General features: G+C 36.1%; 2 protein-coding genes across 9 annotated transcripts; one reads left to right on the top strand and one right to left on the bottom strand.

The window, feature by feature from the left end:
- Window positions 1–17,142: 17,142 nt before the first annotated feature.
- NEIL3 (nei like DNA glycosylase 3) lies at window positions 17,143–35,195 on the top strand. Of its 2 annotated transcripts, none has more exons than XM_015861458.2 (10): window positions 17,143–17,216; window positions 19,684–19,799; window positions 21,116–21,250; window positions 22,348–22,561; window positions 23,315–23,389; window positions 25,511–25,677; window positions 28,602–28,771; window positions 29,624–30,038; window positions 32,190–32,364; window positions 33,177–35,195. In XM_015861458.2, the coding sequence occupies exons 2-10, from the start codon at window positions 19,774–19,776 to the stop codon at window positions 33,351–33,353; spliced, it is 1,554 nt and encodes a 517-aa protein (XP_015716944.1). In that variant the 5' UTR covers window positions 17,143–17,216; window positions 19,684–19,773; the 3' UTR covers window positions 33,354–35,195. The 2 variants fall into 2 exon arrangements, with proteins under 2 accessions (XP_015716944.1, XP_015716943.1); XM_015861457.2 differs by lacking the exon at window positions 17,143–17,216 and adding an exon at window positions 18,423–18,600.
- AGA (aspartylglucosaminidase) lies at window positions 29,663–54,512 on the bottom strand. Of its 7 annotated transcripts, none has more exons than XR_001554925.1 (10): window positions 54,367–54,508; window positions 52,508–52,661; window positions 51,799–51,911; window positions 50,284–50,396; window positions 49,228–49,339; window positions 48,456–48,531; window positions 47,527–47,634; window positions 45,152–45,285; window positions 44,201–44,358; window positions 32,793–32,905 (listed from the first exon to the last, which is right to left on the bottom strand). XR_001554925.1 is itself a non-coding variant. In XM_032444183.1 (9 exons), exons 1-9 carry the CDS (start codon window positions 54,501–54,503, stop codon window positions 32,736–32,738), a joined length of 1,005 nt encoding a protein of 334 aa, XP_032300074.1. In that variant the 5' UTR covers window positions 54,504–54,512; the 3' UTR covers window positions 29,663–32,735. The 7 variants fall into 7 exon arrangements, 5 of the variants coding, with proteins under 5 accessions (XP_032300074.1, XP_015716946.1, XP_032300075.1 ...); XR_001554926.2 differs by lacking the exon at window positions 32,793–32,905 and adding an exon at window positions 36,876–38,851; XM_032444183.1 differs by lacking the exon at window positions 44,201–44,358 and having other exon boundaries at window positions 29,663–32,905; window positions 54,479–54,512.
- Window positions 54,513–72,089: the final 17,577 nt, after the last annotated feature.

Raw genomic sequence — 72,089 nt, 5'->3', positions numbered from 1 at the left:
GTGAATCTTTAATTCTTTATAACAGTATAGCTTTCACAGAGGAGTTATTAGCATATAGATCCATGTGCTAAGGGCAATATAGAAGACAAACAAAAAACCAAAAACACAACACAAATTCAAGAAATCTGAACTCTACAAATTACTTCTGCACTCCTAAAGGAGAAATAAGTAAACCAAAGTGAATTTGATGAGATTCTGTTTTTTACTGGGATGAAGACAGAAAATTTTGCCAATGTAAAGTGAACTTGCCAGTGTCACTACTACATTTAAACATGAAAATTATTCATATTGAGTGAAAGGAAGGACACAAACACTTATCAAAAGGAAAAAACTGCAACCTATGACTGTTGCACAGAGGGAGGCACTTACATGGTCTAAACATTTAATCCATATCCCTTGGATAGGATACCTACTCAAGTGGAGAGATCTGACCTGGGTACACTTACATTAAAATTTGAGTAAGTTGGCTGCCCAAGATGGACTGATCCTGTTTTGAGACATCTGATTTTGTCCATTTCAAATCAGACTCAGCATGTAACTCACATTGGACTGGGTTGCAAAGCATGTGCCTAAATGAGAAATGGTACAATACACAGTGCTGCCATACAGATATTCTCTTGTAGATAAATTTCAGAGTTTATGAATTATTTTAAACATTGCTCATGTACAGCAGTATTTGCTGAACAGAGCTCTGAATAGGGGTTGAATAATAATTGACAATCTTATTTTCAATAATACCTGGAAATTCACTGGAAATTGTCAAGTTTGGTATTGTATTGATTGGAAGAATACAGGACTTTAATCTCATTATAAGCAATTCAATTTTTTTAATTATATATCTGCAGTATTTACACAATAATTGTTTTGTTTTTCCCCCCCTTGCACTGATAGTAATCACTAATTACAAACTTATATACATGTTCAGAAACATTTTAAGGTACAGTTTCAGTAAGACTCATCTGTACCAACAACTAATATGTCACAATCATTAAAAAAATGTAAGGTGAAAGTACAGAGGTAAAGGTTATTTGACCTCACTTAGCCAAAACAAATGTAACTCCATTATCTCATTCATCTTTTAAATCAATAGGTAAGAAGCGTATTGCTTTATCAGCAGAGGCTTCTCATCAATATTAAATATCTTGTATACTTTCCCTTACCTTTTCACACTACAAAATTGAAATGTCAAAAGTATTGATTTTTGAAAGGACTACAAGCATCAAAGCAATTAACTGTTACAGTTGTGAACTTTTATGGTTGTATAAATTAAGTAACATTAAGTTGATTCCAAATGGGCTCATTTCCAGGTATTATTCCTCAAAAAAAAAAAAAAATAAAAAAATAAAAATAAAAAAATACAAAAACAAAAACAAACAAAAAATAATTTAAACATCTTACTCTTACCGCAAAGTTATGTAAACAAACACTTTCCATAGTGCACAGCATAATCTTAATGTCAAGATAATATGCAACTAAGTAGAAACTCTGAAGGGATGCAACTATATTCATTTCTTCAGTTCTTGTTTTATGAAGTGTCTTAAAGTGTCGTAAAGACTCAGTGGAGTAGCCTAAAATAACAGAAATTTTAGATGCAGACTTGAGATGAGTGATGTTCCAAAAGTAATGCCTTCTATTTTATTTTGTTGGCTCACAACTTCAGAGGTAAATGTTGGTAGTACATACAACTAGAGGTTGAACCTTCCTGCCAGTACGCTGTTAAATTATGTTTATGCGACAGGTGGTAGCAGAAGGGCTGTCTGACAGAACAATATTTGGCATGGAAGTGTGTATGAAGTAAAGGGATGTAACTGAATTCCATTTTGTGGAAAACATTGCACCTAGTGTCATACTTCAGTGCTTGCTGAACATTTATGGAAACCAAATAGGGGATGTTAGTACAGAAAGGGAGCGGATAGTGTGTTTCAGAAGTAGTATTGAACCAGTGTAAGGGTGAAGGTTACAGTTCCCAGGTACAATTGTCAGTAATGAGACATGTCACCACTATGTGGTGGAATCAAAATGACAGTCCAGGGGGAGTGGAACTAGATGATCTCAAAGGTGCATTCCAACCCAAAACATTCTACAGTATTTTTACTATGACCTGATGATTAGTTGTATTCCCACAGTTCCCTTGTGTTTTGGTCAGATATAATCATTTACTTTTATTCACTATAACTGAAAAATATTTTTATATAACTGCAAACTCCTCTCTAGTCATTCTTTCACCCTTCCCTGCCCTTCAATTTTAAATGTTCTTTTCCTTTCTATAATGTCTGAACCACTCTTAAACATGCTAATTCCAAATAAGTTGGCAGTAAAGTCAGTTTTACCTGACAAGGTAAAAGGGGAGAATTTCAGAGAAGCAAGCCACAGCTCCGATACACAAATATCTCTGCTTCTAAGATATGAACTCTAAGCTATGAGCTCTGAACTACTAAGAAACATCTGAGGAGGCACGTAATTACTGCTGCAGTCAGACAGCAGTGAAATCTGTCATTCTTGACTGCTTTTCTTGCTTCTGGTTTGCCTGGGCTGCATTGCTTTTTATACTTTTTTTTTTTTTTTTTTTTTTTAATTAAAATGTAAAGGAGTGAAACAAAAGCATAAAACAAGTGAGACCTTGTTTTTGTGGATCAAATATATTAGTACCTGGTCCAACTGAAGTGTTTGCAATTCTTAACGAGTTCCCTAGGTGTTCATTACATTTTGGATGAAATTTTATTTGCTGTTCTTTATTCTCAAAGGCTGTTGTTCACAAGATTATAGACTGCCAAATGTAGATGACATTAACAAGGAGTGATTCTGAATTCTGAAACTTACTCTGAAATTCAATGCAGAAAACTACATATTTGTGGCTGTTCACAGGACACTGTTTAGACAGTATCAAAACACACGATATTATTTGCCATAAGTTGAGCTTGCCATATTTTATGTTTCATTTTGAACACAATTACAGTATGAAACAGCACACATAAGTTGATTTTTGCCTTAAAGATGCATGTTTAACTCATTAAAATGAGTGGTCACATGCACCAAAGGAGCCTATATTGGGTGGGTTGATATGTTACTATTAACAATCATTGCATTTTACTCAACAAGAGGCACAACAGGACATAATGCATAACACACATAGGTTTCAATTCAACTGAAGAGTTGGGGAAGGAAGATGAAGGAGATACTGTTGCCAGTGTTTTCAGATAGGTTACACTGTTCATCAGTATTTCCTGATTGGTTGTGTTTATGTGCGTCCTTGAGAATCCAGGGGTTGCACCTAAGCTAGGCAATTTGATTACAAACTCTTTTTTATGCCTGCATTCTATATAATACATTCCTTTCCTAAAAATGGATTGTGTTTGGATAGATGTCTTCAAAATTAAGAAATATCCAGACATTTCTATCAGCAGTTCACTGCTGAAGTATTAACATGTACTTAGTTTAGATTGTTGTTCTGATCACAAAGAAACAAAACCACATCTGATGGGTTCTGGGCAAGGTCAGGCAAAATACAATAAATCAAAAGTTACACAAAAAAAGACAACTTGAACTCACACAAATGGTGAAAGGGCTCCTTGGCCATACAGTACCCCTTCAAAAGAATGCAAGTCCCAGCAATGTTCTCCCTTCAGTTTCTGGCCTTTATATGAGATCAGGGGGGCTTCACCCTTGGTCCACTCCTTCTCATCACCTGTGGAGCACAGGTGCAAACAATTTGCCAGTGCTCCCTAGGCCAGTCACACCCCTTCATCAGGTGCTCAATCACTTGTTCAACCCGAGACCTATGCAAAAGTCTGTAAATCAATTCACTTGTGAATGCAGGCTTCATAGTTGTTGCAGGATCATACACAAGGTTATGTCTCTAGAGATGTAGCAACTAAGAAATTAGATTTCAAATATAGAATAGTAAGGTATGAGACAGATAGGACTGCAAGATGGGTAAACATACACCTGATAAACATAATATAGCTAGTATTTGAAATTTGTTGGCAATCACAGTATAAGACCTCTGATAATTCTGTGCACATTTTTGGGTTGCTTCAGCCTGTGTAGTAGTATTCTTACAGCCTTTGAGAAACTAATTTTATTAAATATATTTGTGATGTGATCATGGAGCTATTTGGGCCGACAATCCTAATAAAATAATATTAATTGTCGCCTCCCAATCCGGCGACAAATCAAGGCTGCCAAGTGACTGCACCGTGCCTCCACGCACGGGGAACAGACATGATTCATACACAGTGCATAACGCCGAAAGTACCAGTTTAATGCCTTGCAACAAACCCTATATAGTGTTCCAGATGACCTCCCGTGGCAGACCCTCGTGACCTTCCTGACTCCACCCCAGGTGCACACAGGCACCACCTACCAAATATGCAATGTTAATCTTCCCAACCATTTATAGAAGAAGGATGGGAAAAGGCAGACAACATAGCTGAGTATTCCTTGGTTGCCAGAACAGATCTAAACCACTGGTAACTGCAGCATATTAGGGAACTTAGCCTTTCATTATGAAATGAAGCATTTTCTTCAAGGTCTAGAAACATATACCAAGAAATTCTATTAGATAATGAAACTTTTAAAAGACACATATTGTGCTGATTTGTCTTTACTGAAGAAGGACATATTAATAGTGAACTGTATCTTTTGTTCATATTTAAATACAGGTCAAGCAACAACAGTGTGAGTTTACATTCATAATTCCTTTCTGAAAAGATAATTTGACGTGCTCTACTCTTTCACTTTGCTGTGTATTCAGCTTTAGTTGCAATGATCATTTACTGTCCTAATGCTTTTCCCCTTCAAAAGTGTCTACACATGTTACATCCCACGATGAATGCCCATTTGTAAACAAAGTAGTGATTCATTATTATAGCTGAAGGGCATCGTTTTACCTGGATGTAAATTCATCATTTTTTAATGCTTCACAGCTTGATGCTTGAAATCCCATTGAGCACTTTGAAAGCTTTGTTGACATAGATTGATGTTCCAAACAATTAACTTAGTAAAGGTATCAACAACTGGAGGTTAGAATCAACCAAAGAAAGTGAGCCAAGTTCATCCCTACTGTAAACTAATGAAGTCAAAGGAGGTAAGTTAGAATTCTATTTATTACAAACAATATATTTGACCCCCATTTTTCCTGCTCTGAACTAATTTTATGAGTCTAGCTGTACTGCATTAAGTACTCTGTAGAAAAAAATTGAAGCAGATGTTTTTTTTTAGGTCCAGGGCACTATAAACAACTGTGCTTCAGAACAGTTTCAGAAAAAAAGCTAATCATTTTCAAGTAATCTGTTAGAGTTCAGATGGAGATAACTGCATCTCAGGTAAGAGTAGTAATAAACATCTGTGATATGTGGTAGCTACTCACACTTGTATTTCTGCTCTTGTGCATTGTAAAATAGCATTCAGTAAAACCCTCACTCTCTTGATTTTCTGGCTTATGGGTTATCTTTCTCAAGGCATCTCCACTTAACCTGAAATCAGCTGATGAACTCAAGGCATCATTTGATTTCAGATCAAATCACAGTTGTCTGAAGAGATAACGTCTATGGATTTAAGGACTCTAGTCATGACAGCTGCCTCATTATCACCTTTGCTATCAATATTTTGACAGTGTATGTATTCCTTTAAAGAAATCCACAGTACTAACTTAAAATTAGTGATCCTGATTATTCCCTAGAACTCTGTGATAATTTAACAGTGAACATAATGTTTTCTGTCAGCTGATATAATCATACCTGGCAAACAGTGCCTGGGAATATCTAGTTTCAAGCTGCAGACTGACAGATGAATAGTTTTTATTTCTGAAGAGAGCCTCATGTTAATATTCTGTAAAGCCATTATTTAATACATTGAACTCTCCACCATAAGTAATAATTGTGTTAGCAGCAGACAGCAACACCTGTATGTGTTTTTCTAGAAAAACAGGAAAAAAGGACTTGGCTACTTCTGCATACACAGAATAACTAAGTCTTAAACTTAGATTGGAGGTACATGTGTAGTTCACAAATTATGTATATATTATTTTCATGCTCAGTGATTTATATTAGCACAGAAACCAAAATTTCCCATATCAGATATACTATATAAAAGCACTAAGATGTTTTCTTATATGTTGTTTGCAACTTCTTGTTAGTAGTAGAATTTAAATCCTTGTTCTTAGTTTGCACTGAGAAAAAAAAAAAAAAAAAAAGTGCTATAAAACATACTATGCCATTTTATAGACACAGCAATAATGAAAACATTACTAAGGCAATGAAGTTTGCCAACCACTGATGAGACTCAGGAGAAATTCTTTAACAGATGTTTTCTACATCAAAATGATACTTTGCTTGCCCAGACTGCAACAATCATGAGAATTCATTATTTGATTCAATGATCAACACCTCTTCAGTAGTCTTATAAAAACAAATTCTTGCAATAGATTTTCCTTCCACATAGCAGCTGGTAAATACATTTATGGCCCTGACTCCCTTATGGCAAAGTTGTATTACAGCATTCTTATGTTTGTGACATAATTAGGGTTGCATCAGCGCATCAGTCATACCCTGACAAATGCAAGTTTTATTTTCGTTGTCTTTTTATAAGCTGCTATCCTTGCAGCAAGTGGTGACCACTGTAATATAAGTTGACCTTACCAATATATTGAAAATTTCTACTGCTGTGCTCTAAGATGATTTACGACTATTTACTGCTAACTTAGTTCAACAGCCTTCCTTTGATAGCAGTTATTCATTGTTTTTAGATGACCTCTAATCTACAATGCACTATTCAGCATTCACTATTTCTTCTAGATATCTTCTCTTCTTCACATTTCATCCTTAAGTGCTACTGAGGCATGTTTCCAAAATCCTTCCAAAACTGAGCTCCAGAATAAGAATTCACCACCAGAGGTGAGAGCTACAGCAGCTATGGCTACAATTAGCCCCACTAGAGAAAATAATATATTAGTTGAAAATATTCAAAAAGCTTGGAAATGTGAAAGGCCAAACTAACACTGTTTTAACACAATATCCAATATCAACTTGTCTCATACTTGTTATTGTTGTTTTTAATTTATTTTTTGGAATCGCCGAATCTATGACCATGCTATTAATAGTTTGTATCTGTAACATATATTTCATCCCAACAATAGTTGCTCACAAAATACATATGGTATATATGACTGCAATGAAGTACATCAAGTTTTGCAAAAATACTTTGAAACAATAACAATCAGACACTAAAAAAACCTGTTGCCAAGGAAATACAATTTCAGATTATTAAATTATTTTGAGTTACAAAGCAGGATTGTTTTTCTGTTTGTTTTTTTCTGAAATTGTTTGCTCCTTCCATTTTCACTGATTTTCATAAAGAAAATACCACCGCTCAATTTAGTTATGAATAATTCAGGTAACTTGCATGGAATGATTTATTCTTGTTACCCACAACGATATCTTAAGACTGGGCTGAAAACAGGCATTTTGGGCCAGGACAAATGTCTTCTCTTAAAAATATATATCATTACAGTGAGTATTTTTAATCAAATTAAACTTTTTTTTACACTTATTAAGAAAAACTGGGATTAATTGTAATTGAAAGTAATGGACCTTTTTGGCGTATAAGTGGCATAAGAAAAGACCTTGAAATCTCAATAAATACTTCTAAATGGCAAATCATCTCATTTGGTCTGGATCACAAGAGGCAGCAAATCACTGAAAAACTGGGTAAGTCCAGCAACACAGATTTTTGATTGTTTTTGTTTTTTAATTACAGTGTTTTTCCTGGACAGCAGTGAAATTGCATACATGAACTCAGTATAGCAGCTTAAAACACATTAAAAAAAAAATATCACTTTGCCTCCCCCTTGCACATAAATCATGAAGTGCCACCTTGCCTTTGCAACCCTTACCTTCTCAACTGCTAAAAATTGCTGGCATCATTAACTCACTTCATATTATGCTATTTCTCTTTCTGTCCAACCTGTCACCTCCTCATTTTCTCCTGCATCCCATGGTTTGACAGATGCACTTGCAGGAATGCTTCTCAATTTCTTGCCTTATTCAGATTCTGCTATGATGCCAGCTTCCTCCTGAGAGCGCTGCTGTACCATAAGCTGCTTCCTAAGCTTATAAATAGAACTACAGAAGACTTCCAAGCACCACAAGAACTGTAATGCTGAGTCCTATGGATACACAACTTATTTCCTACATAACTTATGCTGTGTGGGTTTATTCCCAACTCACAAAAGCAACTGACTTTTCCAAAGGAAAAGCATACAGCACAGATCACTGCGGCTTGGGCAGTTCTGTCGCTCTGACACAAGCAGGGAATACACTCTACATATACACAATCAATGCAGAATATTATACAAAAAGTGCATTCACAAATTCTTAAAAAACACACAGATTTGTATTCTATGTTTTAAATGCTTAATTTTTTAGAGCTGCTACTGATAGCTGTACTTTTGTGCACCTTAAATGGTCTTACATGAAAATTGGTATATAACAAATAACAAGTTCCATCTTACTCTTCAAAATAAATGTAAAAGGAAAATAAGACTATATTGGTGATTGGATCGATTGATATGAAACTTTATCAAAATCATGAAACTGAAAATAACAACATTTTGTCAGTAAGGAATTAATCGGAACAAGGAAAAAAAAAAAAAAATAAAATACAACCATAATTTCCAGCCAATCTTATAGCCGAGCAAGTTTGATGATCAGGTGAGAAACCAAAACATGCGGCTAAATGCAAGGAAACACTATCTTATGTAACCCTTACTTCTCTCAAACTGATGAATGTTTAACTGAAAAACAAACAGTTTGAATGTGCAGGTGATACAAAGTTCATAATTCAGATGTCAATCCAGGCAAAAAGAAACTGGTAGTTTCCTGAATTATTTCTATTTTCTTAATAGCAGCCTTCACTTTTAGTCTGCATATCTTCTATTCCAGCCAGGATCATAAATCTATTTATGTGTGATATCTGACAGTTTAATTAATGGTCTGCTTAGTCCTGCTTCCAGATCATTAGTGAAGATGCTAACTAAGACCAGCTCAAACAGTAATCCCATGGTGCCTTGGCAGACACTTGTCCTCACAATATAATTTATCATATATTTTGTTTGGAGACTGTTTGGAAGATAAGGCTGAAACAAAAGGATGCTGTCCACCTGCTTAGCTGTGTTAACCACAGGGAGCATATTACACCAATTACAAGAAAATTTCAATGACTTTATTTGCTTCTTGCTGCAAGTCAGAAAACAGAGAACATTGACAAGGTTTTAAAGAAGAGCTCTTTTGGTTCTCAGCACCTGAGAGATGGTTCAGCAATCAGGTTTTAGTAAATACTTTGGATGACAATTCACAGAATCAGATCCCCACTTTCTGAAAAGAAGCAGTGCTGAGTCACTTGAGATAAGTAAAAAAAGACTTTAAAACTTCAGCTTCCAGAAGAAAGCAAGCTATGTTTCTTTAAGTGCTACAAAACAAGTACACACTAGACTGAAAGTGACTTAGAAGAGGTCATCTTTCTCTACATTTCTGAGGGCAAAATCAGCAGTAGCTTAACTACTTTGTACAGGAGCTTCTACAGATGGAGGATTCTCAAGATAATTTTTTTCCCCAGATAAAGTCACAGGTAACATTCTTATCTATGTGGTGTAATTGATTCTCTTTTTCTTCCAATGGTTGTTTGCAACTCTTCTTATAATCCCTGGTTATCATCTGATGGTGTAGTTTTCCTTCATGGTAAATCAGCCTCCCAATGGTAAAAGCAAGATCTTTCACCCCTTGGGGAGAAAAAGAAAGGAAGATAAGTTTGGTTCACTTTCTGTAATCAACCACACTCCACTAGACCCTCTCCTGCAGAGCTGCAGTCCAATGATGCCCAAAAATGCAGGTACTTGACTTGCTTTGAAAAAGAAGCTTGTTTAAAAGCTCACTTTCCTGTTTCTGAGTTTTGTCAATGCTACAAAAAACACTATAAAAATACTCCACAACCTTCCACTCTGAAGCCTAGGAAGCCATCTACTCTTTGACAGTGACATTTGTTTTCTTTCCTTCTCCTTCCTTCTACTACTTAGCCCTTAAGGGAAAAGAAAATAAATCCTGGCTGATCCTTCTTCTCTTTCCAAGGTTCTTTTTTGGCTTTCAAGCCAGGAATAAAATGAGAACCCTGGCTGTAGCACTGATAGGCTGCTTCTTTCCGGCCAGAAGGAGAAACCTGTTTTGCTCTTCACAAAGAAAGGAAGAAATACATTTACAGCTAAAGCTTTTTGTCATGTTTCAAACCTGTCTCTTGCCTTTATCAAACTCATTCTTTCTTGCTACCCTTGACTGATGGTTCAAGATTTAAGTAGCAAGCATAAGGTTTTTGAACAAGGGCTTGTACTGCTTCATCGAAGAACCTTACACCACTTCTGTGCACAATGAAACAAGTATTTCAGAAAACAAAAATAGAAATGAAGTTCATAAGAAGGAACATCCACATTACTTTCATGAGCTAACTTGAGTCCTGTTATTCTGTTCTTACTTAACTTGCTGATGGGGTGAAAGATGATAAATAAATGCATGTGTGGAAGGCATCCGGTTTGTTTAATTTATAGGCATTGTTTGAGAATCTATGAATCATGTCAGAGATTTAAAGGGATTACTGATAGAGAAGAGGTAACCTTTCTTCCAGTACAACAGCTGTTATGAAAAATTTCCATAATAACAGTTGCGTTTAATTATACAAAGATCTGCAAAGCCTTTTTAGCTTCATATCAATAATGCAGCTGTGATTCAGAAGTTGCTAAAGAGATAATCCTCCAGTTGTTTTTTGTTTTTGTCAAGGCCAGTTCATGAATGGCCATGATTGAAATTCCAAAGTATTGTTTTTATTTTTTTTTTCCCCTAAGTTTGAACAGAAAAAAAAAAAAAAAAAAAAAGGAATGTTTTCCAGGCATTATTTATCACAACAGTCCTTCAAGAAATGCTACCAATGCCTAAAAAATACATTTACAAGAAAAATATCCAAAATATTGCATAGGCATGAGGGGTAATAAAATCGTAAAATATCTGGTCTGATACTACTGATAAGCCCCCAATATCTAAAGTTGGTGTCTTTTACTAAAGAAGGATTGCCTTACTAATTTTGAAGACCCAGAAAAGTCAGTTAAATTTGTACTTAATCTTCTGCTCTCCCTGCTTCTCTCTGGAGTTGAATACTGGCTTCTAACTACTTACTGCCTACTCATTCCTCATTTTCTGAGCAGATGACTAGTTTGTGAAGATAATTAGAGACCCCTGCTATTCCTTCTAAGTCTCAAATCTTGAGACTAATTAAAGTGGAGTGCTGCATGTACACAGGCAGCAGATAAAGGCTTGCAGCAGGGTAGAAGAATTATACTACTTGTATAAGTAACAGAAGGAAAAACTAGGTGCGTGTCTTTTGGACAGTTCCTAATGCCCTCATTGCACATTTCACTACAAACCCCTATTGCTTAATTCTGTTTCTATAGCTTCAGGGTCCTTGTAATACCGTCAAAGTTTTTAAACAATATTCTCCCAGTGTTTTAAAGATAGCATAGTACGTATTATATAGATAGTACAACCTCTAAACCTGAAGTAAAGATGGCAAGCTCTTCATCCCATGATTGTTTTCTTGTATCTCATCTTTCCTTGTGGTGTTACTTTTAAAGGTAAATATCCTCTGTAGAAGAATACACCTCAGAGCATTCTGTATATAAATGCAATGCAAGAAAGTAATAAAGAATGTTTCAGTCTCTCCAAGCACTGATTTTCTCCTACTGTCCATTTTAGTATGTAGATAGCCCAGGAGCACAGGTGGACTTTTCCTTAAATATCTTCAAGGATTTACTTTTTGAATAGACTACTGCAAGTTTTAAATATTGTGTTTTCTCCTCCAGATAAATTCAGTAACTTTCACTTCATTTGGCAGGAGCCAGTATCTGTCAACAACAACAAAACTCTTGCTGGAACCAAACAGAGTCTCAAGATGCTGTAGTTATGAGTGTTGTCCTTAAGCTGCTGGGTAGGTCTGTATGTATTCCAAGAATATCCAGTTTCAATGAGATCTACTGTTCATATCCTAAGGCTGTTCCACATTGCTGTTAAAATTCTCCAAACGTTTCTCCAAACGAAGTTAAACTATGACAGTAAATCAGATTACGCTATTCTGAATGGGCAGAGGCACCTATGCTGATAGTTCTGACTATCTGAAAGAAACCAGAGAATTTAGGGGGTGGAATGACAGCCTTGGAGAAATTCATAATTTTCAAAACAAACTTAAAGAATTTTCTGCTTGTTTTTAAAAATGAAATTTCTTAATATTTTATTTCTGAATTAGGCATGGTCTTGGTCCATTCTTCTCCAGTGTTTCTCTGTTGTTCACGAACTGCAAAATATGTTTTGCCCGTATATATGGCAAATATGTTTGGAGAAATATTTTGGAAAGAAACTTTCAGGAAAGAGACTAGAAACTGTTTTGTGTGGTTACAGGGCTCTGAAATGCTAGAATTCTTACACAACACTGAACATTTCTGAAGGAATCCATATATTTTCAGATCATTCTTTTTCTAGAGATCTACTTTGGAACACTGCAGAAAGATAATACGCAGTCTGCTGTAGTATGGTCTGATACCTAGGCATAACTGCTCCAGAAACAGGACTTCCCACATTCACCTTTGATGGAACCTAAGCCTGAAGATATCAGTGTTCCCAGGAAGCTAAGTTTCCACTTTGGCCAAATTTCTTCCTCTAGGACATATAAAAGCATCAAGACTTAAATATAAAAGTTTCTTTTTACCAATTCATCTCTACACATCTTGCTTTTGGAGTTGCTCCAAGATGAACTTTCTTATACATTTACCAGGTAAATTCTCCAACAGAAATACAGTGAAGAGAAAATTACAGCAGCCTCTGCAAGTTTTTTTTTTTATGGCTTAATAACGGACATGAGAAACAACATATGCAAGTTCAAAGCTGTCAATCTTTTTTTGGAACAGCATATGGACAGTTGGTCTTCTGCCACCAAAGGAACTGCTATTATCACTGGGTTATTAGGTTCTTTGGTGGACAGAGGAAGAGAGATCTCTTAAGCAGTAAAACATTTCTGTTCAACACACACACATACACACACACACAAATACATGTATATATGGAGATAGATGGATACTGCATGCTTAATAACATAACTTAATAACTGCATCATTAAGGCTCAGATTTACTCCCAGTGTTCCAAAGTTAAATTCAGACTCTCAAAATCTCCTGTTACAATTAACAGCAATGTCACAGAGTAAAATAAGAATATCCTTTCAGAGTTAGTTATATTGTGAAAGATGAAATCAGAGGTGGCTAGGTACAGTTGCCAAACACTAGATTTTATAACTGCAAATTATTTATGTAACAATCTAAATGGCCTTGGTTCCTATCATTGCTCTAGTTACAGACTAAGTATGCAGTGCTAAGCAAAAGCACAAGGACAAGGTAGACTAAGTTAGCCTCAGTTTAGAACACTATACGTTCAGTTTCCTGTGTATTTCCTCATAAGTTTGAAACTCTAGGATCAGTTGTCTTGCTCGGTAAACACATGAATTGTGGTCTTAGGCACAGCTCTCTATCTCTCCTCAGTCTGCATAAGGAAATATCTAACTGCCTGATGTAATGCAGCGGGGTGTACAGAAGCAGGAACAGGCACTGCTTCCAGCATAGCTAAGACCCAATGAGGCCTCTGCCCTAAATCACTGCCTGGTGAGGTGCCAGCCTTTGGCCTCTGATTACACAGGGAGCTCAGGTTTTGCATTACTTTACAAATATAACAGGTAATGGACTGATTACTGAACTTTCAGCAAAATGAATACCTTGTTTCTCTCTCATTAAGCCTATGTCTACTTGTGGATGTGACTCTTTGGTCTACACAATTCTTTTCAAACAAAGGCTGAAAGTTTGATGCAGTACTTGTAGGAAATACCACTTTTGGTACTTAAAATCAATCCATGCCTATATTTCTATTCTTGACCAAAAAAGGCAAAATTTCTCTGCTGAAAACTAATACATAAAACTCGCCAAGGTTTTCAGAGATTATTAATATTTGTTCATCTGTAGGGAAATCAAGAACCAATGCAGAGATAACATATTTTTGCCAAGTAACTTGCTTATAGCCACTCATTTACAGATGACTCTATTAAACATTAGTCAAAGAAATCCTTGCACTGTTGTGAAAATATCAAAATATTTTTATCTACAATTCTACATATGATTTGCATGCCCTGTCTATCTCATGTTATGTTTTGGCAACTTAAATTACATTATGTTAAATGTATAAATTAGAAAATGACTTTCTTGTTTAATAATTCATAAGAATTCATTTCTGTGTGTCCACTTTTCAGCTGGTATAAACTGGGCTGGTACTACTAAGACTCAGCTGTCCCTCTTATTTGTAACCCATTAATCAAAAATATTTTCAGCCAGTAATCCATGTTTAGGGAGAACTGTACATAAGCTCTACCATTTTCCTGTGACTGCAGATAAATAATATATAACCGGATAAATGCAGGAAGTTCCCAGACTAAAACTGTCATTCACAACTTAATCACTTATTTTGATATTTTACTGCAATTTTCAAAGCTTCTCCTAGTATATATCTTTAGTTTAAAGTATGTGGAGCTGTTAAAAGTTACTGTAATATGTTTTCTCTAATGGACGTACAAAATCCTCTCACCAGTCAAGTCATTATTTATTTTGAAGTAACTACCAAAAATTAATTTAACTACGTCTCCATTTCAAAATTGCATGACCTTCAAAATACTCTGGCAGACCAGAAACCCATAACCAGAACACACTCCCTGCACAACACACCAATCTGGATTAACTGCATTAACAAACTTAATTTAGAAGGATTTGGGAATGTTTTTACAGGGTTTAGGAAGGATTTCATTAGGATTACATGATGAGTAATTTTGAGTGTGTTTATCCATTCACGTTAACTCTCTAGGCATGAAATAGATCAACCATCCACTTATCCACTGCTTATTAGCCCTCATACAAAGTTTTGCCACCATAAATGGAATGTCTTTGTAGTTTACTGTACAATTTAACTAGTCAGAAGAAAAAAACTATGTCCTTCTGATTACTGAGTTTAGAAGAGCAGAGAGTGTTTGCCTTCTGCATATTTCTGTTCTCTCATGTTCCATTCAGAGAAACTGAAGATTAGCATGACTTAAAATTACATTCCATTTGAATTAGATTATTTTTGCCATACAATAATATTCCCTGCCACCATCTTTCTTTTTCCCCAAAAAACTTTTTTAATTGCAAGCTTAACAAGTGTATTTAAACTCTGTACCTGTGTACAAAAGATAATACATTAATCCAAGAGAGAAAATGCACATAAAAAGTTGGAGCATTTGGAGCTCTACTCTTGCAAACTGGTTGCATCAATTTTTTTATCAAACTAGTACAGCAAGAAAGGGAATCAGTGTTTGCATGCAAGTTCTGGAAAATGGAAACAAACAAATAAAAAAATATATTTGTGCTTTTCATAATTCTAAGAAAACTGAAATTTTTAATATAAATGTACTTACTTTATAATGGGATGATAACAGCAATAATGTTTCAACTATGGCAGTAACAATATGAGTGTCCAGTTCTGCACATATTGTTCTATGGTATGCTAATGTCTGAATGTAAATATTGCAAACACATAAATAAATCAAGAAATGGTGCCTGAGAGTGCCACTGGGAAATGCAACATGGGCAGCTGTGCAAACAACTGTAATATTGGGACAAATTTATGAGCATGTGTAGACGCACTCATTTTCTGCTTCAAAGGAAGGTTTTACCTTTCACTGCAGGTGATTTGACATTATTTGCCATATCCATCATCTAAGTGCAGTAGAATGCTGGGATTTCATTGTTGGAACAGAAGACGGGAAATAAAAAATAGCCAAATATTAAACTTACACTCCAGTGGAATTTATTTGCTAGTTTGTTCTTGAAATTTGCACATTTAATTACCTGTGGGAGAGATTATTTCTTGTGGCCATTGGATTTTTCAAAGTCAAAATAACTTGTAAACAACTGCTGATGAAATTACCTGCCACAAAATGTTATATTCTAGCAAAGAACTCTGACATAAATTAAACAAAAACTTTCATTTTGTATACAATCCTTCTGCCACCTTTTAAAACTTGCTTCTTACCAAGTGCATTTCCCATAGTCTAAGTAGTTTGGTGTTGAAACTAAATGGCAGCAATTGAGATTCCCTGACTTGAGGAACTACTAGTGCAAAGCAGCTAAAACTATTCAAATTACATCTCTGTAAAACACAAGTGGTTATGTATTTCTATCTTGACTGCCCTACATGTTATTTAAAATCTTTATCAGCAGCAATTTTCCTCAATCGCTGATGCTCATTCAGCTGTTATGCAGAACTCACCAAGCATTGGATTATTCACCCACTAATCGGGAACGTGAGCTGTGCTTAGACTGTCATGAAACAGGTTAGTTTTACCCTACTGATGATGTGTTGTTGCGCTACTAATTCTGTTATGGTGGTCCTTCAAACTGGGAAAAAGGCATTTACTTTAGAGCTCAGCATTGATCGTTTGTTTGAAACCATAAAGCTGTCAGACTGGTATATCTTACTGTGCTGCCACCACACTTCTATTTCAAATGCATTCCTAATGCTTTTCTTAAAGTAATGAAAGTCCCAAATCTTTATCAACCACCATCAGATACTTTAATATAAAGCTCACCTACAACATTTTGTATGAAGCTTGAGTTCAACTTCTAGTGAGAAAACTGCACACAAAAGTTGAGTTATTCCACATTCTCTAATTAAAATTCACTTGTGTACATGGGCAGGAAAGAGTGTAGAACCTTATTAAATGGTCACCATTGGAATGTCTATTTGGAAATTAGATGTGGAATTAAAAGCCCAACCTTCTGTAACATATTACAGAAGCCATTCACAGAAAAAAATATCCAGTTATGTACGGGAAATTGGTAATCACAGCCTGAACCTCTGATTAATCAGCTGAGGCAAGTGCTGGGTCAGCTGTGGGAGCACAGGTGAGAGTAATTATGCTGTGCTCCTGGAAGGTGGGGCTTGACTCCGTCTCCTCTAGACCTCATTTAAGGGCTGACCACCACTAATGCAGCATCTCTTAAAGACTGCTCCCTGGTGGAGTTTGCCTCAGCATTATCCCAGAAAAGGTATCTGTATTGGTGAGTTTTTCCTTATAAATAACCTTTTGAATATCTGTTACTGTCTTTGTATCATTACACCTTACGAATTATAAATTCCCTGATCACAGAGTACGGTATATTTAATAACCAAATAATGGGAGCTGTTGGAATGTTGTTAAGGTATTTACATGTGAATGTAGAAAATTGTGTTAAGCACTGATTTCTAACAGCCTAGGAAGGAAGTCTGAGTTTATCCATGTTTTTGGATCTCTGCTCTCTGATTAGGGAGTTTAATTCTCTTGTACTTATTACTTAAAATTATAATGCTAACCACAAAAAAAGGAAAAAAGAAATATTAAAAAAAAGGAAAAAAAAAAAAAGGAAAAGGATTTATTAGTGTATCCTAGTTATATAGTAGCATTTACTAAATTCATTCAATAGCATATCTGAACTCATATTTTTATTTTGGTAAACTTAATTTAGTCACCCCCTTTAAGGGAAATAGAAGTTCTTCTTTCAGGAATTTCCCACGCTGTATTCAAGGCCTGAGCCTTAACAGGAAAAAAAGTTAAATATGGACTCCCTTAATGGCTGTAATTAGTTTTCAGTTATGCATTGTTAGTCCTACAAAAAGACACACTTGCAAGGCTGTTTTGGGGAACAACAGGAAGCCTGAAATTGCTAATCAGGCATTTTATAAGTGCATGCAGCTCCAGGATGAGGAGAAATGGCTTTAAATTGGAAGAGGGTAGATTTAGACTGGATATTGGAAAGAAATTATTTACTGTGAGGATGGTGAGACCCTGGAACAGGTTGCCCAGTGAGACTGGGGATGCCCCCTCCCTGGAAGGATGCAAGACTAGGCTGGATGGGGCTGCGAGCAACCTGGTCTTTAGGAGGTGTCCTTGCCTGCAGCAGGGGGTTGGAACGAGATGATCTTAAGGGTCACTCCTAACTTAAACCATTCCATGACCATTAGATGCATTAGAACTGCATTCTTAAGAAGAAAAATAAGCAAGATATATACAAGATATATTGTATCTGAAGGGTCTCACAAAACAAAGCCTTTCGCTTAATGTTCATAAGGCTTTTGCTCACAGCCGAGAAAAGCGTTTCAGATTCAAACCACACCGCATCCTGAGCACGTCAGGACAGTAAGCGCAAACTCGGCGACGTAACCACCCCCCCCTCGGGGCGCTGCAGGGCTACGCCGGGACATTCGTCTCCCTCGGCACTCACCAGGGCGGCTCGGTCCGGCAGCTCCGCCTCCCAGCGAGCGGGAGATTTGAAGGGCAGAGGAGGCGCCATGGTGGAGGGCCCGTGCTGCGCGCTGTTCGCGGAACGCCTGCGGGCGAGAGTGCGCCGTGGGCAGGCGGTGCGCAGCGCGCGGGGCAGCGCTCTGCCGGCCGGAGCTCTCGCTGCGGTGAGCAACAGGGGGCGAGCTCCAATTCTGCAGTGTCCGTAGGAGCGGGGCCGGGGGGGCTTTCAGATGTGCTTTCGTTTGCTTCGATTCAGACTTGTTGGGGCTTGTGAACTCTTCTGGTAGCAAAACGGGCTGCGATATAGACTGATTCTTGCTAGGGGGGTGGCTGGGGTTGTTTGCCTTAACTGTTAGTGCTCTGCTGCGCGGGGCTGTGTGTACTTTCATCGTAAGCAAGTATGCTGGGTACCCACGGGCAGAAGGCTGGGGAGCTAGCTTCCCAGCACGCATACACCCTCCTTGGTGTAGGTAAGGCAGGGTACAAGAACTTGTGACTTAGGTTCAGGAAGGTAATGCCTAAACAAACTTAAGAAAGAGTGTAGTTCTAGATATGCCTGTTCAAATCAAGCCGTCAGCAAGTTAGTCTGTAGCTTTGTATCCCTTGGGGCTAAGCTTTTTAGAAGTAAGGACTTACTCTTCTAATTTCATAGAGAAATTGCATTCCCTTCGGTGCTGCTTACGTAGCGCTGCAGAGGTCAGCTCTGATTGCCTTTATTCGTCAGCAAATGGCCATCACGGGGCGCTCGCGTGTTTACAGCCCGAGCCGAAACCATCGCCGAGGCTTGGGCCACTGCTGAGACAGTACCGAGGGCAGCCACGCTGTGCTATCAGTGCTGAACTGACAAGGATTTACTTGGAATATTTTGAAAGTCAAGTTCGTTTTTCATCCCTGTCTCTTCTTACTCTGGTTTATTTTAAACAAACCTGAGTGGATTGAAGTGAAAAGAAACCTTACCGTGTCTTCTCTTACTCGCATACTTTTATTGGAAAGGGTTAACAGTTGATGTGAGGGTGAAATGGGGGTGCTTTCTTATTTCAATAATAGGCAAAATAAATGGTGTTCATGTCATGTAAAAAAACAAAACCTGTTTTTCCATTCAGTTAATAACTCCTGAAAGGGACCTTTAGAGACCTTGAGTCCCCATTCAGCGGGACCTTGACAGGTGAGGAAAACAAGCTGTCAGAAACTTGTGAAGTTCAGCATTTGTTCATTCTGTTTTAATCTTTTTGTGTGCTCATTTTCAGACTGCTGCAAGTGAGGAGAGAGCCTCTAGTCATGATTTCCTTACTGGACAAGTTTTCAGGGGTGTGGAAACATTGGGAAAGGAGCTTTTTATGTATTTTGATCAAAAAGCTCTGAGGTAAGAGCTAAAAAGAAGGTTTACCATGCATTTTCAGGGGATCTTTTTGTTCTTGCTTTTGTCATGTCCAGCGATTTGGAAGTTAGTGTTATGGAGAAACTTCTGTACGTCCTCACTTCAAGTGCTTGAAACTCTCTGTAACTATCTGTAGCTCTTTGTAATGGAGTCTTTGATCTCTTAATACTACTTTCAGCATAGTAGTTACTGCAGTATATCAAAAGAACATCACTCAAAGTTCATTCTAAAGAGTATTACTTAGAGGTCTTGATGGTTTAAGAACCCCTTAATGTTGTATAGAAGACTTCTAACTGCAGCTTTAAGATGGTCTTATTTTCCAGGTTTTCATAAGACAGTGTCTGTGAGGGAGAAATGTGTTACTGGTGAACTCTTAGGCAAAAAAGTGGATCAAACAAAAAGCACTTACAATGCTGTATGGCACTGATTCTAAAAACTTTTGCTTTGAATAAAAAGAGAAAATCACTTCCTTACTACAAGCTATAATTGAATAATAGATCCTGAGTTTAATTAGTGCTTTTTTCTATTTGTAATTAAAATAGGAATTTTTTGCTTGATTTCAGCAAATAAAGGTAATGAAACACAATAGAGTGAAATCTTGTAACTTTCTTAAGGCTTTCTAATATTAAGATAGTAATGATCATAAATTAGTTTCTTCTTGCCATGAGCTGACTGGCAACTAATTTCAATGTTTCTTTTAAACAGTGTAGTGAAGCTTGGCTAATGACATGATCATGAATGCGGTCTTTAAAAGGAACTTTCTCAAAGTTTTAGTGCAAGGTTTTGGTTTATACTTTTCTTGACTAGTTAATGACACTTCAGAGCTGTCAATAGGTAATAGAAGCAAATGCAGATGGGGTAACTAAACTAACTGAACTGTTTTGTAAGGAGAAAGCTTTGGTCACAGATATTTCAAGATTAATGAGTAAAAGATATAAGGATGTTACATAAGGAGTTGGCTTTAGACAATGCCTACTGAAACGTTGCCTTAACTTGACTACAATTATATAACATGCCCATTCCTGGTAAGTGGCAAGGAGAGCTTAAAAAGGTACATACATCAGATGTTGAGTTTATTTTGTCATTAAGTATTTGTTTGTCTACAAAATATTGCACTTTTCTCTGTAAATTAACCTCTGTGAACATGTAGTCTGTTGCTGTGTTTCTCTTAATGGCTAGAATTTATGTACATGCTTACTGACTTGGTTAGGTGAGAAGAGCTCGTAACTGTAAAATCCAGACAAGCAAATGCTTGAAAACGTTAAGAATAAATACCCATAAGCATTTTCTTTCTTTTCAAGGATTCACTTTGGTATGAATGGTTCCATGCGTGTTAATCCTGATGGAAGCAAAGACAGAAATGGAGCATTACCAGTTTTGGAGATACAGCTTACAGAAGATATTATTTGTTTCTTTGAGGTGACAGCAGAGTATAGGTAAAGCAGAAACTAATCAACTTTAAATAACAACAGAAAACAACAAAACAAGAGGGGGAAAAAATGCAGCTTGGTTTATCACATTCTAAGAATGAAGTAAAAAATAAAAAATCATACCATGTTTGGCTGAAAGCCATCATAAGTAAAAGAAATAAATCAGAACTTCCTAAAATGTTGATTGGTATGGAAATTTAATTTTGTCATTTTTGTATCACAGTTTGCATGCAGCTGAATTAGTTCTATACCATAGCTTCAATAGATATTGTCAAGACTGCTAATGAAACTTGGATTTAATTCATCCCTCTGATCTGCAAGCTGGAACCCATTACTTCAATTTTAAGTGTAACTTTCTTAGCAAGAATAAGTATCTGTAGCAATTACTTACTGTTTTCAAACTTCTATGGCCCTAAGGTTATGTTTGTTGGGTTTTTTGACAGCAAATTGCTATCATTTTACTAATTAATGTTTATGTAGCAATATTTGTCCTTTAGCACTGTACTTCCTGCTTCTAGTGAAACTAATGTAACAAGCTTAATTCTAAAACATTCTAAATTGTTTGGTGGGGAAAAAATAAAAACATGTAAATTCAAATAGCATAGATATATCATATATAAGCTTAATACTGTGGAACAGCTAAGCTCCTGCAAGACTGAGAACTTCTACTGTATTTCTTGCAACTATTTGTTCTTCAGTTTGGTTATAGTTAGCCTAATAATCGAAGTTTAAGAAAACATTTCCTTTTCATGTTGAAACCTACTGAAGCCATGAACTCATTCTTACATTATGGTTGCATGATTATCATGTTGCAAGCACATTTAACAACTAGTTTTCAAGCTAATTTGAATCAAATGAGGATGATTTCTTGTATGTTGGACAGATACTTGTATGTTCTATATATGTATCATTGCACTGTCTTGCAGTGGAGTGGTTGATATTTCTGTGCCTCTTCCTGTAGGTAGTATTTTTACGCTTTGTATTATCTGCAAATAATAACCTGTTACGCTGTCATGTATGATTTAAGGAAAAAAAAAACAATTGCTAAATTATCTTATAAGTAAGATTTACTAAAAACATTTCTGTTGGTTTTTCTCTTCCAGAAATGCAGCAGAGTGTGAGCAGAAAGTGAGAATGATGGAAAGCTTGGATGTGTGCTCTTCAAAGTTTAGCTTCTTAAGAGCAGAAAGTGAGGTAAAGCAGCAGAAAACCCAGATGTTATGTGATGTGTTACTGGATCAAACAGTATTACCTGGAGTTGGAAATATCATAAAAAATGAAGCACTATTTGACAGCGGTCTCCATCCAGCTGCTAAAGTAGGTGGATTGCATCAAGATTCTTTTTAATTATCCCAAGGTATTAGGAGAATAAATATATATAAACATAACATTTTATCTTCTAATCTTCTTTGTTTTCTCATCTATTGTTAACTAAATTGTAGTTCTATCATTCTGATTGGAATAACTTGATATGGCTTTCCTTGGAACCTGTTATTATTGCTCCTGTCTCCCAGGTTAGACATCTATTGCACCAAGCCTTTCTTACAGCTTGGAACTTCTTTTATAGAGAATTAACTTTACCTTCAAGTCCCGTCTTTGTTCAGCATCATGTTGTGCTGTCTTTAAATTGTCAGCCTATAAATAAAATTAAGACTGCCTAGGGTTTCTTTGCTCCTTTCTGCAGCAAAGTAGTCTGATGTTAGCAAAGGGAACTGAGATTACATAGAATGTAGAGAACAGCAGGTGAAAATAGTGGGAGTAATTGTTAAACATACTATTTCTGGAACTTCTTTGTAGGATAAGTGTGAATTTTAACCTTAATTAGAGTTGTATGATTGCATTCATGGATATGATGACTATCCTTTTGAAGTGACTTCTAAGTTCAAGGGGAGTCGTCTCTGTGCAACCAGCAGAGCAAATTCAGAGTTGCTAGTTCATACGATTTCTATTATCAGGAACTCTTAGGTCAATAAGAAGGCAGCATTTGGAGTGCTTGTGTCTTTACATTTATCATTAATGTTGTTAGTTGATATAGCAATATTGTAAAAATTGTATTTGTATTATTTGCAGGTTTGCCAACTGACAGATGAGCACATACGTCACTTAGTGAAAATGACACGTGACTTTACCCTGCTTTTTTATAAGGTATGGATGGATATTTTTAAGAAACCTCCAAAACTTGATTCCAGCATCACAGCTATATTTGATCAACCAGGGGAAAGAGGAAAACAAATGAAACAAAGTGTTTCAGTGAATAGGAGTCTTGCTTGGATGTTCTCTATTTATCGCAGATTTTCTAGAGATGGAAAAGTGGGGAAATCTAGACTGTAAGAATGTGCAGAGCTTTGGCCCACTTGCAACAGGAAGAGTGTGTGTGGGCCAATTCAGTACAGTTTTGCTGTACATGTGCTGTGAAGTCACTCAATACATCAGAATTAATAGAGGTTAAACACGTGCGTGTAAAGTGACAATGGTCACTCTTCACACTGGGAGCTAGAGGTTGCCCCTGGGAATTCTTTTAAGGGAATTCAATTAATGCAGCTTTATGAAACTTGAAATGAGAAGTACATTTATGAGTGAATACATTGTAAATCTTAACAATATTTCTTCCTAACTGTGACATTTTCTTCAGTTGATAAAGCAAAATAAACTCAAGCTTTTCCCTACTGCCACATCTTCAATAGGATTTAATCTCTTGTGTTTTCTACCCTGTAGTTCCTGGTTGCTCTTCCTCTTTCCAAAACAGAATGAAAGAATTGAGCCTAATTCTTGTATCTTGTTGCTTTTATTTTTTGAATGTTTTTCTTTAAGCTGCATGCAGAGGAACGAAATGCTTGTCTGTTTTCTCAAAGTTCTTCATGAAAGATAAGGAGCTAGAGTTGCTAAAAGTTCTTTTTGGTAGGCTAGGAGGAAAAGATTGAAAGGTTCTAATACAGTCTTTCAATGGTAGAGGTTATAAATGTATTTCATTTTAGTCTATTTAAATCCCTGCTTTCTGTTAACCTTCCAAAGAGTAGTGTTTAGTCTAGCTAGAGAAATATTTTCATCATCCAAACTCCATAGGGAAGCCTACCAATAAAGAGAGAGCAAGTGGTTCTGTATCAGCATATAATACTAAGAAGCGTAATTGTGTCACAAGCATTTAGACTAACAATAAAAAATTTACATTTTCTGTAGCTTGGTTTACCTACCTTAAACTTTTATAACTAAACCTACCAAGTATTCACCAGTTAAGTACTTGTTAAGAATAAAAACATTACAAAAATAGATAAATATATGGTAGTGGTGATCATTGTTTATAGAATGTTGTTATACTGTAATTCTTGTAATAATCATTCTACACTTTGATTTGTAGTTTAACACCTTACAGATAGGAGTATGTGGGACTTTGTTCATGTTGTAAGCTGTTGCTTTATCTGGTTTTAATAACCAATGGAACAAGACTAATAAAAAATGGGCTTCTAAGGATAAATCTGCAAAAACTTGCTTATGAATGCAAACACTTTACTGCTAATTCCTTCTGACTGAATTATTGGCTGTATCTCTACTGGACTCTTCCTGACTTTGTTTTTCCTTCTGTCAGTTTTAGCTGGGGTATGCCTGTGTTGACTTTACATGAATTGTCTCATGAAATACGCCTACTTGTCAGATCTTTGGGGTCTCATTAGGTCACTGTGCCCTTTGAGTTTGTTCTTTTCTTACTTTAACGTGACTTTCTGCCAGCTCCTGGGGATGGGGATCTTGCCATTGTGCCAACAAGCATTTCACAAGCCAGCCTGTCTGGTGTGATGAGCTGTAGGATAAAACTCAGCAACTTTACTGGGCTCAAGCTGACTCTTATTCATTTTCTCTGCTGTGTTGATTGGAGCTCATGGGCTCTGCATGTGTATTCTTGCAGCTGACAGGTCAAAGAAGACTAGTGTTAAATCAAAGATAGATGGTCCATCTAAATGCAAGGGATCCCTAGCATATATCTCTTGATGCCATGCCAATGTGTTTTCTGTGTATTTCTTCCTTTATACCAATATTCAGAAAACTTTGCACCTACTTTATACCAGATTTAATGTTAGTTTTTTAAATAAAAGAAGATGAAATACAGGACATAGCCCTCATGGACATGCCTTTAATATATTTGTTTAGTCATTAAGCTTTCTGTCTACACAGCTTTTTTTTATTATTATTATTTTAGTTTCAGATGAGCTGTAGAGAAGCTACCAGAATTTATATAGTATCTGTAACTTGGGTTTTAAATATGTTCTATTTTAGTGCCGCAAAACTGGAGCTCCACTCTACAAACACTACAAAGTGTACAGGCGCCAAATGTGTGGTCAGTGCAATGAGAAAATCACTGTGTGTCGTTTAGGAGTGAATAACAGGATGACTTACTTCTGCTCTCGATGTCAAAAGGCTGATCCCCAGCTTGTCAATGTTAGGTATGATGATGACTTTATAACACTTAGGTACTGATATCCTGAAAGTGCTGTTATGATAGCAACAGATAGCAATTAGAATGTCTGCATGCAAACCAGTATGTGTTTTAAATCTAAGCTCACTTGTATTTGTTAAAAAGAATATAATAACGTTTTGGACATTGCTGAAAATGGTTAAAAGCTTTGATTAGAGTACTTATTTTAAAGATCCCTTCTGTAATAAACTAACTAATCAAACATGGAAATCATAAAAACAACAAAAAATATTCTAATTTATTCACAGTGTTTAGAAAAATTATTCTCTCTTCTCAGTTAGAAACATAATAGGCTTGGATGCTTACATGTGAGTGAGTTGAATAGCATGAGGAAGGTAGGAATCTGTGTCTCTCTCCCTTGTTATAGGAAGGCCCTCAGGAATATCTAAGCAACTGCATCTACATAATTTTGTTCTGGATGTAGAGAGATACTAAGGAAAAGCAAAAGTGAATTCAGAATGCAGCAAGTGCTGTAGAGCTTTAGACTTTTTTTCCTTTTAAACAGTTCTGGAAAGCTTTTACTATAAGTGTGCCACAGAGACTTTCAGTTCCATATAAATTGTGCTAGCAGCAGCCTTTTATTTCAGAAAAAGCACAAAATGCATTTGATATCACAAAAGGGCAAAAGGTAAAAGTTTCAAAAGCACCTTACTCACAGATTCTTCCACACCTAAGTTATTCTTGAAAATTTTCATCTGAGGACTCAGAATCTTGCTTTTTAGTACTGAGCTCTGTCAATCTCATGAAAGACACACAATTTCCATTTTAAAGACTTTGCTTTCATTAGTGTGTATGTATATATGTATAAAGACAGAAAAGTTTTTAAGATATACAGGAAGATATAGAAGTTTTACACCAAATTATCTTACTGTGCTACTCTCACTCCCAAATTTCAAGATTCATATGGCCAAAGGGATTTTGTGTAATGCTTAAAAATCACTTCTCAGCGCAGATAAACATAAACAATTACGGCATAGAAAATAAATATTTCACGTGCTGATAAAATCAATCTCCTGGGTTGTTGGTGTTTTTCCTAATAGTTATGAGAAGTACTTTGAAAAACAATAGGGAGGTGGAAATGTTCCACTGAGGCACACAACAAGGAAATGATGCAAGGGGAAGGAGTAACTTTTTCTGCATTTTAGAACAAGCAGTGTCTTTATGAAAACAAACAACTAAGCAATAGTGTGTTTTAAAGTTGTCGTAATGGTAGCTATGGAAATATGAAGGCTGTCCTGGATGTACTGTCTCTTACTTTCAGCACTGGCAACAGTGAAGTGAAAGACAAACCATGTTCAGAACAACCATGTGGATTTGTACAAGATCTTATTTGTCAGTGATGAAATTGGGTAGCTACTGGTAGTCACTGTGCTGAAAAATAGTGTTTTGCAGGTGATAATCTGCTCTGTTGGGTAGTGCTATTGTGCTCTTTGGATCTGTGGTAGTTCCTCAGAAATAAACAGGAGGCATTACTTTTGGAGTGACCTCCCTGCAAGGCTGTTTCTGGTACTGTCTTTATTCTTATGGTCGGACTGCTGCATTCTACTGCTCTTTCTGCTACACAGTAAATTTTACTACTTTAAAGTGTCTTTATCTCTTAGGTGGCTTTCCTGCAAATCCAACCTTCTCATGTTTGAAGATAAAAAGCAGCCCATGTAATCAAATTGACTTTGTACAGATGAGAAACTGCAGTATTTAACTCAGTGATTCCTGTGTTAAGTCCAGGAGCTTATGTTTTTGCTCAAATGACAAAATAAAGACAGTACCCATTATAAGCAATATCTAAATTGTTGAGGGGAGAAGTATTATACTTGCAAAGATGATATGCTGAACAATTTCAGTCTCATAACAAATCCTTGACAGCTGACTAGCAGAAATGATCTAATAATGTATTAAAAATGGTTATTTTTACTACTGGTTGGCCTCTTTTGTTCTCTACCCCAGTATTTTGGGATGATACTGTAATGTCTGTTAAGGAGAGTGATAATTACAGAGTAAGTAAAAGTCTAAGGAGTGCCACAACAGTTCACCAACTATGGAGACAAATGTTTGATGACTTGGCAAATTTAGCAAATTTAGTACCTAAAATTTTGCATGTCATTGAGCTGATCATTTCATTTCATGTGCTAACAGTTTTTGAATAGTAAGATAAAACTAGCCATTTGTAGCATGCAGTGCCTAAAACATTAACTACAGTTCTAAATAAAAGTACCAGCATATGAATACAGTAACTTAAAAGAAAGTAACTACAGATAAACTCTTCAGAAACATTTGCAGTACAGCTTTGTCTCACCAGTAATAACTGCAAAGACACCTAAATGTTTAAAAAAAAAAAAAAGGAAATGGAGACACAAAAGAAAGATTTTTATAACTTAAACATTTTCAGTTATGTTGGCTTTTATGACAGAGTGGCCTAATGGGTGCCATTTACATGAGAGGGGGAAAAAAATTGTTGAAATTTGTTAGATTGTGACTGTCTGAATAGTTCTTAATTCAGTAATGCATCTGCTAGTAAATATTCTGTACAACAGATTGGGGGGTTAAGGTACAGAATTGGTTGTCCTTTCTTGCTGAATTTCTTGCTACTCGAGAACAGTAGGGAAATTGAGAGAGGCTGGGGCATTGTGTTGCAGGGTTTCTCTGTTCATTGTTAACTTTCTGTCAGTGTTAGTTTGAATATTGGGAAAGATTTATTGGGGAAAGCTGAATATTGGGAAAGAGATGCCTTCTAGGTAAGGAAGAAAATCAAACTCTTACAGTGACATGCTGTTAGGCAGGTATAGCATGCTGTACTACTTGTTCTCTATGTTCTCGCCTCCCTGAACATAGTGATGTAAGGTAATTTGTAGAGGAAACGTCACAAAAGACTAACATCGTTCTTCTGTTTCACAGCAAACTGCCAACTAGAAATAGCCTAATTGGCTGGGCATGTGGCAGGGGGTCATGTTCTAATGAACATGTAGCTCAGAATTGTGAGGAAGAGTGGACGTGTATACGCTGTACCCTAATAAACAAGCCTTCTGCTGAAGCTTGTGATGCCTGTTTGACTTCAAGGCCTGAAGGTATTGAAAGATTGCCTGGAGCCTGTTCTGGGGGAAGGAGGGTTGTGGTTTTGGTGTAGGTTTTACAATTATAGAACTCTAGAAATGACTTACTGTGAATTGTATTTATATAACTTTATCACATTTAAAGTTGGATTTAGAGGAAATCTTACACAGGTGATCATAGAATCTGTCTTGTCTTAAACCCTAAAAGTGTCTTGCCTTCATGCATTGTTTGCAGGTTCTATAGACAAGTCTCTGTGGTGACCGTTTGTTTTTGCTGGAGCAAAGAGTGAAACAAAATACAATACTTTAAACTCTCATTAAAATTGTTAGACATCTGTAGGAAACGCCTGGCGTGGTGCAGAAAAGTAATTCACATTCCTTCAAGTGAACAAAACTCTGAGTACAGATTAAGGAGGATTTGGGGCTAAATTTGTTGATATTTCCTACAGCATCTTTAATGATGCTATCGAGACCTCTCGGTGGGTAGAAAGCAGATGTGAACAAGACCTATAAGAGGACATAGAGATTGCTACCTTCTGTGCAGATTTCTGTAGAATTTAGATATTAAGAAGAGATAAGAGAGGTAGTGGACAGACTTTCCACTGAGACCTGTTTTCTTTCTGAAGAGGAACTTTGCATTCTCCTTCACCTTTTGTAGAAAAGTGATTAAAATGTTCAGTGAAGGGATATACAAGAATTTGACTCAAGAGTCTCATTCCTTTTTTGAACTGATACATGTATTCCAAGGAACAAAGTCTAGAGTTATGAGTGTGTGGTGTTAGGGGTAAAGCTAATCCTTTAATCGTTCTGTACTGAAACTTTTCTACCTCAAAAACTAATGCTGTATTTATTTCACATTTTGCACAGTGAGTTTTTCATTGAAGACAAAGAACACTGAAGATTCTGCAGACTTTAACAGATATCTCATGAAATATCCTTGTAATGACTTCAGAAAACCAAGCACAGAAATAAAGATCAACAGGCAAGCTGCATTTGGAAATACAACTCTTGTCCTAACAGATCTTGGTAATAAAGCAGTGTTGAAAGATGATATCCAAGTATCCAATGGATGCTCTGAGTATGTTACTCCAAAAGGCAATTTTAGCCAGAATCAAAATAACATCCACCCCTCTGGAAGAAGTAGTATAGACAATTATTGCTCAGCGAATGTAACTTCTGTGGCTTCATCTTCTTGCCAGCAGCCTCTCTCTTTCAAACCCTTAAAGAAGAAGCAGAAAACTCATCATGTACCTTCTGTTCACCAACACAGTGTAACAACTGGGTATGTATTCTAAAATATAATCAAGTTTTGAGTTTTATTTGTAATTATATAAACAATCTTTACCCCTGAAGATGAATGAAATATTGTGCTGTGGAGTTCACACAGTGCTGTCTTTGGATTTCTGCCAAAGGTAATTTCCTCTTGAGTAACTAAAACTACACTGAAACTTCAAAAGCACTGAAGGATCCAGGCTGTAGCTGGAAGTCCTGAGTCTGGCACCTGTCCAGTACTGCTGTTAATTGAACAGCTGTTCATAGTCCAGGTATTCTCATGAATAAAAAAGATTTGCTCAAGTAGGTAAACTAGCACAGTTCTACCAAAGGAGTTCTCTGATCATTGCTTGCCTTCACTATTTGTTTGGAGGGATCTTGAAACCATTGTGAAAGATTACAAATATGCAAACTGATGATCCTTTCTAAAGTACTTACTAGGCAGGTGATTGCTTTGTCTCTACTACCCTGATTAACTTGTTTTCCTTGTGTGAACACAGGATCTCTAGTCTTTTGCTTTCATTATTTGCAAAAGAATGTACGCTCAATATGTTTCTTAATTATAACCTAAAAAGAAATGGGTAGATGATGGAACATCCTTAAAATGTGCTAGCTATCTAAAAATAAGTTAGAGATGCTAGAAACGGATTTACTATCTTACTTAAAATGCGTGAATTCTCAGACCATAATGAAAGTAACTGAATTACTTGTATGTTTTAGTTGAAAGTATTTGTCAGCTAGCAATTTTCAGCTTCTTTTCATAATACAAACTTCTGTTCAAGGTAACTTAATGAACCTACTGTTGCTATTTTCTCTTAACTCTTCTCCCTATCCCATACGGAATTACTTTAATGCTCCACCTATCCTGAATTAAGTTGCAGTTTGTTCAGACACATCCACTTCCAGTGAAGAGAAATGTGAGAACGTGATAGGATTGTTAAGGAAAACTTGGGCAGACATATACAGCAGTAATGGGAGTGCAAGGTAGATTTCACTGATGGTGGTAAATTATGGAGGATGAATGTAAAAGATGTTTCTGATACACTACAGCATTCTCAGTCCTGTGTCTGTTCTGAAGTACAGAAGTTATTTATTGCATTGAAGAACCAGTTTTGAAACAGGACCTTGCTAGTACGTCGATACTCTGTGAATAAGTATTTTACTTGCTGTCTCAGAAGACTACAGAGGGAAGATGTAGATGGGATGAGAATAAGAGAGCACAAGGAATAAATTAGATATCAATCACAATAGCAGGTAGTTATCAAGGGCCACTAACTTCGGCATTACACAAGACAAAAAACTCTGTACCACAAAATGTGTGAGCTTTGTGGGGTTTTGTTTTTGTGTTTTCCTGATGAGGGGTAGGGAGAATGTTTTAATGAGGTATTGGAATAAAACTTTGCTGTCTACAGGACTATAATCTTCCAGACAAATTTCCTAAGTTGAAAACTTTACAAGAATGAATATAACTAATTGATCTTTTTCCCCTGTGGCTTCATCACTGCTTTTCTGCTCTATAAACATATTAGAAATATTTCAAAGAGCATAGAAATGGTAACATGAAGAAGAATACTTAAGTAAAACCTTGTGTATTGCATTCGCATAATCTCTATCTCAATCAAGAGGGAGGAAGAAATAAACTTTATCCCACCCAGACAGCACTGTTCCCTCCCCTTAGCCAGATTACTTCTTGTCAGAATACAATCATTACAGTAATTTTTTAGTAAAGAGAATAGGAAAATTCTGGGAAGCATACAAAGTACCTTCAACTCTGACTAATTAATTGAAGTTGATCTTTTTCCCACTGAAAGCAGAATGTTCAATTAAAATGTGGTGAGATTTAGGGTGGGTGGTATAACAGAGGAAGTATGATTTGTTTTGTTTTGCAGCTGAATTTAGGAATGCATTGAAATAGCATAAAACAAAGGCTATTGCCAAGCAAAGTTTGTGTAATGCTTTTTAGATTATTCACTCTCAGTAATCATTCACCTTTAAAGGAGCAATAGTCTACATTAGAGAAGCAAGTTAAGTTATTCAGCTGACATTGTATGCAAATAAGCACTGAGCGTGCCATAATAACAGTAGGAGTGAGTTCTTTGGCTGTGGTGTTGGTAATCCCTTTAGCATTATGCACAAGTCATTTTGTAACCTGTCATTACAGCAAACCTCAAGTTAATTCGACAGATGATATTCATACGCTGAGCGCAGGCCCTCCTCGCTGCAGTAAACACGGTCACCTCTGCAAACTCAGAACTGTGAGGAAGGACGGAGAAAACAAGGGCAGGATGTTTTATTGCTGTCCTCTACCCACTGAAACTCGGTGCAACTATTTTCAAGTAAGTATAAGATTTCATGGCCTGTTTTCTAATAGGTAAGGTTTTTCTTTTTCTTTAATTCAAACACTTTTTCATGCAGCCACCTTACCCTAATCATCTGTAACTGCACAAGTGTTTAAAATTACCTCATGGACCGCATCTGTTCACAATGAATTGAAACTAAGAGTATAATCATGGCTGTACTCCTATTGTTTCAGTTACTTCTCTTACATCTGAGAACATACTTGTTCATGCAAATGCTCTTAATTTGTTTCAGTGTATTGTAAGGCAGATGCATAGTAGAATTTTTTTTATTTGGAGAGACTTGTACAGCTCATTTAGTTCAGTCTCTGGGTTGAAGGACTGCCGCAAACTTTAGATCTGGCCATCAGCTATATCTCTGTCAAGACAAAATCTTGAAAACCTCCGAGGGCACATCCTGTAGTCTTGTCTGTTGGTTCCACAGCTACGCTGCTGTGCAAGCCAGCCTTCATGGCTGCATCCTGTGGTCCCAGCGTCTCACTGTGAATGTATGTGACTGGGAAGAGTTTAGCTGGGTCACCTACCAACAGAAAGAATGTATGAATTTAAGTCAATAATGACTGTGATGTCATAATTTGTAGAAAACTGTGCATTAACATCAGTTGAACTTACAAAGCCTAGTTGAAATACTTAACACTGATTAAAGAGCATGCAGTGTACTGATCACCAGAGAGATCAAACTATCCTAAGTAGCAAGAATTTCTGTTAAGGACTCTCTTGTAGATCCATCTCCCTTTTTAATTTTAAAACATCTATGATAAAATCATGCCTAAAACTGTTTCTTTTGACAGTGGGCTGACTTGAGTTTTCCATTTTGCAACCATGGCAAAAGATGCGTTATGAAGATGGTACTGAAGCTTGGTCCCAATAATGGAAGGAACTTTTTTGTGTGCCCATTAGGAAAGGAAAAACAGTGTGGCTTTTTCCAGTGGGCAGAAAATAAGCCATTTACACAGTCTATTCTTTGATGTTATAGTTAAGACATCCTGAGAAACAGATAAGTACAACTCTCATTGGTCATTTCTCTTTTGTTGTTACTTTTGATTTTCCTGTTCACTGATTAATTAGTGAAATAGCTCCCATAACTAAGAGAAAACTACAGATTACTCTATCCCAGTTTTTAGAGTCCTGTAACATTAAACATTGCTTGTATGCTGCATACTAACTTGCAATATATTGTGTCACACTGTTATATTTCCAGTCAAATAAATGAACCACTTTCTATTTTTCATATGAGTGTCACTGCACTGTCAGCACTGCAGATTTTCAAGCTGATATGACTTATGGAATGGATGAGTTAATCTGAATTTGTACTTTTTTTGGTAGACTCTTATAAATGTAAACATGTATTTTAACAAATAAAATTTACTGTGTTCTTCAATACAGCTTCATGTTTCATTTCTTCAGAGCTTGCAAAGAAACAACAGACTGTACATTTTAAACTTTACTATACTGAATGCGTGACCTTGTTACATTTGGAAAACAGACATACACTGCCACACAGCTAATAACATGACTGAAGTTTTCTTAGTTATGTCTTAAATCTGGATCTTAACATTTTATTTGGGTTGGTATTTAATTATGTTAAATGTGTAATAAAATCAGTCCACTTCTGTGGTTAAAACAGAACTGAAAACTTGTAAATGGTCCACCACTCAGTATTGCTTTTCTTTAACTTTTGGGTTGTTTTTTTGGTTGGAAGGAGTGGTAGGGAAGATGATACTTTTTAAGTTTTCTAATCTGTGGAACTATAGCCCAGTTTAAAGCATCAACATCATGCTGTCAGTGAAACCAATTAATTTTTGTCCTTGACATCAGCTTCAGAGAAGACTTTATTCTTTCCCCTTTCAGTAGCCTATGCCACACTTCAAGACCTTTAAAACTTTCTTTGAGATGATAATCTTCATTTAAAAAAATAAAAAGTCAGACTGCAGAAAAGTATAATGGCTTAATAATCCATATGTTGCTTGGTGGATTCTTTCCAGCTTCTGTATATATCTTTCATGAAGCCTGTTATTTAAAGTGGGGTTACTGAACCCAACCTGAGAACAAAACAAGCTACTTCACACGGTAAAGATCCTTTATATAAAAGACACCAATGATACTTATTGCTATGATGGTACCATCACTATCCTATGCTAATTTGGGTTTTACATCTAAATCTTTAAAATTGTCTGTTATGTGTACAATTTATTATTAAGAGAAAGTGATTATTTTTACATGTTGTTGGGTGTCTTGCACAGGGATAAATCTTTAGTGGTTTAGCTAGACATGAAAAATACAACTATTTTTGATCATTTGCCTTTAACAAATGTGAAGCTCTCAGTGAAGCTAGAACTTGAATGACTTTTTCAGACTTTAATACTTCAAAGAGAACAGGCTGTTATGTCTCTTTTTTTACCCAAATCTTACCTGCAAGACAAGTAAATGAATAGTTGTTTACATATAACACTAGCTTAAAGGATTAAGTGCTTCTATTAGCTACTGCTGTTACTTTCTTTTGTATTTCCTTATTTCTAGAACATGTGTGTGTGAAAATAATTAACTGCATAAGCAATGTGTAAATTTAACCTGGGCAATAGAGCAAAAATATATTTTACGTACATTTACCATTCTTTAATGAATTATGTACTATATCCTGCTTAAACTAGGGAAATGTATACAAGCCAAAATATTTTGTCGTGATCAGCTGTTCATCTATATAAAAAGTAATTTCTCCTGAAGTCTGAATACTTTAAATGCATGAGAAATAATCTGGATGTTATTATTAAAATAACACTTTATCTATCTATTTTTAAATAAAAGTTATTTTTTTAAAAAAATAATACTTTCTGAAACATCTACAATTCCTGCTGTTTTCAGTCAAAAGAGGAACTGTCTATCCCTAAGGTTTCTGTTCCTCATGAAATCTACTGTAAATGGTTTAAAAATGTAGTCATTTTCAGAGACTTTGGGGTTATGACATAGTGTTGTTACTTTAACCTCCTGCATCTGTACATAGCCAAGAAACCGTCTGTGTTACAAGTCTCTCCAGGAGGCTGTCAGAACTGACAGGCTTACATAAGCTTCTTTGGCTTGATGCATTTCAAACAAGAAAATAATTGCAGCTATATAGCTAGCTTTACTGGAACATTTTGTTTGGAAATATTACAAGTTTTGGAGATTTTTTTTTAGACATTAGTGTTATAATGTGTGACAGTGTGACTTATAATGGAAGTTTGTACTTAACCATCTTCTAACTTTGTTTATGACAAACTCACAGAGGATCAAACTGAGGTCACAAGATGTGAAGTAGACTTCAAACCCAGAAAGTCCAAATGCCATGCCTATTTTCTGCTCTACAGTAGGCAATTTAGTTACTATCACAGTTTAAATTTAAGTAGAGTACATCTTTCATTTTCAAAGTAATATTTACTTCCCAGTTGTGACATGGATTAGAATCACACAATTTTCCTACTTTCAGCCCTTTGTGTCCTTACTTAAATTACTTTTATTGCCATCTATTTGTTAAAGGCATGTGTTTTTCTTAACGCACATATGCACAACTACCATTTTTGATGGCAATATGAATTAAGCAAATAGACTGAGGCCTGGAGCAGTGGTCTTACATTACTAATTCGCTGAATAATGCATTTATACCTAAAATATGCACTCAAGTTTTGAGTCATGACTGCACTGCAGCTGTAAATACAGACCTTTACTATTACAAGCAACTTTATTTCTGCAGCCACTGTAAAATGCAGCACTAGTTCTCACTTATTTTTCTGAACAGAAAAAAAACTAAAAGCATTTTAGTTTAATGGAGGAAGGGGATATTCAAAGAAGTGGAAAATGCCATCCTTTCATCTGCTAAATATGTGTATGAAACATTTGTTACTTTCACATGAAATCAAAAGGTATGGCAAAGTCTTTCATAGACTTCAGAGCAACTGTGGGCCCTCTTTCTTGCTAAACAAAACCCCTTTGCTAGAAGATTTAAGACTATTCAACTCTTTCCTTTGTCCTTCTGCACTATGCAATTTTACTTACTGTCAGCTACACTTGTATTGACATTTGCTGATGAAAGCTCAAGTTAAACATCTCGCATGTTAATATCCTGCAAGTATTTATTTTTATTCCTTTAATGTTTGAAAGGTTGTTTACTATGTCCAATTTTCATTTAAGTATTTAGAACATATATTAAAGATCCATTTGGAAAAGGTAGGAAATATACCCTATTTTGTACTGAGCTCAGACTAAACAGCATTCAACTTCAGTTTATGAGTGAATCTAACTGCACACTTCACTGGATTGAAAACCAGCTGATGCATACATTTTGCTGACACATCTGTACTCAAGGCTGATTCCAGCCACCTCCAAAAATACTCAAAGTGGGCCTTAGCGTAACAGCTTGAACATCACATCTTCAGGTAACAACTCATTGTACTCCAATAGTTTGTAGTTTATGCATAGCAAATAAGATTTTCAAAGAAACTGGACAGCAACTTGAGTATTAGCTGATCCCACTGCAAAGCTTCACACTTTATTTGGTTCTACACAGCAGCACAAAAGGAATCATGTGCACACACAAAAGGAGGCAAAACAAAACAAAAGAAAACAAACCAAGACCATAGCAGTTAGATCACTAATTGTACACTTGAAACATTCTTTAGCAAGTCCCAGCTCGCAGCAGTGAGATGCTCATTCACACGTAATAAATTAGGTACAGCTTTAAATCAAAACAAACAGTATTTTTCCTTTACTCACTGCTCCCGTTTTACCTAGTGCCCATTAATTTCAAATTCAAAGTCTCTTGAGTTCACAGATGAATTAACTTCATTTTTGATTTAATACTATGTCAATAAATAAAGAACACGAAAAAAATTAAGCACTTGAACTTTGTTACTTAAATCTCCAAAGACCAGCTAAAGCCTATTTTACATACAACCACTTACCTATATCTATTGTAAGGTCTCTGCAACATAATGCAGTATGCAGGATTGACAGTTCTGATGGTAATAAATACTGAAAAAGGCTATTCTTGAGACAGCACTGTTAATCAAGCCACATTCAGCTATCTGGTCAAAAACACCAGTCATTCTGTTAATTGCGAGGCTTCAGGTGACAATCAGCTAGCAGGCTCTGCTGATTGAGATGAACCTTTTAATGACAGCTTAGGTAATTATCTTCAATTTCTATTTAAAGATTGCTTAGGCTGCTTGATCAAAATTACCGATGAAAAATTTGTCGCTGAGGTTGGCATTGTTTCCTGGGAATAGGAACAATACTGGGCAGTAAATCAACTCTGCAGCTCAGTATGGTGCTCTCAAGCTTCCACTTGTGTGGCAGCTCTAGAGGCTGAGCCACCAACTTGCAGCAGAGCTCAAGTTTACTCATTACTGAAGAGTGATGTACAGCCCGCTCACAACAGCTACTATTTGCCAAAAGAGCATGTCGGGAACAATCTCCGAGATTCCCATTCATTCTCCATCCCACCTGTGAACGCACAAAGGGAAAGGTTCTGCCTAGCACCATTAGCCAATATCGAATTGAAATGATGGAATATTTATCTGGCATTAGCACTTACATTATCATAACAGTACACTGCTGTTATAAAACTTTATGCAAGACTGAATTCCTAATCTCAACTCCAAAAGACTTGATTTTTCAAATTAACATTAACATCTATTTTTGAATGCAATTGGAGATACCTTAGCTCAGCTGAGCAAACAGGCACTTATCTCAGGTCTAAACCTCTTTGTGATACAGTAACCAGGATAGCCCTGTGACAGATCCTCCTGAGAGCCCAAATACAGCAGTCAGCCAAAAATATGATAATATTAACACAAAGCATAAATCACAGTGATTTTCAATTACATAGTCAAGAATTCACAGTGCTCACATTTTCACAATCACTGTGAAACCCCAGTTGCTTTGAAATATGACATTTCAAGTCATACAACCTCCATATAGGAAAGTCAAATTCATATTCTAATAAAGAGAAGGGCTTTAATAGAAAAATCTGTTGCATGGAGATTCTGCACTTACCCATTCTAAAGATAGAAACTCTATGTTAAAGAATTAACAACTTAAAATACAGAAGAGGAAGATGTGACAAGACAGAAGGGAAACATTTCAACAGATAGTTTATTAGAATTCTCCTTTAAGTGGGAATTCTTAATACAAACCCTCATTTCTTACTACTCTGAATTTTCCTGGGGAGAAATGGTTAGAGTGGGCTTGAAGGCTGAATCATGAAGCCTACTTGAAAGACAGGCACCTTATTTCAGTCTTCAGAAAAGCTGTGAAGCGATTACTTTTGCCAGTCTGAAAATGTACTGTCACCAGCTGAAAACGTTACTGCATTCCTCAGTTTCCTATTCTGCATGGTTTTTTTCCTCCTGCATTATGCTTTGTGTTGGTAATAACAGCTGGGTGACTGTACGGTAAAGCAAAATAGCCTATTTACCCATGCTCCAAGAAAGAGCTAGAAAAAAAAAGAAAAATAAAATAAAAAAAATTAAGGTTAGTTTTCAACTAGACAAACTTTTTTTTTTTTTTTTTTTTTTTGAGCTGCAAAATCACCAGAACCAATTCCATTCCATAAATGCATACTGCAGGATGGAAGTATTATCACTCTTTCACGGGCACCAAAATCTTGAACTAACTGAAATCATGCAAAGATGGACAAAGCTCAAAACTTAGCCTTCTCTGCAGCATCCTTACCAGCTAATCACTCTCTGTACAGTATAGAGGTTTTCATTGGATTTCATTACCACCACTGTAATTATGTGTCTAGAGGCATGAGACGGTATTCTACACATTCCTGAGCGATGTGACACATACCCCTCCACAAAACAGCTTCAACTGAATTGCCCTGGAGCTATTTGTTACTGCACTTTGATCAGCACTTATGAATCCCACAGCAGAACCATTGGACAGAAATGCAGGCATCTGCTATTCTGCACAAACGGCAGATGGAGGACAGAAAAGACAGTTTGCTGGATAAAGCAAGATGATGTTCAGGTGCGCCCTAGTTCCTGAACCAGGACTGGCAGACAAGTAACCACCAGAAAAGAGAGCAGACAGGAAAGAAAAAAAACCTAATAAACACAAAAAAGCTGTTAGCATCCTTAAACCTGTGCAACAGTGATGTCACTTGCCTCAAGTCTCATTTTGTGAAGCTACCACTTTGACTAAGAAGTAACTGAAATTGTCAAAATTACAGCCAAGAAGGAAGATCATGTGTAATTTCATGTTGACATGTTCATAAGAATAGCAAGAAATTGAATTTAAACAGTTACTGATTGTTGGCATCGCAGCTACTCCAATATAATTCCTCTTCTACTTCACAACATGAAAATTAGTTTTCAGTAACAAGCAAATTAACAAAACATTACTGTATATGAATTAGAAATGTTTATAATAAATTTTACATTTACCCTTTTAATCTACAGTGCTGTATTTCATCTATTACTGTAAATCCTTAAGAGAAAAACATCTTAAGAACTGATTAGGCAACTAAAACAGGCTAATTAATTCCTTGTCACTTCTTAATTCTCAGAAAGAGTGCTGCTGATACAAATATTAATTTATGGAAAGTTTTAGTTGCTTTGTACTTTTCTATGCATCACCTTGCCAATCAAACCTTCATTCTCAGAGATTATTAAAATTTGCCATGGAAATTTTCTCATAACAATGAATATCCAGGAGCAATGTTAAGCAAGAAGCACAAGCATTTTGATTGTCAAGTAGCTTGTCACACTCTATTCAATAAATAACATAACATTGACTATTTATGAACAAACTCTTATGACCTAGCTTAGAATAATCCCAAATCTGTAGTATTGCCACTGTGCAACCTACTATGATATTGTCTCAATTTGCTCAAAAATGCAGCCTCTATAGTCATCATATAAATCATTAAGTCACAGATTAGTTCAATAGGTAACACTAAATATGTTTTTCTACTTACAAATAATAATAAAAAAAAATCTTTTCACGGGGCATGAATGCATGCAGGACAGTTGTGGTGACAAAGGAAACAACTTCCTAAAAACCTAATCTACTGCTCACAGCTGAGCCAAATCTACTTTACCAAGGTCCTGTGCAATAACAGAGAACCTACTGAACTGAAGGTAATGAATAAAATGAATGCAGTAATAGCCTGTGGAAATTAACATGAAGGCAAACATTCCTGACACTTCAAACAATAAAACATCCAGATTATAAAACTCTACATGAGAAAAATTACTTAGCTCATATTTCCCATTTCAGTTTTACAATTATAAGCTGGTTCAATATTATGGTTGCTTAATATTATGAAATATTACTGCCATGTGTGTGCATATGTAACTATATAATGTCATTTTTTGTAAATAGTTCCCAACAAGGAAGTATTTTAAGCATTTAATCTTATAACAAGAAGAGCCAAAGTTGGAGCACCATGCTGCACCTTCCATGATCTGTTACCCCCACATACTACAAAGATTAATACAGTTTGCAAATACAATCAGAAAGTCACAAACTGATACTTTCACAAAAGCCTCCCTCCCATTTGGAAAATTAGGTTATATAACAATCCCTGTGTGCCTGTAAATAAGTGCAGGTTCTTTCCATCTGCACCTAAGAATATTCAAATACACCAACGTTACTGTTTCGCTAAACTGAAGTTGTTCTTCCTTACCATCCTCAACTGACAAATACTAAGTATTAATTTAAAACACAACTCAATTTTGCAACTATGTTCAAGTGCCAGACTCACAGCTTTCTATGTTTTAAACAAGAGAGGCAATCAAAACAAGTAAGATTTGGCAGCAAATGAAATTCCAGCTGAAATGTAATTTGGAGTCTGCCTGGAAAATAAGCAGAAGTGTTACGAGAGCTCATCAGTTCTAAATAATAAAAAACATCCATATTTACAACTCTACCTGGGAAAAAGAATGATTAAAAACAAAACAAACAAACAGCTCATCCTTCAAATACTCCCCATCATACTGAGAAAAAAATAAAATCACCAGTAAAAGGAAATCTCACAACAACTAGCACAATTTGAAGTTGCTAATTGCTTTTATTTCACATATCACCACCTGTTACTGTAAACACCAGCTAATCACACCAAGAGTATTATACCAACAGGTGAATTCACCTACATTTCTTCCAACTGGCTGGGGGAAAAAACAACAAACAACAACAACCACAGCAAATATTGCTAAATGCACAAAGATCTAAAACTGTTTGTTACTTGACTCAGCAGCTCAAACAGTAACAAAGAAACTGGTCATAAAATCTTGAGACTCTCACATCTGCTCTGTAGTTATTTAGCAGTGCTGTTTTGCTGTAAACTTAATGGAACTTATGTAGAATGAATAGACCCTCTAGTTAGAACACTTGTAGTTCAGTGCTTAACATGCATCATTTCTATATCAGAGCTAATGTAATGATATCACCAAGGTGTTTCCTTACCCCACTACATCAAATGAAATGATAATTTGGTGAGAAGCATTAGAAAGAAGCAGGTTAGCTTGAAGCTAATGAACATAAAGACTTAAACAAAAAAGACATAGACATGAAGCATTCAACTTGCAAGTCTCATATTTTGTGTCATTTTCTTCTGTATTTTATAGTAAAGTGAATAACTTAAAAAAAGCCCACAAATGCAAGTATTTTTTGTAACCACAGCAAACTTAGTTTTACTCATTTGCCTCAGAACAGCACATCTGTAATTTAATACACTGTCAAATTAACTGTATATTCAAATAATTCACACAAACTAATCCCTTCATTTATGATAACTAACTCAGCATGACAAAGCAATTTACATCATTAAACCACATGCATTAAATATGTACATCTCATGGAGATGAGCAGTTTCCCTCAGGAATGGATGAGCAGACTATGCAGAAAGTTAGAATTCTAACTCAGTGACATCAAATACACCTCTACAGTACATTTTCAGCATGTAGTCATAACTTCTGGTTGTTTATGCCAGCTAATGCAGTGACACAAACACACTAAAAAGCAGGTCACCAATGTTCTCAAGCTCTCAGGAAAATGAATCCTAGATTCACTTGCAGCACTTTGCAATGCTAAAGTTCAGCTGCAGAACTGAACTGCCACATTCATCGTTTGCAACGTTATCTTTAAAGAATTAATCATTGTTATTTTACTTATCTATTTGTACTTGACTGCCTGAAGTTACAGGTACAGATACTTTTTCATTCACTCCATCTTAAAATACAGCAGCTATGGCAGAATGGCTGTAGGTGGGAGAGATAGAAAACACCATAAACCACTGCAGTTATTTACAGTAAGAGCTCCTTTGACAAAAGCCTGTTGTGGCCTATTTTGAACTCCGTATTATTAGGTGCTCCAAAGATGCAGCGACAGAAGTGAATCTTCCAAATAAATGAGTTTCCTGACCTAGTTCAACAGCAGACCATTAAAGATGACTACTGTAGATTGAATGTTTTCTCCAGCTTCTAAACATACATCTTGGAACATAAGGTAAGAATCATTCTAAGGCACAGTACACAAGCACCAAACAACCTGACTTTAAAAAACGATACATGAAAATGTGCTTTTATTACCAAAACATTCTATTAAAGTAGATAAAGAATAATTAAAGTGTTTATGAAAACGTGTACTCATTTTGCTTGCTTGACTCCCCCACTCTTTTTTTTTGTTCCTATTAAACTCAAGGTTGCACACAGATCACATATACCTCCAGAGAAATCCTCAAGATGCTGAAGAAAGTGATCAAACCAGGTTTTTGGTTTTTTTTTTACTTTAACTACCATGCTTTAGGTAAGCAACAACATGTTTGCAGTGGTAATGCACTATAGGAAAATGTAACAACACACAGCACACTCATGACAAATCACTGTGATTAAGATTCATAATTTAATTTGCAACTTGGAAAAATCAGTCTCACATCCCATTTACTATCAACAGATTTATACACTCTTTGATAATAGGGATGTCCTCTACATTCAAAGACATTTTCAGTTATTTCCAATAAAGTTCTCTCATTAACAGATCATTAATTAGTACTTCAAAATCTTCAATCCTCATTCCTTGCATTTGCAAATAATTTTCTTTTCAAGAGAAAGAAAAATCAGGTCTAAATCTTAGAATAACAGTTAAACAATCTTAAAATGAATCTCCTGCGCAGAGGCAGAACCCTTTCTGCCCCCTGCCCTTTATTCCAGATTTTTGCCAAATACTTGTTTTTAAATGGAAAAGCGAGTGTCTAGACAGTGGTTATTATACAGCACTCTTGCTTATTCAGCTTTTAAGAAAGCAGACAGTATAAGAGCTGTCAGACACTTCATCTCTGTATATGCTGCATGATAACCTGTCTACTTTATGAGCTTTCACCTAAAGAATTTATTTCCAATAACCAAATCTCTACTTCCCAAAAAAGTGAGTGCAAGTTGGCATTACTTGGAAGTGAACATACTATAGGTACATTTGTGTGGTATTTGGAACCACAGTTTGACTGTTGGGTTTGTGAAAATTTAAGAGTTGAGATGCAAGATAACATCTATTAAATTCCCAATTTAAAGGACTTCATCTTGAGGCACATTATTTTCAGCCATTTCACTTAAATGTTGATTTTTAAATAAAGCTGAATCTCTCCATGCTAACTGTGAAAGCACCAGCACAAACCATAATTTTGCAGTTTTATCCACTTTCAGGAAAGTGCATGGAGTCCACTGCACAATTTGAAAACAGAACATATAAAAACAGTAAAGCATCCACATCTACATATCTTTATACTCGTTCACTTGATCATGAAACAACAAAATCAAAGAAACATTTTAAAAAATGATACCTTGGGAATCTCAGCACTTTGCCCCTCTAAGTTTAGATGTTAATAAGGTAAAAGAAATTAAATGCAGTCTACTACTTGCTCAGCTGGCTGACTTTGCAAAGGGCTAAAAACCATGAAGTGAAACTGAGTGAAGCCTGGTATTTTATTACATGCTGCACCTAGGAAAGAAAAAATATATGACTTGATAAATTTAGGATCAGTGTATTTTGAATATAAAGTTCTCTAATAAACACCAAATTACTAATTCCTCTACAATGGTGTAATTATTCTTTTACAATCTGTTTAACCCAACACATCTTGAAAATAATTATTTTTAAGTAAAAACACTGTGCTGCTGAATGTTGTATAATACAACTCAAAACAGTACCATAAGTTGGGAAAAAAAAATTATCTATTTTTCAGTCCTGATTAACTTAATGAGTTCCCTCCAACTCTAATCTCTTAAACACAGAATGATGTGAAATAAAAGATCAAAGAATAGCAATAAGCAGTCCAACTAAATAAGCTGTGTTGATTAGCAAATTATATTTGCTACTGATCTGAGAGTTTGCTAATGAGATGCCTGGCACAATGACTGATCTTGGATTGCTTTGAAGCTATGCTTAACAACCACAATCTCCCTGCCTTATGCCATATTTTTAAAAAACCTTTAAATTAATCTTACATAATCTAGAAGAACACATAAAGGTTGTAAATATTTTTTTAGTTTTACAAGTCTTACATAAATTTTGTAAACATCTAAAATATCAAAATGTAGAGGAGAAATTAAATTATCATAATTTCACATGAGGAAAGTTGTCCTGATAACCAGCCTTTGATATTATGAATGGCCATATCGCTGCAGTACTTAAGGAGTAATTAATGACTGCTGTTTTAAAGTCCACCATAAATTTTGCATATCTGTGACTAAGTCAGGGTGAACAAAATTGGTCTGATGAGCAAGATACATACCATAACTTCCAGTTGTATTGGCACAAATAACAGCACCAAAGAACTCTGGAACATGTTTCTGAATCCTGGAAATAACTTTCTGACAGGCTACTGTTGGGTCTGTTCCCATCCTCATATATTCCACTGCTTGATAACTAAAATCAAATATAATCCAAAAAAAACCAAATATATTCCACTGCTTGATAGCTAAATTAAAATAAAATAAAATTAAAACATCCCCACATCCAGACAGTTTACCAAACTCAGGCCAGACATTAGCTTGAGAGATTTAGAGTGCTTTGAGTTATGGAAACAAACTACAAACTAGCAATTATTATTCAATAAAGTGTTTTTAAAACAGTATTAAAAGGAATTTCAAGATGTCATTTACACCATCTGCTGTTCTAAGGCAAGGCCAAACCTGTGGTAACCTGATCATCTCCAGCAGAAGAAGCTAAGATACAGATCAGTTTAACAACTAAGTAGATGAAGAGTTACTGGCTCTTATTTTTTATTGTACAACCAAGTTTCACATGAGGAATTCCTACTAGTTTTCAAAATGACCTATCTGAAGGTAATTTCATTTTATTTTTTTTTTTAAAAAAGTAACAACAAAACCTCTGAAATTACATACCCTTCAGCCCCATTTATTTATTCCAGTAAGCATTAAACATATTTTGCAGGAGATGCAAGCTTCAAGAGAAATTCAGAACTGAAAAAAAACCTTTTCATTCATAAAGACAAAGGTATAACGCTCAGATCAAGACCCTGAACCACCTTCAAAACTTTTGTAAGATGATATTTAAAAAAATAATAATAAATCTTACTCTAAATGCAAAATAATCAAGATGAGTTTCCTTTGCATCATTCTACAAATGATAACACAGGCAAAGTTTGAGATAGATCACTTGCATTTCCAAGATGTCATCGGTGGTAAAACCTACCAACAATCCAACCTTTTATTGTTGTTTACTTTCAGAAGCAGAGGATTAAATGACAATGCATAATTTACTCAAAAGCAAACAACACTAAATTTTGTCTTGATGAAAGATACATAAATAAATACCTCAACTTGTTACACTAACAAACACTCATCCACAGATAGCATTAACTATAGATGTCATCAAAGTGCCTCAAAGAGACCTTTCCTTGTATTCTCTGTCTCCCTTATTACCCTTGTTTTTTAATACTAATTGTGAAGGTTCAAGTTATCTAACTGTAACTATATCTAAATATAAAGCTATATTTTACAGGGGTATCCTCAATAATCAAAATAAAGTAAGATCTTATTGTCTCAAAAAAACCCCACAAAACAAAAAAAACCATAAAAACAAAAAAACAACAACAAAAAAAAAACCAGTCAGAAACCACTAGAAATTTTACCCTTGATTTGACACTTTCTGATTTTCTAATAGATCAATTCCATTCTTATTTTATTATCTGTCCTCATTTTTAATTGGGAATACTTAAATATCACAACATTAAGAAATATCTGATCTACAAGGAATCTGTGACTATTTAGTCTGAGCTCTCTAAAATCAACTGAAGCAAACATGAAATGTTTTAAGCATTACAAAAGAACTTTTCAGGCCGCTAATGAGCAATGTACGTTTTTACTGATTAATCTCATAGTGGAACCCAACTCATAACTACTGTCAGTATCTAATTCCCCAAAATGATTCACAAAGTTGTGAATTCACAAGGTTGTGAATTTCTGTCTTGGACCAGCTTCACACCCATTATGGACCATAACTTTTAAAAATATACATCTGTCAGTTGGCATATCCATAACTGCCAGAGTTTCAGAAGGAGTACTTGGGTAATGTAAAGGCTGGTGCTTTAGATTCCATAAAGCATCAGTGCTCATTATGTTCAGCATAGGCTATCAGAAAGCCTTCCTTTTGAGACTGGTCCACTAGAATGACTGTCAACATTCAGTGATGTAAACAGCTGTATTTTACAGTTTATGCGAGCACAACAACAGCAACAAGCCATCTCTTCCCGTTTTAAATTAGATATTACTTAGACTTTTTATAGTGACACTCCCCTACATTCCTCAATAAACTAAGAGTCACTCATAATGTTTTCTAGAGTTTATAAGACTTATTTCTCACATAGCAAAGCATTTTAGGACAAAAAGCCCATCTGTTCTGTTAAAGAACATGCAAGTTGGTAATACACTCATTACTGCTGTCTGTCTACTCTCAGCTAGGGCAGAATTTCAATGTTAAGTTGTAAGTAATACTTGATCTTGCTACTGTTCTTCCCCCTTACATTCCTTTCTCTCTCACTTCAAGAACAAATAAGTCAGACAGTCTTTCAGTCAGTCAATTACACAATTTGCTGAGCTTCCATTCTGCTTTTGAAAACTAGCAAAGACTGCCCTAAGGACAAACCTGGGTAAGAAGCGCATCATGGTGTCACCATCTCCAGTGGCTGCAGCTCCTCCAGCTGTACTATCAGCATAGGATCCTGCTCCAGCTATTGGAGAATCTCCAACACGGCTGCAATGAACAATGAAGAAAAAGTATTCTACAAAAGGGAACTGGAATTTACTAATGCCAGTGAGATAATACTAATGCAATAGCTCTTGGTCTAATATCAGGAAATTCTTATGGCTTGAGTATCCATTTAACTTTGTCAACTTAATCACCTCCAGCTAAGCTAGCATTAAACCTCTAGGAGAACAGAACAAGTAAAGAGGTCTCTTTACTGCAGTCAGAAGCCTTGTCATAAAAACCACTGACAAAAGAGATCTGCAATAATTTGACTGATCTGAGGCTTAGTCCACCTTCAGTGAATGCCTCTTTGTTCTTGTCCTGAATATAGTTAGGGGGGTAAGGTTTAGCCAGCGGGCAACAATGAGCAGCTAGGGCAACTACTATGTTCAATAACTCTAACTAAATCCAGAAGTTGTTTTAATTAGTAGACAAAAACAATTCCTAATTGCGGTGAAAAATCTCAAAGATAAAATACAGGCCTGACGCTCTGATTCTATATACATAGATAATGTGCACTTTTCAAAAAGGCTCATTCATTTCTGGTGACTTGCCTTAAATTTACTTACAAAAAACTTACTACTCCAGTTTTTTGTATGCCTGCCTGGACAATTAAAACAGTTTAACGATTAAACCAGAAAAACAAACACTCCTTCACACAAGTTGTATCTGTTCCTTAGCATTTGGATTTATGGCAGTGCCTTGCAATAACTACGGATAATTTTGTAAATCTCTCTCTAAAACGTATACTGTTTCATATTAGCATAAGCTTAACACAGGAAATGAAACAACAAAAGAGAGTTCTCTGTAAAATTAGAGATACTAACCCTGGAATTTTGTGGACGCCACCATTAGTAGATGTCCCAGATGCAACGGTTCCACTCTTTCCAATTACAACCATACCTAAAATTTTCAACAGGTATGAAACATACTCAGACATGCTGCAGACAAATATGTTAAATTGTCACCATGCATCTCGCCACCAATTAAAAACCATGGTATACAGATTTTTTAAGTTATCAATATGCTGAAATACAGAAAAATTGTATTCTTGAAGAAGTTATTTATAAAATTTTTCTATTCTGTAAACAGAATAGAAGAAAAAGGTAAGTATACTTTATTTTATGTGTTTAAGGACGATTTGACAAACTCTGCCTTTGGCAACAAGTCTCACTTTTTACTCATTTCTCCCACTTCTGCAAAGCCTTTTAAACTGGTCTGACAGCTACATGGCAGACATGACCTAAGTTAACTAGATAAGATAAAAATAACTATTTATAACCTTGAACAGTTTTCTAAGCATATATACTTGCCCAGACAGTTGTGCTAAGGTGTTTAAAGGGGAAACAGTAAGGTAACAAGAGACAACAAAAGAGGAGGAAGTAGCTGTGCAGCCAGTGCACTGGAAAAATACATCCTACATTTAGGAACTTGATCCTAACAAATAAATAACAGTCTTGAAATCACTACAAATTGCTAGGAATTAAATATTATGAAATCAGGTTTTTATATGAAATATTGTGCTTTAAACTCAGCATGAGTTAATCAACACATGAATGAGGAAAAAAAATAGGAAAAGAACTACCAAAAAGTTGTTACCAATAGTATCATGACTATGAATGTTTCTTTGTGAAATGGTCCCCTCATCAAATGAAACTTTTTCAAGCCGCTTATATGGTCCACAGGACTTTGAAGAATCTGGTACCACATTCTGTAATTATATGCATGAATAATAAATTATGCTTAATTTCAGATTAATTTCAAAACGTTACACTCAATATCTATAAATCACTACACAAGTATTAAATGCCTGATATGTAAATTATGCAGCTGTACTAATATCCTACACTTGGTTTGCTTAAAGAATGAAGACTGACTTCTGGTACTATGTGTTAAAAAGGTCTTTCAAGTAAGTTGTTGACGAAACCAGATATTCTCTTTTGCTTAACAGACTGGTCAAAAAAAGTTCATTCATCAGCAACTTTAAAAACATAAAATAAAAAAAAAAAGTAAATTGAGTTTACTTCAATAATTTCAAGACATTACATCAAGTCACTGTTTAAGTACTTTAAAGAACAACTAAAAATGAGAATACATATGTTAAAAATGGCTCAACAATGTAGCATTTTAGATGCAAGAAACAAAGATACAGCACAAGTGTACAAACCTGCAACAGTTATACCAAAATAGAACAAGCCCACTGAAAAAGGCAAGTTTAACAGACAGCTGTATTGATTTGATGTGTCCACAGCTGTGCATAATACCATTGTGTTAACGAAAGCTAAATTTTATTGTAAAATTTTGTTCCAGAAACTTATCCATGCATCAGGAATTACTCTCACTGCTTTATTTAGCATAAGAAGTTCTGCCCAAATTTAGAGTTTAAAAATAAATAAATAAATAAATATACACATATATATCTCATATCAAAACTCTGTTACAAGCAAGGTCAAAACTGCAAGATCCAAGAAGAGCTAGTCATATGCCCTTCCTGAGTCCAAGCATTTGAAAAATCCAGGTTTGTTCTTTGTATCATATGGAACAGTTATCCTCCACATGTGAAAAAGCAAAACTTCAATGTAAGCTGAAAGGAAGAGTTAAAGTTGCATTAATGACTGCCTAATACCACCCCCCTTCACCATGACTGCACCATACCTTCCAGTAGTTTGGCTGACAGCTTTGATTAAGCCACCTTGAATATATTGAAAGTGATCTTTGGGTAGTTAAATCTTCATATGGAAACCCCATGCGTACAGCAAACAGAGTGGCTTTAAAAACAACAACAACAAAAAAAAACCATCTTAAATACAGATGTAATCAAAGCCTCTTTACACATAGAATCATGAAAAAGAGCCAAAAATATCCCAGCAGACAATAACCAAAATAATGTTTTTCTTAACTTGTAATTATTTTGTACTGAATCTACCAGACTCACTTCTGCATTGGTATAACTCAACATAACATCTTTGTCCACATGATTTCACTATGCAAATACTTACCTTCCTAAACTGGACAATATAATTTAAATCAGTATTTAATTCTCCAGTTTCTTCTCCACCTTTCTTCTCTGCTCATCCTACAATCACTAATTAAAAGTATACTGATATTTGCCTGTGATGGGGAAATGGAGCTTTTTGAACATTTATTCCTCCCTCTTTACCAGCTGACTAATTTCTTTTACTCAGCATCACCCATTAAATCTCTTTTTTTTTTTCTCCAAAACCAATTGTAAAGTAAATGACCAAGTGCTTGAATTAAATAGCATTTGCAAATCCATCTTTCTTTACTCAGGTCTTATGTCCAAACAGTCATCACCTCCTCTATTGCCATACTTTACTTGTCTGTAGAGTAATAGAAAAATCTGGGTTGCACTAATTTCTCTGCCATCCTATACACATTAAAATCCTCAAGAATCTTGTATTTTATCAGCTTTGAAGCAGTTGACTCATTTTTAAAGTTCAAACATTTCCTCTTTTTAAGTACCAACTTCCACACTTGTCTACATATTTCTTTCAGAGCAGCCCCATACATTTTAAAAACCTTCAATGACAAGCTAGGTAACCTTTCATTAACTATTCAGTACCTTCCTGCAACATATATCTCTTCTGAAACTAGTGTTATCCTAAACACAGCAGCTCATTATTTAAAACCTCAAGTATTCCTCAAGCTTGCGATTTTGCTCTTTTATGATGCCCAGGTACACACCTCCTAAAGTGGTTTTCTACATTCAGATCTTCAACACTGTCTTTAAACTATTAAAAACTATACATAAAAATATAGCATTTGTGCTCAATATAAACTAAAATTCTCACATGGGACTGTAGCATCTTATTTCTGTCACTTAGACTGTTACTCTCTGATTTTAACAGAAATTTTTGAAGCTAGCACTTCAGTTTCTATAGTATGTTGTATCAATTTGTTTTTATATCTGTTATCAGTATTATTAGTAAAACCTTGGGATTACAAGTCAATAATTGGTAAAATACAACAGATCTGTAATTTTCACATGAAACAACAGAATAAAATCTAATTCATACATGTGTAACAATAAACTCTTCAGCACTCTAAGATTTACTTGTTTGTCAGGGAATCCCTCCACTCAAGATTAACAAATGACAGTTTTATAATATAAAAAGGTTAAGACTCAGAAACAGTAAAAGGAATAGTTACCTGACTCTCCCACTAACAATGTATGCTTAGTGTGCTCAATGACCTTTCGTGCTACACCGATTGCATTTTTCACATGTCTGAGATCTGCAACTGCCCCAACTTCCATAGTGTTGCTGGAAGCAAGACATATTTAGAAATTATTTTAAAAAATAGTAGCATACTTTGTATTTGGCAAAATCTTTCCTCGTGTAAACTGGACAATCCGTTGCTGTAACACATTGTGTTATTTGTCCTTTGCCACCAATAGGAGGGCATCACATTAGTAGAGAAGGAATTTACTCGTACACTGATACATTGTAACCTTGCTTAGGTTGGGGATGTTGCCCAAGTAACAGTTACTCTATCTGGGATAATATTTTCAATAGGGTAACTATTTTGATACACAAACTCATAACCAAACCAAACACCTGCAATTACTTCCTAAGTGGAACAGCCAGAAATGGTAAATAAAATAGAAAAGACAATGTCTACTGTAGTGAAACATTTACAGAATTAATCAAAAGGTAAAGCATCGGATGCTAAGATTCTTTTCTTCACAACTATTTACCAAGAGCTGGATTACAAAGCACAAAAATTCCCTAATAGCTTAGTTGCTCTTCCACCAAGTGAAAGAACTTACCCATAGTTAAACCAGTAAGACCACTGTGACAAATTTTACATACATTTTACATTACAGAGACCGTTGTTTTTTCCTTCACCGTTATCTTACCCATCCATAATCATTGCATCCAGTGTTGTTTCTCCACTTTCATCTGGGCTTCCTCCATATCCCACACTCCCGTCGCACTGGTCAACCTCACACTGACCACAGCCCTTCTCAACAGCATCCAGCTCAGATCCACCCAACTGTAAGGTTCTCCAAGCTGTAATCAACAAAAATAATTCAAAGTACAGAGGCTCCAGTACTGCTTTAAGACTGTTTTATAGATGGACACTATGAAAATGCAAATTTAAAACAAACAAAGACCTCATACCACTCTTTCTTATAAGTTAAATAAAGGCAAAATATAAACACAGTCAGGATAAAGTAAATTATTAATTTTCTAAACACTGTTGTGCGTGTTTTGTTTTGTTTTTTTTTTTAATATATCTAATCAGTGTTTCTGACTGAGAAACAAAGCTTTTTTTTCCTTCTCCTGAGAATGTAGTTATTAATGTATTATTTAATTACTATTATTTTTATTATTTAATAATTATTATTTATGTATTATTTAATAATGATAACAACTTCTGTATATTAAATAACCTCCTCTACTCAGAACCAGCAAACACTGTCCCAGCACCTATTTAAATCTTTTTATGGGAAGTCAGAGGGAGAAGCAGGCTAAGCAAAACTTTCACCAAAACAAAACTGCAGAATAGAAGGATCTAAGGATTTAAAACAGTGATGTAAAAGCTCCTCAGTGACCACATAACAACAAACAAATATCAGCCTACACCTTCCCTCATTCAGCTCTTAGCATTCTATCCTTTACCACCAAGCTCATTCCACTGTTTTGTAAGACATCACAGATGCGCCAACTTTACACAACTTAAATAAACTGGGCCTGTAGGCTCTGTATACGTGCAGCATTTCACAAGGTTGTACCTCAGGCAACATTTCCAGGATGCCTGGGCTTGCTGCTACTGATGGTTGCAATCCTGCTTCCTCCTGCTGCTGCTGGCTCTGGTGCTCCACCACCTGCAACAGTTCAGTGGAGACAGCAGAAGCACACAGCCCAGCTCCTTCTGACAGCAGTAACATGTTACTCAGTCACAGCCACCTCCAGACATGCCATCACACAGATTCACAGAATTGAAGGGGCTGGAAGGGACCTCTAGATATCACTAGTCTAACCCCCTGCCAAAGCAGGCTCCCTAGACCAGCCTGCACAGGTGCCTCTTGAATATCTCCAGAGAAGGAGACTCCACAACCGCCTTGGATGGCCTGTTCCAGTGCTCCAACACCATAAGCTCTTAGGCACATTTGTGCAGAACTTCCTATGAGCTTCCTATTGTCACAAACAATGAATGCAGTTGTATGAAAACTGGCCAAGGGGAAAACAAAACAAAACAGCAAGGAAAAAGTAACAAAACCTAGCACTCAACTCTGTATATGCTTGTCTTTATTACCAGTTTGAACATGGGGAGTACTGTTCAAATTCTACTCCATCCATTGCTGTGAGCAGCTTTAACAGGTTTTTAAAAGCTGTAAAACAAAAGCCTTGCAGTTCTCCAGTCAATATTTCAGTCGTGACTGACAAATGGCTTCATAGGCAACTCATCTCACGACTTCCCTAAAGTGTTATTTACAACCCAACAATGCTAAAAAAAAAACAAACAACAACAAACTGTAAGCCCCTTTAAATCACTATGCACATTTAATTTATGCCGTCAGATTTGCGCTAGGCAAAACTGTTTTGATCATTAATAGGAGCGAGCCAAGTCCCACACCGCAGTCGTTTAATGGAACGCCTGCCGGCCCGCTACCCCACCAGCTCCCGGAGCCCCCCCCCCAACATGCCAGCGGCTCCTCCGCGAGAGGAGCACCCGGTGGCCGGCACTGCCCCCATCCCCCCGTCGGACCACCTGTCTCTGTGGCCTTCCTAAACGCCCAAGTGTTGATGACTAGGGGCAGAGCGGCGCCGGCCGCCCCACACGGGCCCACGAGCTGCAACGCGATCAGCAGAAAGCGAACTACCGGCGCCATCACTGCGACCCGACATGGGGGGGGGGGACGGGGGGTGTAGGCCGCGCATGCGCGCGGGACCAGAGGAAGCGGATATAAAATGCTCTATTAAAAAAAACAAACAAACAAAAAAATAACTAAAAGAGAGAGAGAGAAAGAGAAAAAAATGTATATAAAAAATAAACTTAGTGTCCCCAGTTCTTCGTGATAAACAAAATAAAAGCTCATTGCAGCTTTTCAGCACCTAAAGAGAGCTTGCAGGAAAGGGGATGTACTGACTTTTTACATGGTCTGATAGTGATGGGACAAAAGAGGGAGGGCTTTAAACTAAAAGAGAGCAGGTTTAGATTAGAGGTTAGGAAGACATTTTTTACTCCGAGAGTGCTGAGATGCTGGGCAGGCTGCCCAAAGAGGTTGTGGATGCAGACACCAGTTACACTTTACCATCACTGTAGCAGGTCTTGTATTTACAGTAAGGAGATAAGTGGATTTCATGTGCTCAACAAGATCAAAAATTGTAGGTATACATAAATTGTAAGCATGCCCAAGCTGGCTGAGAAAAGCTAAAGCAATATTATTTTTATTGCACCAAATGATTCACACCCTTTGGAATTAAATGGTGGTCACAAAACATATGTACTACCCTTTACAACTAAAGTAGGAAAATAATACAGTTACACTATTGAGTCTGAGTTTAGTAATAACGACCTTGGTTTCTGCCAGTTCCCAACAGTAAAACTGCAGGTAACCCAGAGAAAACTCTACTCAGGTAAACAGTGTTAGCTGATTGATTTCTGATATTACTATTTCCGCACGTATTTCTCTGTAAAGCTATTCCCACAGTGACCATAATCTGACCTCAATTACATCTTCGTGACCTAGTCTAGCACCATCTGTTCAAGAAATGCATGCCTAGCTCATTTTGCTGTCTCAAATTTTCTTAATTATGCTTGAAATCTAATTAAGTATTGTAGTTATATTTTAAATTTGGTTACAGTTTTATCATGATTTTACTTACACATTTGAAGATTAACATACACAGACATACAGAAACCAAACCTGAAAATTTCTTAACAAAAATAATCAACTGTTTGATAAGCATTTGCTATGAAGCTTAGAATTTTAAATTCATCTTGCTTGTGATTAAAATGCATTTCAAATTACTTTAAGCTGCTGTTTTATGCTTTAGGTAAATGTGAATGTGTGGAAGCACTATGCTCTCTCTTTTTTTTTTTTTTTTTTTTTTTTTTAAAGTCCTTTCTTTTTCCATCTGATGCCTTTCATGGCTTTGTCTCCTGCTACCTATTTTCTCTCATTGACCAAATGACACTGGAAGGGTTGAAGAGATTTATTTATCATGGATATCCCCCATCATCTGCCTATTAAATTTTCTTTGAAAGACCTTTATGCTCTCTTTCAGAAATAGCGTGAGAAGAGCCCTTTGTACATATTTTCAAAGCTACTTAGTTATCTTCCTCTGAATCCTCCTTATAACTCAACATCAGCATGAGATCTGTCAAAATGTGCAATGTTGAAGTCACATGATTATCAAAACCTTTACTTCCCATACTTCTTTCATGTTTTTATCTTCCTCTTTTCCTGTGTGTTATGTGTATTTTACTTGCACTTTAAGCTCTTTTGGATAAATGTTGCCGCATTATTTTAAGTTTGTACAGCACATAGCACTAGTGTGTCCTAGTTTTGCACTCATTGATGATACACTAATGAGCACTAATATATGTAATAAGAAAAAATACAGATGCTGATTAAAGTAACCATGCAACTATTAATGGTATCTAAACAACAGTTAATAATCATATCTCCACTTATAAAGCTGTTTTTGTTACCAATGTTTTCAATCGTATTGCTCAATTGCCACAGCTTACATTCTTACATTTTAACCTCAAAATAATTATTTGTTACAGAATATCATGTTCATACAGTATTGTTTTGGCCTGTTGTGGTGTTCTGTCTCAAAACAAGCTAGGTGTAATATATTTCTTTCTCAATTGTTACACTGGTCCACTGCAGTAATAAAGTTATCATATGGAACATGTAATGGGCCACTTTACATTGTTGAAACTGCTTTTTTATTACTACTATTTGTAACTTTATGATGTCTTCATAAATGTGATCCATGGCAATAATAAAGTTTTTGGACAAATACAGCAAGACACCACTTACACTTTACCATCACTGTAACATCACTGTTTGCTTCCTTGAACTTTGAAAGTTGTCTCAACTTTGTTAATGATCATATTTAAAGTTTTCAGTGTTCAGAAGATGGTAACCAGAAACTTCTATTATAAATACATATAGCAGCTTATAGGCTTATAGCATCCACATAAGTTTCAGGTGATTTGAGTCTATCTACCAAGACTTTTGAATAGGATTGTTCTTGAGTTACCATTGCTTAAGACAAGAGAACATACCAGTACGTGCAGCACTATGGTGTTTTCAGGGTGAGAAATAAAGTAATAAATAATAGCTATGATAGGTAATTTACAAGTTTTGAACCCTGATTTCAAAAAGAAAACTGTGTGACATCTATACAGAGTTCTCTGTCCAAGGTGTTTTCTCTGCAGTAACTGACTGTTGCTTAGGACATGCTAATACATCTCTGTACTTCTCTGTATATTCCTTTATTAGTCTGTGCATACCGATGTATTGCCCTTGTTTTATTCTGACTTCTTTGTCTCATACTGAAGTTCATCCACATAAAGCTTGCTGAGTTATCACAGCCTTGCAATATTCAATGTAAACATGGTTGAAAAGTGTTAAAGACATTTTAAGAATGGGGATGTGTGGAGGTAAAGTGCTAGTTTCAACTCTGTGATGTTTGAATTGAATCTATCTTCAGCTCTGCTGCTCTTCTAAGCCACTGCAGAAGTGTAAAAATCAGGTCAAAGTCATTTTGAGAATCTATTCTAGCAATGTACCAACCATTCACTTATTGTCCTTTGGAAGTTCCTCTGGACTCAGATACTAATGACAGGGGTTATTAAGTGGAAATTGCAACTTTTTTGCCTTCAGACAGACAAGCTTGAATCTCCAACAAAAACTCTCTAGATAGCATTTTACCAACTATATTTTAAGATGAACTGACTGAGATACAAAGCACAGAAATATAAAGTTATAAGCCAGAGCTACATTTCTGAGTTCACTTTTGTGCCAGAAATTGACCTTCTGTACTAAAGAAATCATAGGATATGATGCCTGGAGACAACAGGGCAAGCCAACAGCTGCAGCAATGAATTTGGGTTTACTTATTTTGTGAGGATTTAATCTAACTGTTTGAGTATAATAATCTCAACCTTTCATGGTGACACCACTGTAAAGCCAAAGAATACAAAGGAGACTGCATAGATTGAAACAAGAGCAGCAGTTTCTCTTCTGATTTTGTGTTTTCACCCGGTATAACTGTTTCTCAAATACAGAAGCTTTTTCTTTGGGAAAAGAATTGTTTCTTACATTTGCTGTCATCTCTGATATTCACTTTTAGAATAATTTCATGTGTTAAACTCACCCACTCCCTAGATAAACCTCAATCTACTATGTTCTTTCCTCTCTCTAGGGTTGTGGTTTTATATTGCATTTTAGATTCAGAATAGCATTGAAAGGTTAGGCTACGTTGCTTTTGTAGTATAAATATCAATTCAGATTGTGAATAAATAATAGCTGAACTGACTGCCAGATGCTTGCTTGTGTAGATGGTTCCATTGGCCTAGCTGGAAAAGTATCCAGTAAATGACTACTCTCTCATCAGCAGAACTAATTCAACTAAGAGGTACACAGAGCTATTGCCTGGAGCTCTATGCCATGCAGGTTGCATGAGGTCATTTTAAATAAAGGATGCATATCTTTCCTTCTGACTTGAGACTCCATTAGTTGGAAGCAATACATGTAATGGCACACAAGGCAGATATTATCTGTTTAGTTTTATCTATACTCATTTTTTTTCACTGTCTTGAATTTCATGAACACGTTCATATACACCTTTTAGATAAAAATAATCTTTTAAAATGTTAATCAAAATCATCACTAAGCTTAAAATTCCTGTCGGTCAAGTCCAGCATCATTGTCTGTTCATTCTCCCAGTAGCCTTTCCAATTCTCCTTTATTTAAAAGCAAATCTAGTTCAGCTCAAAAAACTTGAAATTTTACAACCTTGCCAATCACCATAACAATAACATCTGTAGATCTATCCAAAAAGTTAGCTCATCATGTAGGCTTTACTTAAAAAAAGCTGAGTTTCATAGATTTATATTTCCATATTGTTACGGATCCCTTGTCATTGCTTTTTTATTTCTAGGATATACATTTTATCACGTCTGTTACCCAGACTATTATCCATATGTTTTAAAATGGTGGTTACATCCTCCTTTCTGTTTAGTTTTTAGTTTCTGCACCAGTTATTCTATTTTATTAAACCAGTCTTACGCAAGCTAAACACCATTAATTTGAGTGATAAACAGGCATAATATTGATATAAGAGACTGGAGTTAGAATGTATGTTATCTGACTTTCTTGGGTTTATCTATTAAATATAGTTTTTGTTTGCAACAGTGTAGATTAATTCTATGATTTTGATTAAGAAGCTTAAGATCCTTCATAAAAAAATGGTGAATAGAAAATGCAGTACATTTATTACATTTTACCACTGGTAATACTGAGCACAATACAGCCTTTTGCTGTTTTTTCCTCACAGAAATTTTCTGTACATTAGTGTACACAGACACGTATTTAAATAACCTGCTCAAATTGGCAGATAAGTTACAGAAAAGTGGAAAGTTATTACCACTTTGTTTCACTCAACATATTCAGAATATTCTAAAACTTAAAAAGCTGAATAATGCCATACTTAAACTATGGAGTTACTGTATAGACCTCCATCCAAACAGTTCTTAATTTTGAGCTGCTATGGTATAAGATGCCTTATTATGACTCAAAATAAAATAACCAAGCTTCAAAATAGTAATGATACTTTTTTGTTTGTCTGTAAATAGCCTGCCAGAATTTTCACTTAAAACACGTATTTGCTATATAACATTTCTTGTCAAGAGGAGTGACATTAGCTGTTTTCCCCCATTTATCGCAACACATTTCTTGTATTATATATTCTACCATGTATTATTTGTATCCATATATGAAAGGTAACCCTGTGACTTTAAGATTCAAATCCATAATCACAAGCAATAAAAATACGTGGGTGTCTTTTATTCTACAGGCATTACTTCATTAGTTTGTTTTAGTGAAATTCATTTCAAGAATAATAGATGGTGCATTGCAGCTTGGATTAACCCTTGTACTGGCAATTCATTCATCAGAAAGTGCTCAGAATTTGCATGAATATGTTACTTCACATAATAGGACTAATTTATCACATCTGGCTCCCTTGTAGTCAGAATAACAAGATGTAATGAGAAAACACATCATTTATATTTACAAGATTATACTTAGAAAGAGTACTGTATGACAGTTCAAATAAATGATAATTTGCAGTAGTCAGGTTTAAAACGTGCCTATCCTACACTCACAAAGCTATGCAAGCTCCTGGCTCATGCTTAGTTTCTAAACTACCAACTATGTGAAACTATGTACAAAGTAGTAAGCAGGAATCCGCATCCCTTTTTGAGTGTGACCAACAGCTGGTTTCTAAAAATGGAGGCTGATAAGGAAAGTTAGCATTGGAGTTCAAAACAGTGAATCCCCAAATAAATGCTCAGCCTAGAATTAAAATCTTCACCTACCTGGGCATGCTGGCTCTAGTTCTACTTCTTTTAGCTCAGGGACATGCAAAACAGCCTGCAGCTTCTTTCATATCAGTGAAATATACATGTAAGCATTTTCAGAGAACTCTCCTGACATCCACCAGTGCCTGCCCAGCCATGCAACATCTCTGAGCAAAAAACCTGTGGTTTAGTGTGGGTTTGTAAGTGTAATGATACAAAGATGGTAGCAGATACTCAAAAGGCTATTTATAGGGAAAAACTCACCAATATGGATACCCTCACTAGGAAATGCTGAAGCAATCTCCACCAGGGAACAATCTCCAAATAATGTTGCCCTAGTGGTGGTCAGCCCATAAATGAGGTCTAGAGGAGGTGGAGTCAAGCTCCACCCCTTCCGGGAGCACAGTGAAATTACTCTCACCTGTGCTCCCACAGCTGACCTGATACTTGCCTCAGCCAATTAATCAGAGGTTCAGCCTGTGGTTACCAATTTCCCATACAGTATGTGACTGGAGAGGAGCAGCACATTAAATGAGATAGAGATATTGGCAGAGTTATATAGAACAGCAAGTGGATGATGGAAGCGTTCCCATCCTGTATTCTCTTTTCTACAAAAAGCATCTTAATTTAACTTCACTGATTTTTATTTATTTTTTTTTCTTTTATATTAGGCGCATCATCTTACTTTACTGTACTCCATTGAATAATTGCATGCATTACTTGGCAGCTAGAAAAGGTTGTGGAAATATGCCAATTTGATGATCTTTAATCAAACCATAGGTTATTAGGGGTATGTTAACAAAGGAGAGGAGCAGGTGATCGTGAGCAATTGTCCTTCCCCTATGTCATAATAACTCAGACAAATCTTTGCTGATTTTTTCTATATCACTTATTATGTTGTTGTTTCTTTGTTGAGTTGTAAGGAATTCCCATAAATACTGCAGTGTTGACTTAATCCATAGGTGTCACAATGTTTAATGGAATTTTGTCCAAAAGACCTATCCCAGTAAACATTGCTTAAAACTAAAGTACTTGCAGACTTTAAGAGAAAATACATTGTTTTACTTGCATGGGAAAATTTCCTAACGTTTTTAGAATTTCAGTAATCTTTGGATTGAAAGTGTGATCATGCCTAAGTAATGTACCACCTGGGAGCTACTTTAATCAGTAAAACCATTATTGGAACAAAGGTGGTTGCTGCCTTTTTAGCTTTGACTGAAAAAGTGCCAAAGCTTTTCTCTGAGTGATTGCTAAAGTTGTGTTCTATGCTATATTTATTGTTGTTATGAGAGTTTGCTCCAATCAAGCATGCATTCTAATAGACTTTAGTGTTTAATTTCATATCAGGCATACAAATTGTTCCATTTTACACACTCGAAAAAGTATATATAATCAGGGATTGTGTTATCTTCCAGTACCTGAAATATGTAATAGTATCCAGTGCTTCATTAAAAACAGCTTCATCAATGTAAAATAGTGATGGCACATTCTTTTCACATGCTTTCTCTGGCAAATGGTTCACTTTCTTCGTGTGAATGGCTGCTGTCAATTCGGTTTGTGCTGTTTATCACCTCAGCAGTTTCAATTTTCTTTCCTGTAATGTTTGCTTTCAAATTTAAACTGTTATGGTTTCTGTCTTTCTGGTGGTATTTTTTGTTTGTTTGTTTGGTTTAGTTTTTGGTTTTTTTTCCCCTATCATTTCCCCACAGTGCTTTGTGTACTACTAAACTGTCATATAGTCTGTGACACTCCCAGTTGCTACACGGGTATGTGAAAATAAATTAGACTGAGTCTGTTCAGCCCTTTGAAATAAAATCTGTTGTGCTAGAATATTAATCAGGAATTAAATAGATCAGATAATGTGAAAGGAGTACATTTGTTGTTTTAAAAATTTAGCGTGTCCTTTTGCTGCAATTTATTTTTTGATCTTTGAAAGATATTACACCAAAGCGTCATCTTTGACTAGTGTTTATTCCTAAAGCTATAGAAGCATTAGTTATAAGTAATGCTTCTGCTTGTTTTTAAGATCTTACATTCATTAGCTTTGCACATATCTGGCTTTGAAGTAGCAAATACAGACTCCTGCTAGTCTACAGAAAGTATGAAATTACGATTCTATCTACAGCGTGTCAGAAGTAGCAGAAGAAAGAGAATATCATTTCAGTGTCTCGCTCATGGAAACAGGTTTCAGTCAAGGAGAAAAACAGATTAAAAATCAATTTGTGTAATAAACATAATACTTAGAAGCTGAAAAATATATCTAGGAGATGTAATAAAATTCCCTTGAAAACCAGATGGGACATAGAACTTCCCCTACATTTGACATAGTCAGATATGTGCGTAGACTTTCAATCAGTGTTTTTCAGTGTTTGTCTTGTGAAACAGAAGCAGCATTATAGTCCACGAGCTGTATTTATTTAAGTGAATTCTAATGATTTTGAGCTAACAGAAACCCAACCGAGTAAGGATACCACTGAGGATGACTCTTGATTAACAAATGACTTTGTAATTAGGTACACAGCTGGATCATCTGCATCTGGTCATGCTGTCCACTACTGTCCCATAGAGCAGTAAAGATTAGTAAATGTTTGTGTATATATGCAGACAAACAAACAGATTTTGAAATTCAAACTTTTGAATTATAGGTTACCGCTTAATTTCACTGTGATGTCCATATGTATCCAGTTAAAATTAAGGACATCATTGCAAGAAATGCCTTTCATTTCCAGCTGATAGTTTAGTATATTTCACTTTTTACTACTCCAGAACTGTAAAATTCTAATTACGAAAATTAAAAAAATTGACAGCACTAGGAAAAAAAAGAAAAAAAATCGAGGTTGACATAAATACCATGACTAACTTGTTTCATGTTAGGAGTTGTGATTTTGCATGGTTACATCCTTCTATATGAATGCATCAGTACACAAGCAATGAAAGCATTACATTAGTCTTTTTATGCATTGATCTAGAATATGCCAAAGAGATAATCTGTATCATATAATTCATTTTGTCATCTTCTTCTCAGAAACTCGAATTTTTCTCCAGGAGAGAGTAATGATAAACAGATCTTGAACTTTTCGTACCTTGACCTTGAATTCTCAGTGAAGAGTGGCAGTGAAGAAGATGTCATCTGAAACAACTCTGTTGGCAATCACGGTGATGGAGTACATTCAAAAGTTTTTTGCTGTACAGCACTGACTTGTGCCTTCATAATCTCTGATCAGCACATTTTCATTGCACCTACTCTTGTCTGGCATTGCCATGCCCCGTGTCAGTCCCTAAACTGCCTTGAGCATGACACGAAAGCTCATATGGAGGCTGTCAAGATATCACTGGCAATTTGTCAAGAACTTCACCACAGAACTTTTATCCACATGGTCTTTGTTGGAAGCCATGTCAAATCTTCTGGTAGGCCAGCCTGTTGGTAGCAGAGTCAAAATAAACTAGCATAGTCTGATTCTTATCTAAGCAGATTTTGAGCTGTCTTGGAGCTCTGAACAAATTTGATGTAATATCACATAGGAGGGTGACATGGGTGGTATGATGGCAAGCATGGCAGACAGCACCACATAAGATTTCTGTTCTTCCTTAACATTGATGGTAACAAATGCATATTTTTAAGGTAAAATTCACATTAATTAAAGGGGACAGTCTGCAAATACAGTCAATATTATGCATACACACATTGTGATTAGGCAGGACATGTAAACACATGCAGACCCAACAAATACAATGCCCAATAAACACTCAACTCACACGATATAGTTATCACAATGGAGCCACACATTTGTGAATTTACAGGATGCTATATCATAAACTTACTGCTATATACTGTTGTTTCATTTTTGCTGAATTTCCACATTTATTCACAAGGTGGCAATGCAGTATGCAATTTGCAGCAAATTTGCAGCAGAGCTGTTCTGATCAGAGATAACTGCACCTGGTAATTTTTTCACTCTGGATTGCAATTAAGAAATGTTGGTTAATTCAGTCTTTTTCTTCCTGACATGATGTCAGGTTGGATTGCAAAGCTCGTAAGAGCCTCATGAGCTGTCTTAAAGTACTTCCAGAGGGCCGGTAGATCTTCTCTTACCTCTGGTGTTATGCCTGAAGCTCCTAAAATGGAGTCTAGTATCAATGGGAGCACATGTAGGTCAGTCAGCTCAGTGGTAAAAGTTAATCTCCTGGCCATGATAGAAACCAGGTTGCAGTCAGGAATTAGCAATATTTGATGATTAGAAGGAGGTTCTGAAGCATATCTACTCTGATTGTGTTATTGTTATAAGCATGGATGAACAGAACAAGATGGACATCTATCAGTTTATAGAGTCATCTATCAGTTTCTTTTTTTTATTCCCTTGGAGCCCATAGGAGTCTTAGAGAGATGGACAGGAGGCAGTAGAATCACCAGCTGGTGGGAGCTGGCAGCTCTCTCCTGGAAACTTGCAGCAGAACCAGGTCTGGTGGAGCCAGAAGGACTGCAGAGGTGGAGACAGCCAGTGGGACCAGTTGCAGTTCTCCTTTTAAGATTCACCGTGCATACAATGGATAGGCTGCCTGCATCTCAATATTCAATCTTACTTTTATGGAGATAAAATGTGAAGCATTAAAATACAGATAGTATCTTTTATAGACCCACTATGTTCTTTTTCTCATTTGCCCTGTGAATTAATGAAACACTTTATGTCAGACAGATTTGAGATTTGCTGGTTTTAAGAATGGCCTCTTGTAAAGCCAAATGCCTGCATAGGTGTCTCTAGGCAGCCTTTTGTTTTCTTTAAATTTATTATCTTTTAAGTTGTCCATAATTTTTATTCCAGGGTAATAGGCAATGTTTATGTTTAGGAGTGTTTGCTTCCATGGTGCTTTATTACCTTCACAGATTATTCTGCCTGACCCAACGTTGTTTTGGCCTCGGAAATTTCTGTCAAATTGTCTCAGTTATCCCTGCATTATTTTGATAGACTGTGCCCCTGCTGTAATTGTCAAGTGGACAATAATTTGGGACACTTCATTATTTTTGGATTAGGCCTGCTATAAATCTCTGAGTTTCTGCTGTTTTTGATTTGTTTTCTTAGGGGACTATCTAAGAAGTAGCCATTGGCTATTGTTAAAATATGTGCTGTAATTCCGCAGGACTCATACTATGTTTTATATTTCTTTTTACTGTCTATATTAAAAGCAGACCATCCCCCAAACTTCAGATGTCTTCTGCAACCAGAGGGGACTATCAGTCTGAGGAGATCAGGATCTACCCCCACCAGAAATTTATGAACCCTGCTACAACCACTCCTTATATTTTTTGTCTTAGTAGGAATGTGCAGTGGCATCAGAGTTTTAAGAACAGTATAGGCTGTTCATCATCAGGGTAGAACTAGTAAAGCATGAATATCAACTCCTGGAGTAATTATAAAGTAAACACAAAAATGGACAGACACCCGCAAAAGCTCTGCAATTCCATTACAGCTCTTTTTCAGATTGAGCTACTGCAGGCTCTGCAGGTATGGAAATTAGCAGTGCAGTACCTAATGTGTAACCATTTGTACCTAATAGATTTCCATACTAATGTATATATAAGTGTAAATGCACAGTTTTGGGGCACTGGTGAGCCTTCCCTGTAGCCCAGAGTGGGGTCACCTTTGATTTATATGTGTGTAAACACAGGCACACATGAAGGTACACACAAGCCTGGTAGGAGTTTTTCTTTTGAGATTCCCACCAGTATACTTAAAATGTGTTTGTTCTGAATTCACTCCAAGTTTAGCTTCAAAATACGTAATTAGAAGTAACTTAATTACACAGGAACCTTTTATTGCTGAGCAATTGGATATAAATATTTGTCTCTTGCAATGAAAAACAGGAAAGCCGTTCCCTATATGGCTTTACCAAGGTTTATTTTTCTAGCAAGGCACTTCTCACTGCTTTTAGATATGTATGTAGATTAGGTTTCTCTAGATTGAATTTGTAATGGGATGTTTGGAGAGCAGGGTTTGTTGTACTATTTTCATACTTACCAATGCAAAGGCAAAACAGTTTTTTTTTAACAGTAGGGACATCTATGTTTTGTTCTTGTTGTTGTTGTTTTTAATGGGAAGGACAAAAATTTCTTAATTCTTCTGCTCATTTGACATAAATGACTTTTTTTTTTCCCCTGCAGAATTAGAAAGGAGATGTGTAAATAATCAATTTACTGTCTGCTTTTAGTTTTCCTCTACACATAGCTGAAGTGGAGATACTCAACGGTAGTGACTGTGGCCCTAGTTCTGCAAAAAAATGTGTATATACTTAATACAAAGCCTTCCCTGTGACACTATCCTTCATTGTGAGTCTTGTAAAATCTGATGTTCTTGCTCTTAAAACTCTCTTTGTGAATCATGTGTTCGAGAAAGAATCTCAGCTTTCAGCTAAGCAAATATTTACACTTTTATCTTCCTATTAACAGAAGGACGTTTGAAAATATGACTTGAATGTACCAAAAGGCTTTTATAGTCAGCAGATAAAAGAATAAAAAATATTTTCAAATGATTATTATATTTAAAGAAAATCTTATATTTTCGAAAGGCGGTGATTACTGAATCCTGGGCATGCAGGAGACAGACAAAAGAAGAGCTTCTAAGTGGAGGTGAGAATTTAAAAATACCAGAAGGCACAATTATCCTGTGCTTTGCTGATTTCAATGAAGCTGACTTTCCAAGTAGCTGATAAGAAAACAGATGTTTTCTGGTAATGATAGAATTAGTACCCCATACAATCAGTATGAATGTAACACCTGCCCTTAAAAGTGACTAGCATTCCTGGCATACAGTAGCAATGTTTCTTACATTAAGTGTACTGGGTAAAGAAACTGAGCAGAGGCTACTGCCAGGATTCTCAGGGCTTCTGAGCTCTGATAACAGAAACTTCTGATGGAGTGTGTAGCTGGTAATAGCAAACAATAACTGTTCTCTGTTTCATATATTTGAATCCATATGTATTGAGCTGAGTGGAGCTGTTGATGCATTTCACAAGTATTATGATTTTTTGAAAAATGGGGAAGAAAAGGCAATATTGAGTTTAAGATATAGAAGATAAGAGGAAGCTACAAAATTAACAGCTCTGAATTTATCTTCGCTGGTTCTGTTAGAGAAAAATACATCATGATATGTATACATGATGGATCTGACATCCCAAGAGAGTTGCAGCTCTGCACCCCTAGGATCACTGTGTACTGTTTCACATCTGTACACTGGAGCTGAGGCTCTGTGGGGGCAGCCCTGAGTTAGACTTGGACAGGGTGTTTGTTCCTTGGGAGTGAGGAATTTGTGTTCCTACCTGCCTTTGTGCCTCAGTAATCCTCTGGATTTGTCAAGATGGGCCTCTGATAGGCTGCTGGCTTGTGGTGGTCTGGGAGTAGCCCAGCAAAGACATTATTTGGGATCCCTCTGACTACCTTAGATACCTTTGTCTCCTTAGATACTTTTGTGGATATGCACAGGGTCTTTTATCATACAGAATCATAGAATCACTCAGGTTGGAAAAGACCTTCAAGATCATCAAGTCCAACTACAACCTAACCATACTACCCTAACAACCCTCTGCTAAATCATGTCCCTGAGCACTGTTTTTAAAGGCATCCAGGGATGGTGACTCAACCACCTCCTTGGGGAGCCTATTCCAGTGCTCAACAACCCTTTCTGTAAAGAAGTGTTTCCTAATATCATATGCCAATATGCTGCAGTGGCACTTACTTAAAAAGATCTAGGATATTTCAGTTGCTTTATGTTAAAAATATTTGTAGATAGAATACACTGCTTGCATGAACTCTGCCATCTAGGTAAAGATGGCGATATCATCTTGAAAGAACATTTATTGCCTTTTATTTTTTGTTTGTTTGTTTTTTAAAGTAAGTATAAGGTGAGCATATGTAATTACGTTTACTTGCTGCATGGGAATTGCCCGGTCAAAGACTAAACCAATGGTTGAGGACCAAGTGAGAACAGGTGGCTAACCCAAGGAACTCAGGAGCGAGCAGTTTGCCTGAGTGACCAGACCAGAGGGACTTTTTTTGTCCTATGTCTTCGTGGTTCTTCTGTTCTGGTACAAGGTACTGTCATCCCCTTCTGTTGTTCCAAGCAGTTTTGCCCAGTGTAGGGCTTAGTTTCTTAAAACTCATTATAGCCCCATTTCCTCAAATGCTTGATGAAAGGAAATAATAATAAAAAATAATAAAAAACAGTGCTTATTTCTAGCTATGTCAGTGAAACCTGTTGACTAATGACTGTAGTTCAGGATATATGTTGTTGGGTTTTTTTTGTACTGTAAGTGCTACCGATCTCATTTGAAAGCCATAGCCCTTATAAAACAGTTTAGAAATACTGTAGTATACACAGAAATACTTTAGAGTTGCTTTAGTTTACAGTGGGGGTGGATTTAACTGTGAGCAAGTCACCAAAGAGCTTATCAGAGTCTTTGGTTGACCTTATCACTGCGAAAACCTGGAAGACCAGTGTGTGAGACAAGAGCAAGCAGTGTCTGTTTGCTTCTAAGGATGGGCAGGAGGTTCCACTGATATGCATTGTTAACCCTGTTATTCTTAAGAAACCTTTCATCCTTTATCACTGTTGTTTGGGAGAAGCTGGGATCAATTAACTGATTAGAAGAACTGTTAGAGGAACAGGAATGTCTTGTTTGTAAGTGAATGCTATATAAGATGTATGCTGAACACAATAAACACACTACCCTGATGCTACAAGAAACTAAGAGAGCTCTCTAACTCGACTGAGCACCGACAGTTTACTTTGGAGATACTCTATTGTTAATGCTGTCTTTTTTGGCTCAAGACATTTATGAAGCAGAAGTTCTAGAATTTCTTACCAAAAAAACTGAAGTGATTCTAGGTAGCATAGTGCATTTGTTTGAGAAATGCTTGGAAAATACCCTAGTGACATTGATATGAAATGATAGTGTTTTGTAAAATAACAGAGAGATGACTTTCCTGAATGCTTTTTAAAAGAATACTTTTTAAAACTGGCATAGTATACTTACAAGAAATTATAAGCAGGTCAACAAGGGCCAAATCTTGAGGTCTCTCCTCAGTTTTTATTCAGATTTGTCTCTGATAATGCTCTTATTCACTCCTGTGCAGGTTTTGCCACATCCAAGTGCTATGTAAAGGTTACAATGCCAGGATTTAGACCATAAAAAATTATTAGCTCAGGTTGCTGTCTAGGCTTTCTGCTGTAATTTATCTATCACTTACTTATTTATAGAAGTGCAAAGGTGATAAAGAAGTCATCTCTCAGGTCACATAGCAGTTTAAACTACTATGTCTCTGATTAAGCATCATAGACAAAAAAGGATAAGAAGATCCAAGGGAAGATAAGAAGAGTAGAAGTAAAAAGCTTGCACAGCTATTGGAAATAAGACATTATTTTGCTCCAGACTCAGTAGGAGCATCTGATCCCCGTTCCCTATGAAGCATAGTTCTGAGTGCCCCAAAATTGCTTTAAACATGAAAAAGATGGGACAACTGTGCTTAATAATGCTGTTAACACTGTGTCTGAAGGTTTTGTCCCTTCACTGTACCACACATAAATACTGCTTGGTCTTCATCTGTGCAGAATGTAGAGGTAAACCTTAATTGAGGGTTTCTCTTTGGGGATCGTATGTGTTCAAGGGGAACAAAACTCTTATTATCAAGCTGAAAATTTAACAAGTTTGAGAGCATTGTCACATAGAGGTACTGAAACGTTAATTCATGCTTCCGTGACATCTTGTCTGGATTACTATAATTCCCTGCTTGCAGGTTTCACTCAGCCCTCCTTTCACAAAATAAGAACTTGTACAGTAATATAACCACTGAGATTTTAAGCATGCACAATAGCTGGTCATCATACATCTCTGTGCTGAGATCTCAGTGCTGCCTGCCATCAGGTACTGGATCGATTTGAAGATCCTGGTGATGTGTTTTAAAAACACCACATGTATCCAAATGAGTTTTTGGTTCCCTATTGTCCAGACCCAGTTTTACCGAAGTGTAAAAATGCTGTTCTTTCTTTTGCTCAGAGAGAGAATTATACACTGCTGCATCCCATAGCTTTTTTTCATGCAACTACAGAGTGCACTTTGCCAGAAGAGGTTTGGCATGTCAGACTTGTCATTGACTTGAGGTCAAGATGATAGTGGGTTTCTTAACTTTTCTTTCTCTCACCAGTGTCACTGCTGGTGTCAAAACATATTTAATGGAGCACTGTAAGGCTTCTTTTTCAAAAGACGCTGCAGATTTGCAAGAAGGCTTTTAAAATTTGTTTCTGACTTTCTCTCTCTTCCTTATTTTTATGTTTTGAAGTGGGATACAAACCGGTCTGTTTACTCTGACTGTATGCTTCAATTCAATGCATAGAGAATTTGCTGTATAGCTAAAATGGAATTTAAAAGTAGTTTTCTTTTGGGAACTGTCATTATACAGGCTTTGACCACTGTAGTTAAGTATTTTTTCTGTTTCACTTTTGACTATTTTATACTGCTCATGCTATGTATTGTAATTCATCTTAAGTACTGAACCTACACTTGAAACCTAATGTTTCTGCCACTAAGCTCGATTAGCACAACGCATCATCTGCATGTCCTGTACTGTCAGGTTCAGCACACTAATAACGCTGTGATCAAAAGCAGTAATAAAAGTAACTTTAAAAAAAGCCTGTCACCCAGTGAGCAGCTAGTGAACTTAATTATTTTAAATTTTCTATTGAAATGAATGATTGTAGGCAGCCTGACTCCTAAATAACTTTATGAGTTGATCCTCAGGTATTTTGCCTTTATCCTTGTTCAGGCCAGTGTATAGTGTTTCCTGTGTTTTTTTCTGTTTTTATACTGTTACAGGTAGATGTGCTAAAGTCTGCAGTTTCGAGTCTCAAGCCCACTGATGGTAGCATTTGGCTTCGCAGTTAAGAAACAAAAGGATAAGCTATACATTACGTCCTCGCAGTAACAAGGTTATACTTCAATGGACTTATTTATTTATTTATTTATTATTAATGACAAGTCCTTATCACCATTACAGATTTGCAGCTCTCCTGTGGCATCTCATCTCACAGTTTCTGGTGTTTTGGACCTTTCTGCAGTGGTCCAAAACAGGACTAGATTTCATGGGGTGTTGGGCTTGATGTCTCTTGGAGACATTTTGATACCAGCAATTCTGTTGGACTTCAAGAGGTTTGGTCAAACTTTCTTTTCCATGGAAACTGTAAGGTATGCCTTTTGCTATTATTCTTGGTTGACCCTAAATGAAAGGGAGGAGGTATCTTCCTTCTTGCAGTGCCTGTTCACCTCTGCACTGCCTACACTAAATTTCTCCACCAGCAGTTAAATTTTCTTTTCTGTGTTTGCTTCTGTATCTGTATTCAAGGCCGAATTCAGAAGTGGTACACGTTACTAGGAACAATTCAAAAGGTCCCCTCAGACTCTGCCAGATCTATTTATACCATCTTTATCAGTGTATAACATAGTCTGTAATTTGCATTCCAAGGAATTGCAAGAGGATTTCAATTTAAATAAGAGACTCTTCTTTCATTTACACCTACTCACAAGCCCTTATTATGAAAGGTGTAGCAAGTCAGATTGACATTTGATGAACAAAGGGCAATTGTCTTCAACAGAAAAGAACAATAGCATTCCAGTAGTTTTTTGAAGCATGTTTTCACTCTTATCAATGTCATTTTCATCTTCCAAGGTTTGGTGATTCTAATGTATCATCCAGTGAATTGATATTGATCCTTGCTGGTTAGTATTTTGCAGTTATGTGGAGGAAAAAACAACAACAAAAAAAACCAACTTATTTCTTTTACTTTTGTACATTACCTGAATGTATTTGTCTGGTTGGTACATAGGTTTTTGGATATTTCTAGTTTAGT

This window comes from Coturnix japonica, chromosome 4, assembly GCF_001577835.2.
Source record: "Coturnix japonica isolate 7356 chromosome 4, Coturnix japonica 2.1, whole genome shotgun sequence".
In the NCBI taxonomy this organism is placed as follows: domain Eukaryota; kingdom Metazoa; phylum Chordata; class Aves; order Galliformes; family Phasianidae; genus Coturnix; species Coturnix japonica.
Note: the sequence above shows the minus strand (reverse complement) of the source record. Positions and strands in the feature narration are given on the sequence as shown.

Coding starts and splice junctions, on each gene's coding strand:
- NEIL3 (XM_015861457.2), top strand. CDS start 18,484: ATGGTGGAGGGCCCGTGCTGCGCGCTGTTCGCGGAACGCCTGCGGGCG. Junction 19,800..21,115: donor TTTGATCAAAAAGCTCTGAG/GTAAGAGCTAAA, acceptor TTTCTTTTCAAG/GATTCACTTTGGTATGAATG. Junction 28,772..29,623: donor TTTGACTTCAAGGCCTGAAG/GTATTGAAAGAT, acceptor CATTTTGCACAG/TGAGTTTTTCATTGAAGACA.
- AGA (XM_015861460.2), bottom strand. CDS start 54,487: ATGGCGCCGGTAGTTCGCTTTCTGCTGATCGCGTTGCAGCTCGTGGGC. Junction 51,912..52,507: donor GATGCAATGATTATGGATGG/GTAAGATAACGG, acceptor TCTTGCTTCCAG/CAACACTATGGAAGTTGGGG. Junction 32,906..45,151: donor CAATACAACTGGAAGTTATG/GTATGTATCTTG, acceptor TTCTGTTGGTAG/GTGACCCAGCTAAACTCTTC.